The 60,129-nt window shown below is 37.5% G+C and overlaps 7 protein-coding genes and 4 pseudogenes across 10 annotated transcripts; 6 read left to right on the forward strand and 5 right to left on the reverse strand.

Moving 5' to 3' along the window:
* The first annotated feature begins 6,971 nt into the window (after positions 1 to 6,971).
* Positions 6,972 to 10,633, forward strand: LOC149380289 (putative disease resistance protein RGA1). 2 transcript variants are annotated; one of them, XM_089603261.1, is made up of 3 exons: positions 6,972 to 9,916; positions 10,023 to 10,163; positions 10,354 to 10,633. In XM_089603261.1, the coding sequence occupies exon 1, from the start codon at positions 7,006 to 7,008 to the stop codon at positions 9,883 to 9,885; it is 2,880 nt and encodes a 959-aa protein (XP_089459387.1). In that variant the 5' UTR covers positions 6,972 to 7,005; the 3' UTR covers positions 9,886 to 9,916; positions 10,023 to 10,163; positions 10,354 to 10,633. The 2 variants fall into 2 exon arrangements, with proteins under 2 accessions (XP_089459387.1, XP_089459388.1); XM_089603262.1 differs by having other exon boundaries at positions 10,026 to 10,163.
* A 2,750-nt stretch (positions 10,634 to 13,383) lies between these two features.
* Positions 13,384 to 14,802, forward strand: LOC149380290 (rust resistance kinase Lr10 pseudogene; annotated as a pseudogene).
* A 933-nt stretch (positions 14,803 to 15,735) lies between these two features.
* On the forward strand, positions 15,736 to 16,671 carry LOC149380291 (uncharacterized). The gene is made up of 2 exons (XM_089604117.1): positions 15,736 to 16,531; positions 16,631 to 16,671. Exons 1-2 carry the CDS (start codon positions 15,736 to 15,738, stop codon positions 16,669 to 16,671), a joined length of 837 nt encoding a protein of 278 aa, XP_089460243.1.
* A 3,708-nt stretch (positions 16,672 to 20,379) lies between these two features.
* On the forward strand, positions 20,380 to 21,597 carry LOC149380292 (rust resistance kinase Lr10 pseudogene; annotated as a pseudogene).
* Positions 21,598 to 23,197: 1,600 nt separating this feature from the next.
* LOC149380293 (protein phosphatase 2C 51-like) lies at positions 23,198 to 25,009 on the reverse strand. The gene is made up of 3 exons (XM_089603485.1): positions 24,318 to 25,009; positions 24,129 to 24,234; positions 23,198 to 23,617 (listed from the first exon to the last, which is right to left on the reverse strand). Exons 1-3 carry the CDS (start codon positions 24,978 to 24,980, stop codon positions 23,331 to 23,333), a joined length of 1,056 nt encoding a protein of 351 aa, XP_089459611.1. The 5' UTR covers positions 24,981 to 25,009; the 3' UTR covers positions 23,198 to 23,330.
* A 3,852-nt stretch (positions 25,010 to 28,861) lies between these two features.
* Positions 28,862 to 31,439, reverse strand: LOC149380294 (LEAF RUST 10 DISEASE-RESISTANCE LOCUS RECEPTOR-LIKE PROTEIN KINASE-like 2.1). Its single transcript, XM_089604118.1, has 4 exons — positions 30,605 to 31,439; positions 30,483 to 30,518; positions 30,349 to 30,378; positions 28,862 to 30,154 (listed from the first exon to the last, which is right to left on the reverse strand). The coding sequence occupies exons 1-4, from the start codon at positions 31,437 to 31,439 to the stop codon at positions 29,040 to 29,042; spliced, it is 2,016 nt and encodes a 671-aa protein (XP_089460244.1). The 3' UTR covers positions 28,862 to 29,039.
* Positions 31,440 to 31,983: 544 nt separating this feature from the next.
* On the reverse strand, positions 31,984 to 34,365 carry LOC149380295 (rust resistance kinase Lr10-like). Its single transcript, XM_089603518.1, has 3 exons — positions 33,531 to 34,365; positions 33,383 to 33,409; positions 31,984 to 33,292 (listed from the first exon to the last, which is right to left on the reverse strand). The coding sequence occupies exons 1-3, from the start codon at positions 34,231 to 34,233 to the stop codon at positions 32,172 to 32,174; spliced, it is 1,851 nt and encodes a 616-aa protein (XP_089459644.1). The 5' UTR covers positions 34,234 to 34,365; the 3' UTR covers positions 31,984 to 32,171.
* A 348-nt stretch (positions 34,366 to 34,713) lies between these two features.
* LOC149380296 (cysteine-rich receptor-like protein kinase 44) lies at positions 34,714 to 37,265 on the reverse strand. Of its 2 annotated transcripts, XM_089602608.1 has the most exons (4): positions 36,514 to 37,265; positions 36,368 to 36,409; positions 36,259 to 36,285; positions 34,714 to 35,998 (listed from the first exon to the last, which is right to left on the reverse strand). In XM_089602608.1, exons 1-4 carry the CDS (start codon positions 37,232 to 37,234, stop codon positions 34,896 to 34,898), a joined length of 1,893 nt encoding a protein of 630 aa, XP_089458734.1. In that variant the 5' UTR covers positions 37,235 to 37,265; the 3' UTR covers positions 34,714 to 34,895. The 2 variants fall into 2 exon arrangements, with proteins under 2 accessions (XP_089458734.1, XP_089458735.1); XM_089602609.1 differs by lacking the exon at positions 36,259 to 36,285.
* A 2,777-nt stretch (positions 37,266 to 40,042) lies between these two features.
* Positions 40,043 to 41,363, forward strand: LOC149380297 (rust resistance kinase Lr10-like; annotated as a pseudogene).
* Positions 41,364 to 51,998: 10,635 nt separating this feature from the next.
* LOC149380298 (LEAF RUST 10 DISEASE-RESISTANCE LOCUS RECEPTOR-LIKE PROTEIN KINASE-like 2.1) lies at positions 51,999 to 54,394 on the forward strand. The gene is made up of 3 exons (XM_089604120.1): positions 51,999 to 52,741; positions 52,840 to 52,919; positions 53,098 to 54,394. Exons 1-3 carry the CDS (start codon positions 51,999 to 52,001, stop codon positions 54,216 to 54,218), a joined length of 1,944 nt encoding a protein of 647 aa, XP_089460246.1. The 3' UTR covers positions 54,219 to 54,394.
* Positions 54,395 to 55,863: 1,469 nt separating this feature from the next.
* Positions 55,864 to 58,154, reverse strand: LOC149380299 (rust resistance kinase Lr10-like; annotated as a pseudogene). Its single transcript, XR_016294261.1, has 2 exons — positions 57,335 to 58,154; positions 55,864 to 57,133 (listed from the first exon to the last, which is right to left on the reverse strand). The product of XR_016294261.1 is annotated as a rust resistance kinase Lr10-like (transcript).
* Positions 58,155 to 60,129: the final 1,975 nt, after the last annotated feature.

Below are 60,129 nucleotides of genomic sequence, written 5' to 3' on the forward strand. Positions count from 1 at the left end.
CTGAAGTGAATATCACGTTGGAGTAACTTTTTCAAGAGGACTTATATAGCAAGATGTATCGTTTCATTTTTTTTATACAATAGTTTGATTTTTCCATATATTTAGATTTTTTTTTTCGTTGTATATTTTAGATGAAATCAATTAGAGTTTGCAACGTGGCGAAGAGAATAAGATTTCGTGTTAGGCGTGCTAGAAAATAACTAATATTTTAATCTGGTTCGTTAGAATTGGAAATTAGAATAAGATTTCTTTATCCGACTGCATTAGGAATTGGCTAATTATTCCCAAAAGCTAAATCTCAAAGTCGATCTCATTCGAATAAATTGAGATACCTCATCATTGTAACAAAGAAAAGGGCAATGGAGAAAAGTCCTGATAAAAGTTGGGAATTGACTTTAGTTGTGGCACCATAGGAAAGCAGAAAGTATAAAGTTGGGAATTTGTTAGCCAGGAGATTAGTGAGAAATGTGTTGGAAAAAAGGGCCAATATTGCTCTAATTTCTGATAAAAATGCTGGCGCGTATATTTTCGTTTTTGCCCAGAGTAATTTTATTCGCCAAAGAATTTTGCATATCGTTAATTTTTTGTGCAACAGATTAACAAGTTTTGTTATTAGGCAAGAGCCGCCGCAAGACAAACTTTTGTTGTCGCTCGTATTATAAGTTATAACTGAAAATTGAGCTGGTTTTTATGATAATGGTAGGACTCTATACTAATTTCATATTTTTTCCATTAAAAAGTGGGATTGATTTGAAAATGAGGTAACCGTGTCCAAAAAAGGTGGCATTAAAATTTGCTCGAACGAGTTTTGATTGTATCCAAAAAGGCGGCGATGCAACAAATCTAATTTCCACGGGACTTAGTTGTGGGATTAGGTAAATGGCCTTTCCATTTTTAATATTTTTTTTGTCTATCATTTTGTCACATTCACATAGATATGAGTTGTGAAATTCTCTCAGTTATGGCCGTGTGATTTTTCCCATTTTAGTTTTTGCACGTATGTATGTGTAATGTGTGTGATATACAAACTAGATTTAAGAAATACAAAACGTATCGGATTCCACGCCGCCACGTCTTAGCTCGAACGCTCGCGAGAGACCGTTTCTGTCGTTATTGTGACTCCGACACTCCTCTCCGTCTCCGTCGACGAGCAGCTCAACGCTCGTGCGAGGCCGTCTCAACAGTCGTCGTGGCTCCGACGCTCCTCTTCGTCGACCTAGCTAAATGATTCCAACGCCCCAATGAATTCGACATGTGGTATCATTATATTGTATACAAACCAGGTTTACGAGATGCGAAAAAACGCTAAGCTCCGCGCCGCCACATTGGAGCTCGAACGCCTGTGGGAGGCCCTCTCCACCGTCGCCGTGGCTCCGACGCTTACAGTACACAATAATCACATTATCAGTATATTGTATACTAGGGCGGTGCAAAAAAAAAAAACTGGTAAAACTGTAAATCGGACTGAACCGTTGGTTTTTAGACCGTTGGTCCAGTTTTAAACGATTTAAAATTTCACCGGTCCAGTCCGGTTTAAAATTTTAAACGGTCCGGTCTAAAAAGTCTAAACCGCGGTTTAGACCGGACCGGACTGGTATTTAAATAAAAAAAAATATGTCTAAAACGGTCCGGTATAAGACGGTCTGGTCTAAAACGGTCTAAAAAAAACCGGACCAATTATTATTTAAGAAAAATATAAATAAAAAATAGGTTAAAATTAAACGGTCCGATTTAAAACGGTCTAACAGTCTAAAACAGTCCGGTCTAAAACGGTTTAAACCGGACCGAACCATTTTAACCGGTTCGGTTCGTTTCGATTTTTTTCTTATTTGGGCCGGTCCGGTTTAATTTTTTTTAAAACCGTTTAAACCGATTCGGTTTGATTTTTGACCGGTTTTAGATCGGACCGGACCGTGCACACCCCTATTGTATACAATATCACATAAAAAAATATGTGCGACAACATTAAAGAATCAATGAATGGTTTGTTTGGGGGACCCGATATACAATATCACATAGAAAATATGTGCACACCATTATAGAGGACTACGGAAAAAGATGACCAATAATACTAATAGAAGATAGAAGCAGCACATGGCAAAAACCCTACATTATTTTATTTAGATTTTGTATAAATACCGTAACCCAATGAAATCATCTAACATGAGCTATTAATGTATGAGCGGCTTGTTTAAGAAGGGGTGGATCGCTCCTAAACGCATACATGATCCACTGTACTTTTTATTACGATTCGCCATCGATAATACGATTCAATGAAAACCCAATTTTTGGCATGGATCTCAGAGTGCAAGTTGGGTCTATATTCTATATCGACTATATCATAGGAGTAAGTTCTATCGCCCATTCTTATATTCTTATCAAAAGATTGATTGATTGACCGCATTTGATTTTTCGCAAAAACAATATACAATATACAATAATCAGTATGTGATTAAATAAATATACATATGCTACCGATTATATTATATATCTATACTATATAATAATTTTATATTACTATATACGTTTAGTTTATTGGGCAACGATAATCAGCATGACAAAAAAACTATGGCCGGAGCGAAACCTAAGAGCAACTGGGAAATAAAGGAAGTAAGGGAAAATTAACGACTATTCACATTTATAATCCCTTGTTTTCGTAATGTAAAATCTTCATCTGTTAATTTTGTAAAAAAAAAAAAAACACTACTAGATGTAATTCCCACTTATAACTATAACCATGAAAATCAGTGATAATCTCATGCATAATTAATCATAAAATAAATAAAGTATTTAACTTTTGCGATCAACTTTTCTTTTTAAGAGTTTATATTTATTTAATGCTTTGATATTTTTTTTAAGGAAACAGGCTCGGAGCCATCTATTAGAGTATGGGTATAACACTACAGATATAGCTTTATACTTTATTGATCCAAAAAACAAAAGAGACCTAAATCGGAAAAAAATCAACCGTTAACGTCAAATAAAGGTAAAAACCCAATTTACGCACAAGAGACACAATAAGATAGAGCAAACATCAAGTTCTTTCAAATATCCCTCTATGGATGGTGGAGAAATCTAATCTGCCGTAGTTCATTGATCAGGAAGAAGACAGGTCTTCAGTCTATATGGACGACGGCTAACCCGTTTCTAAATCAAAACATAATACAACACCAACAAAAACAATGAAAAACAGGGTAATGAGAATACTAAAAACTAAAGTAAAAAAAATAAACACTAGACCCAAAGTCAGATCAAACTTAATGTTTTGATATTTGTATAGCTATGTTACATGGAAGAATTGTACGGATGGATAAACCACATTCTTTTTTTGCTTGGAGGATATACCACATTCTTGTTTCCTTTTTAATGTACAGCGATATGTGAGGTATGATAATGAGATTTTAGGTAATGTAATTATGTTAATATATAAATCTTTGCCTTTTGAAATATACTTACTGAAATATTAAATATATTTTGTTATGAATGTTGTTTTTGATAAGGGAAGTAATGGTTTGTGGTTCAATAAGACGGCATTCATACCTGAAACTAAAAGTGAAGGGATACGAGTTTGCAAGAGATTTTCATCGACCATAATCATGTTTTTGTTACACAAGCGACAAAAAAATCTGAAAGTTGTAACAGAAAATGATAGAGAAACGACACCAATCTAGAAAACGCCCGGTGGCTCTTTTGAAGACACGTGGGCTTATTGGAAGGCCCAGTAGAGGCTTCACGAAGCCCATTATCAGCAGCATGTCTCAGTTTAAGATATGTTGTTGAAAAAATGACATGAATAACGGTTTTGAAGATCGGAATTTCAAAATACCGATAAATTATTTTTAATTTCCAACAGAAAATTCAGTTGTCTGACATAAATTATATAAAATATTTTTTGTTATTTTGTGTATATGTTAAAAAGAAAAAAGTGAAACTGACCGTTGTACTTTTGTTTCAAACTTATTCTCTTATTAATTAATTAATTAATTTATTTTTATTTTATAAATATTTTTATTTATTCTATAAAAATTTATTTTAATTTTTTATATTGATATTTACATTTTGTTGGTAAAACCGTATAAAGTTTGAGGTATTTAAAGAGCTAGCATTTTTAAATGAGGTATTCGTATAGCTCTCTCTCCCTCAAATGAGTGTACTTACTACTTACACGTTCCATCCATAACACAAATGCATACATGGATACCGAGTAGAGTGACAAAGGTGGCTGAAAAAAAAAATATTGTTAGTCAACGTTAAGAAAAAAAATTATACACAACAAACAATCCAAATAGAAAAGAGAGAGCAACTACTATGGAAAATCCAACGTATTGTTTCTGAAAACCATAAAAAAAGAACTACAAAATGGTATGCGTTGACGAATTAGCCCTCTTGATCAGAATTTTGTATTTTCAAATTAATCGCCGAGGATAAGTTCATCTAGCTCCGTCCTTGGGTGTATCCAAATCAGGCCGACAATTAGATGAACTACAATGATCGAAATGATAGATAGCGACTGAGAATCCATAAAAATTCTTTCCAAGCCTAATTGAAATCGATCCGAGGAAGATTCTATGGATCACGGTTGATTATGTTTTGTTAATTAAGAAACCAATAATCCATCATGTGAAACACCGTGTTTACACGATTTTTTTATTTATTTTATTTTTATTTTTTGAGGAGTCACATTATTGGTCAAAGTTACATGATATGATATATTAGCATGATAAATCTTTCACTTGTAAGAGGGCATGCATTTATGTAGCTCATGAGATTCCGTCGAAGTATATGTGAGATTAACACTAGAGTTATCACGTGTGTACACAATTTTAATTTTGTAAAATTTTCAAAGCATATATTTTTATGGGAAATTTTACTATGCCGCTCAAAGGTAACTAAAGTACTAAGTTAAATTTGGCAGTTGCATAAATACAAATTATACTTTTTTTTTTCTCCATGTTTTTTTTAACATAAACATCATTTTCTTAAAAAAAATCATTTTTTTTTATTTTCAACTTTATTATAGAAAAAATATTGGATTTCATCTCTTAAAATTTAAATCCGATGAATTACAATTAATTATGATTATTCTTGAGAATTATGATGAATACTAATTAAATTTACATAAATATATAGCTAAAAATAAAGATAAGAGTATTTTTTATTATTATAAATAATCAAAAGTCCTATTTTGTAAATAAACGTAATATCTAGTTTGGTCAAGACAGTTAAGAGCATCTTTAATGGTCATTTGCTTAGCAATTTGAGGGATCTGCTAGTAAATAGTAAAAGTTATAAACTACTTGCTTACCATTGTTTTGCATATTAGCTATTGATTTAGCTTAACAATTAGCTGTATAGAGCAAATTGTTTAACCACTATGTATCATGATAAGCTAATATGACATTAAAGATGCTCTAATGCCCTTAAAAAACAAAAAATTAGCTACTATGGTTTATGAGATCTTGGAAATGATATTTCCTTTTTTAAATTGCCATACGCCTGAATTTCTATTTTAAGGAGATTTTTTACATAATTAATTTTTTTTTTCGGTCCTATTTGCAATAAAGTCTTAGCAGTCTTGCACTGGACGACCAAAAACAGAGACGATGCAAATCAGGGAAAAACTAGGGATGGCAACGGGTACGGGTAAGGCCGGGTACACCTATTCCGTTACCCGTACCCGCTATAATTTTTTACCCGTTACCCGGACCCGTTTACCCGGATTTTGAGACGGGCCGAGTAACGGGGATACCCGCCGGGTAAACGGGTTAAAAATGTTGGACCCGTTACCCGTTTACCCGGTTTAAAAAAAGGGTAGCGGGTCGGGTAGACCCGCTTACCCGTTTATAAAATAAAAATCTATCAACAATATAAAGTTTAAAAATAATATATCATCTTTAGGTAAACATATGATTTATTATATTTTTAAAAACAATGTTTAAAATATATCATCTAATTATGTAAACATATGATTTATTATATTTTTAAATATTTAAAAGTTAACGGGTCGGGTCTCGGGTAACCGGGTACGGGATGGCTATTCCGTTATCCGTACCCGGACCCGTTAAAACCTTAACGGGTATTACCCGTTTACCAAAAAATAACGGGTATTACCCGACCCGAATAAATCGGGTAACGGGCCGGAACGCGGGTAACGGGTCAAATTGCCATCCCTAAGAAAAACGCCTCCTAAAAGTTCCGCAAATCATTTAACAATTCAACGACGATAATTTTTCTTCAGTATCCATTTCAAGAAGGTTTCCAATCTGAGCATCACTGATCTGGGTTCCGCTATATTTTATTATTATCCATTTGCACGAGTATTTCTTGGTCAAGGAAATCCGTCTTTTTAGTTCTCCTTCTCGGTCGTCGATGCTAGACAAAATTGTTCATCGAAAGAACAAACCCCACGTGACCCACACTTTATTTATTTATTTATTTTTATATTTTTTTTATTATTTGTTTTTTCAACATAGCTAGACTACTGCTACGAGCTTCCTCTTTAATGGCTGATCCTGTGATTTCGATGCAATTGGGTTCCGTCATCAATCCTTTTATGTAATTTGAAAAAGTAATAGTTTTTCATCAAATACACACGTTCTAATTTTGTAAAAGTAAGGTCTCTACTCTCTATAAATATTCAACGACTCAACCGTGATTTATTAATTTTTTTTTTCATCCACTTGTATAAGATATGGTCTCTGATGAGTTAAAATAAACATTAACGATCTGGTTCATGGAAAGAACAAACCCACCCATGTGGCTCCACCTCCGTTATAGCAGTGAACTTCTCGAGACAAATGTCGTCAAAAAGTAAATTTGTTTGTCAAACTTCTCAGAACACGCTTGCTTTTTTTAATGCATTATTTTAATACACTGGCTAGCTCTGTATGTGCTAGCTCCATCATTATTATTGAACTTTTCTTTTCTTTTTTTGTGCTCTTTACCACATAGCTTCGTTCACTACTGTTCTTTCCAAGTAAAAGAAAAAAGTTCCTAAGCGGGAAGATGGCTGAAGCTGTGATTTCGATGCTGATCGAGCAATTGGGTTCCATGGCGATTGGTGGCGTCGGAGAGGAGGTCAGGCTGGTGAGTGGAGTCAAAGAAGATGTCCGAAACCTGAAGAGCAATCTTGAAGACATTCAAGCTGTTCTTGAAGATGCCGAGAAGAAGCAGCTGAGCGACGCCTCCGTGAAAAGATGGCTCCAGAAGCTCAAGAACGCTTCCGATGACTTGGAGAACGTTCTCGACGATTGGAACACGGCGATTCTCGAGCACAAGATCAAGAAAGAAGAAGAGCAAGCTCCGAAGAAGGTGTGTTTTCCGATGCATTTCTCTTGCTTCTCTTTCGCCAAAGTCGACCGCCTCATTATGCGCCGCGAAATCGCTCTCAAAATAAAACAGCTGAATGAAGACTTGGTTAGGATTTCCGACGATAAAAATAAATACAATCTCAACACAAACACTGTTGTCGAGCGGCCTAGGCCGCCTCAGACTACCTTCCTTATCGATGAGACCAAAGTTCACGGTCGAGACGAGGAAAAGAGTGTTTTAGTAAGCAAGTTGTTGTACGAGAGCAGTACTGGGGATGGTGATAATGAGAGACCGTCCCTTGATATCATCCCCATTGTGGGATTGGGGGGTCTCGGCAAAACTACTCTCGCCCAACTTGCTTATAATGACGAGATTGTGAAGACCCGCTTTGCTATACGGATTTGGGTGTGTGTCTCTGATCCGTTCGACGAGATCAAGGTCTCCAAGGCCATCGTTGAAGGCCTTGGAAGTAGTACCGAGAGCTCTGAACTGAACGTTGTTGTCAAATGCATTCACGAGTCCATAGAGGGGAAAAGAGTGCTCATTGTCCTAGACGATGTATGGTTTGAAGATCACAACAAATGGGAAATTTTGGGAGAAGCTCTTAGGAATGGGGGTAGAGGAAGCCGGGTATTGGTGACCACGAGAAAGCAAGAAGTTGCGATAATGATGGGGGCAACCACGAACCAAATTAGTCTAAAAACGTTGAGCGAAGAGCATTGTTGGTCGATTTTTCGCCAGTTGGCATTCCTGGGGAGGACTCCCGAGGAGCGTGCTCAACTAGAACCCATCGGCCGAAAAATCGCCTCTAAGTCAAGAGGTTTGCCTCTAGTTGCCAAAACCCTAGGAAGTCTTGTGCGCTTCAAAAAGACACTGAGTCAATGGGATGAAATTTTGGGTAGTCCACTATGGGAGTCGAGTGATGCTAAAGTTCGGGATGTTTTCGCTCCTTTTTTGCTAAGTTACTACGACCTCCCACCGCTGGAAAGACGTTGTTTTTTGTACTGTTTGGTGTTTCCTCAAGACTTCTATATGAAGAGAGATGATTTAATTGAGATGTGGATGTCCCAAGGCTATTTGGGCCGAAAAGTGGATTCATGGAAGCGAGGTCGAGATTGTTTTGAGAGTTTGGCTATGCGGTCTTTTTTTCAAGATTTCAAAGAGGACGCGTATGATGGAGTCATTCGGTGCAAAATGCATGACATAGTTCATGATTTTGCCCATTTTTTGACGGGCGACGAATTTGTCTTTATGGAAGTTGACAAAGGCAGAGAAATGGTGATGGTCGAAGAAAACACTCGTCACTTGACCTTATTGGTTATCTCACCGGGAGCTTGCTCTCCTAATTCATTAGGAAATGCAATGAATTTGCGTACGCTTTCCCTCTTATTTCAAGTGATCGGAGAGCGCGATGAGATGTTATTGTTTTCTCAACTGACATGTCTTCGTACTTTAAATCTGCAAGGTTCCGGGTTCGAACGATTATCTGAGGATATTGGTTTATTGAAACACTTGAGATACCTAGACTTATCGAAAAGCGATAAGTTGATAGAATTGCCGGAGAAACTATTCAGCCTCTATAATCTCGAAACCTTGAAACTATGCGAATGCGTCAAACTAAAAACGCTACCAGAGAGCATCTCAAAATTAGTCAACTTACAACATCTGTATATATATTCGTGTCCATTAGAGGGCCTTCCCAAAGGAATCGGAAAATTGAGTCATCTGCGAACAATCGATACGATAGTCGTGCCCAAGGAGAACGAATCTTATCTAAATCTGGGAGAGCTAAACACACTGAAGCACCTCGACTTTCAAGGGTATCTTGGCATCACACAGTGTGGGAACGCCGGGTCTACGATGGACGATGTTGTGAAGATGAATCTCAATGGAAAACCACATCTCCTTGTATTGGCGTTGTACTTCAGAGAAAATTTCGATTACGACGGAAGCAACAACGACGATGACATTTCATTTTTGAATTCCATTCATCCACATCCCAACTTGAAAGCTTTATCCATCCATTGTTACGAAGGTCACACCATGTCTTCCTCGTGGATGATGTCTTTGGTCAATCTCACCCATCTCAAATTAGATCGTTTCGCAAATTGCAAGACTTTCCCCGATTTCGGTAAACTTCCCTCGCTTGTATATCTGGAAATACTGAAAATCAATAGCATGTATACGCTGGGTGAAGAGTTCCTAGGAGTCACTGAAGCCGATCAAGACGTTATTTTGTTTCCGAGATTGGAAGATCTTGTATTCTCTAGAAATTACCAATGGACGCAGTGGGAAGGATCGTGCACAAAAGCAAGGTCAATTATGCCGTGTCTACACACGTTGACCATTCACTGGTGTACCCACCTCAAAACACTTCCAGAGTTTCTGCAAATGACACCATTGCAAGAGCTGTCAATCATAACATCTGAGCCTTTGGAGTACCACTGCAAGAAAGATGGAAAGGAATGGCACAAGATTTCGCATGTTCCAAACATCTTTATCAATCGCACACAAGTTCAGAAAGACGGAGTTTGGATTCACACGGACGATGAGACTGACTTAGATGAGTGGTGAGCATGGATTGCAACCAGTCCCACATTCTCTGGTAATTTCACTTTGTCATTGACTCATGAACATGTAGAAGCTGGATATTCTCTAATATATTAATTTATGTTGTTCTCACTTTTTTTCTTTGTTGAAATTACTTTCAGAAGAACAGAAGTGAACTTGCAGTGGTGGGTTGCAAATAAATAGTCATTGAAGAAAATGGAAAGGAAAAGTTTCAAGCTTTGTCATCAGTTTGGAATTTAAAACTATTACAGGATGGAGAGTTTCCTTCTATGGAAAACAAGGTAACACCAAAAAAATCAAATTAAAATATGCTTCAATGTAACTGTCATGTTTCTTATATAAATTCTTCTTGTATATATATACTGGCATATACAATGCTTTTAATTCATATATTTATGATTATTATTATTATTATTATTATTATTAGGGTGGTTTTGGTTAATATTTTATATTTACATGTTGTGTTTGAAGGATTACGCCGACGCCGTGAAACTACCGGACCGAGCCTCTGTGTCTTGTCTTGTCTCTGGTATGATCATCCCATCCCGGCTGCGAGTCCAGAGCTTCCTAATCTTCCCACAATACACATTTGCTTCTTATTTTTCTCATTACTGCAAATATTTTATATCCAATCAAACCTTTTTTTTCTTTTCATGCAGTGGTCGCCAATATATTAGTTTGATAATCCACATTCATTCTATTTCTTAGCATGTGCCTAGTCTAAATTGATTTGAGAGAGAAGCTATGAGACCAACTGAAATTTCGTTTCAATGTTAAACGATATTTTACATCCCTTACCTGCCTCTGAAATTTTCTTAAATCTCTTACTTTAAGTCAATTTTCATGAGACGATTGTTTTCAAAAGTTTGTGACATATACGCTTTTGCTTTCTTGATCGACCTCGTTTTGAAGGTATGTACTGTAAATCTCGTGAACGGTTAAAGTAACGGGACACCAAGACATGAAAGTTAAAATAAAGTAGCATATGCATAACAAGCTTTTGGGTCATTTAAAAAACAAAACTCAATAACTAATCACAATTTTGCAAACCCATTTCTGCTGCTTCATGCATAAGTAATAAGACTTTACTTCTTTTGCTAGGATACTTGAATAAATTACTAACAATTTTTTTCCAATATCTGTGAAAGATTTGTCTCTGGAAGGTTTTTTGTGTGTTCGGTAAAACGAGACGTGGTTATATTTACCGTGTATGATGTCGATCCCCAATTCAGATTGTGATTGATCTCCAATTTCGACAAAGTTTATGTTTTTAATATAAGTGTTTAGTAATTATATAGTCATATGGTTTGCTATTTAACTAATTTTTAGTAAATATTTGATAAATAATCGTAAAATAGTATTTACCAAATATTTACTAAATGGAATTTACGAAATCAAAAAGACAAATTTGGATACTGTAAATCATCCACATGCTGCCACGTAATTATTGTACTTATTTAACAAATATTTACTAAAAATTGACTATATAACAATGTAAAATTGTAAATATGACCAGTTTACTAATTATTTGTTAAAATAATAAAACCTGCAAAAACTAAACGGATTTAGATTTCAATTTTAACGGCTCTATAAATTTCGATATCATCAATGCTTTTCAAAAATCAATAATTCATTGTCCCTCTTGCCTCCGCCCTTGGGCCGGGCTGGTCACATGGAGACGCAAAGCTTGGATCTTTGAGTGTTGAAAATGCATTGGTATGACGGAAATTTATGCTGTTTCCGGTCATGTTAGAAGGGATAAGGCCTGTAACAACTCAAAGTCAACTTTAATGAGAAAGATGTTACAATTTTCATTTCTATTTTGCAATAATGTTCCACTTGCACGAATAGTTGTTGGGTGGGGAAGGTTGTCACATTTTTTTTTTTTAATATTTTTTAATATTGTTACACAAATTATTTACCGAAGAACAAGTCCATCCAGTGTGGCTTCACGTTACTAACGAACTTCATACGAGACAAATATTAGCAAATGCGAACAATTAGTTTATTAAAAAGATAAAAAAAATATAAGAAATTCGAAAACTAACTCATTTAAACTTTCGGAATTATTGTTTAGCTAACTTTCCGTATATATTAGCTAAATAGTCAAAGACTTGTCGTATTTATACTTTTTTTTTGTTTTTTTGTTTTTTGTTTTGTTTTGTAGTTGCAGTTAAGTTTTTTGAATGTGTAAATAATGGATTATGATTATTTACTAAAATTTTTTATTAAAAATTGAATAAATAATAAATTAAATATGTAAATAAAGCTATATATCTAATTACCCTTAAAAATAATTGAATTTTGCTGCGAGACTTTAGATATGCAAAATATGTAAATAAAACCCAAGAGTAGTTACATTTCCATAATGTGAATCTAACAAACTAACTAAACTCGAGATTCCCTGTTATTTCATAATTTTAAATTAAATTCGACTTAAATGACATTTTTACTAAAAAAAAAATGCAAAGATGTAAAAAAAAAAAACAGAGATGGTACAAAACAAATAAAAACTTCGTTGACAAGATCAACGAGCTGGTGAAAAGTCAAATGTCTAATAATGTTTCTTATTAACAGAATGTTTATCTCAAATAATAATAGAATAATAATAACATTACTAAAAACAAGTACTTGGCTAGAAGCCAATCAACTGCTAACTTTTCAAAATTAGTGAAGTACAATTGTGTTTTAAAAAGTCAATTACTTGACTAAATCATGTTCAATGAAGTTTGTAATTAATTTATCAAATGAAAATTCGCTTGCTCAAAACTAAATCCTCCTGTTTTTATAGTAGTCTCAAAAGGACAAGATTGCTCCTACCAGTATCAGCGTACTCTATTAATAATAACAAAAAAAAAAAAAAAAAAAAAAACCCTCAAGTCGTCTGTTTTCTCAGTAAAGATATGACCAAAACCACTGAGAGAATGCAAAAAACTTGCATATTGTTTATTCTATTCTTGTTGCCAGTCACATGTGAACAGATTGATTGCCCGGAAAAAAGATGCAGCCCCAGCGGCCCTGTGATCAGATTCCCGTTCAGAATCAAAGGAGTCCAACAACAAAACTGCGGTTATTCGGAATCTTTCGAAGTTTCTTGCAACAAAGACAAAATGACTCTGCTTGACCTTCCTGATTCTGCAAAATTCTTAGTCAAGAAAATAAACTACGAGTCGCAGACCATTCACCTCTCCGATCCGGATCGCTGCCTTCCAAGACTTATTCGATACCTCAATTTATCTGCATATCCTCTCCGATACTCATATCAATATCTGTACAGCTATTCTGTTTTTTCGTGTGAAACGGAAAATGATATGAATCGAGATTACTTGGTTGATTCATGTCTTACTTTATCTAGCCAAAAACTCTATGCCGTCCGTCACGGGTACTCGTCGTCTTCCTTTGACTATATGTTATCATGCACCAAGATGTATGAAATACCTTCAATTCCCTATGGCATACTTAAGAAAGGCACAGAAATTCGTTTGAAATGGTCTATGCCTGATTGTTCTAAATGTGAAGCAAAACACAGCAGATGTAGGTTGAACTCAAACTTGACCACTACAATAACCGAGTGCTATGGATTTCCAACATCTGGTATTATTTTAATTTTCAATGCATCTCTAAAAACTCATCGATCTTCTGTATGTATATACTTGTCACTGAATGATTCATTTTTTTTTTTTTTTTTTCGTGTTGTTCTGTTACCTTCTTCTTCAGATGCAGTTTTAAACCTCATAATTTCAGGTAACTACTTACCCCGGAGTTCTTCACAGATTTGAAACATAGATATTTTGTTTATTCTGTCTGTTGAATTTATATGCAGCTTCAGTTGTTGGTGCTATTATACTTGCCGTGGTCTTATTTTGCATGCGCAAAAGATACAAGATAAAAGAAGAGAACCAAGTGAAGGTTGAGCAGTTTTTGGCTGATTATGAAGCTTTCAAGCCCACTCGATATTCATATGTTGATATCAAGAGGATCACAAATCAACTCAGCGACGTCATAGGCGAAGGTGCTTATGGAACGGTGTACAAAGGGAAGCTATCTGATGAAATTCTGGTGGCTGTAAAAGTCCTCAACAATTCCATGGGTAAAGGAGAAGAATTCATCAATGAAGTGGAAATAATCAGTAAAATCCATCATGTGAATATTGTTCGCATGGTTGGATTCTGTGCGGATGGGTTTCGCCGAGCCCTGGTTTACGAGTTCCTCCCAAACGGCTCTCTCCAAAACTTCATAGTCCCAACAAACAAGGAAAAAAATGATTTTCTTAAATGGGATAAGATAAGAGGAATAGCTCTCGGGGTAGCCAAGGGAATTGAGTATCTGCATCAAGGCTGCGACCAGAGAATTCTCCATTTTGATATCAAACCTCAAAATGTACTTTTGGACAACAATCTGAACCCAAAAGTTTCCGATTTCGGGACGGCCAAGCTATGCTCAAGGGATCAAAGTATGGTCTCTATGACCGCGGCCAGAGGCACCGTCGGATATATCGCCCCCGAAGTTTTCTCAAGAAACTTCGGGGGCGTTTCATATAAGTCAGACGTTTATAGCTTCGGAATTATGTTGCTTGAGATGCTGGGAAGCAAGAGAAAGATGGTGAATTATCCATTAGAGGACGGTCGCGAATTTTACTTTCCGGAATGGATCTATAAACAATTAGAGCAAGGAGTAAAAAATTTGGAATTTTCAGACACAGAGGAAGAGGAAGACATGACAATTGTGAAGAATCTCGGGACCGTGGGACTTTGGTGCATCCATTGGCAACCAGTAAATCGGCCTTCAATGAGTGTTGTAGTGAAAATGATTGAAGGGAAAGAGGATCTGAAGATGCCTTCAAATCCATTTGTAAGAGGTCCTCTCCCAAGAAATAATCATGCAGAACAAGAGTTATCTCTCATCTCTGTGTTAGAGTGATGACCAACTGTAGAATTCTATTTTCTTTGGAGTGCAAGATTAGTAGTAATTACTTGTAACATAAATTGTGCTGTACTAATTTTCCTACTTTCGCTAATACATGTTTCAATTCCCCACCTTTACATGTGGTTTTTCCCTGCGAGTTTTCCACGTTGAACCCGTATTTCTGATTTCAGCATTCAAATTTTTTATGTTGCATCGATCAATAACAAATGCTTCTATCATATTGTTTGAAGTCAAGAAAGAGAATTCGTCCATGTCTTTATATACTTATTACATCACATAACAGTTTTTAATTCACTAGTGGTGCTTTTATTAATCTAAATGCTTATCAAAATATAAAATTCAATGCTCGGCAATTCTTTATTACATGTTGTTGCCAACGACATAGAAACTAAAAAAATTATCAGATTGTCAGATTGGATGAGATTTGAATACGAAAATATCTCACCATGTGCTCGGTCATGTTGCTTGCTCCACAGGGCAAACAGAACAAGCCGTCAAGCTATGTCTGAAACCCGGAAAATGAAAATTTTAAGAAATATGCGGCGGAAAACCAAAATTTACTTGACTCTAATTTTCCAAGTAAATTGAAATCTAAATAATATTAGTTATGTGCTTTATCTTTACACTTTCCTCAAATTGAGTTCCCCTCGGATTTTCTTCGACCCAAATAACACAAGAAAGATACATTTGATTCTCATTTTTCCTCTCATATTTTCTGGATTCAAAGGATTTGACTTTACAAAGTCCATTGGTATTTTTATTAATAACAAGCCATCCACTAGTACTCTAAATTGTTTACTTTAGTTATGATGATGTCAAGAGCCTTAAATATGAATAAATAATCCCTCGGACATGTCACCGACTTTCATATAGAGTTCGGTTAATGATATAGTTCTCTAGTAACCTTGTTATTAAAAAAATATGAGAATGCTGGGACGAAGGGAATTATTACTAATCGCGTTCATCATGAACTCCACAGTTCTTTGCAACGCCATATATAATATTTCAGTCGTTGATGGATGCAGCAATGAGTCTTGTGGCGATATCCACAACATTTCTTATCCTTTCTGGATTAAAGACCAGCCCGAAGGCCGTAGCAATGAATGCGGTGAGTCCAAATACCAGATTCTCTGCGAGAACAACAAACCCGAGATTCACATCAATGGCATCAAGTTCAATGTTCAATCAATTAGCCGGGTCAATCTCACCATCCGATTGGTCGAATCTCTTTTCCAGAGAGAGAATTGCTCATCTGTCCCTCTAAGTACATTAGCTTTCAGCAGCACCTATAGTTCCAACTTCGATTATAAAGTCATTAAGAATCAGAGTTTCTCCTACCGTTGGAACCAGAAAATCATGTTCTTGAGCTGCGAAAAGCCGTTGACCAATTCTTCTCTGTTCATCGATACAGAGCCATGTATAAACGGATCAGCGCTGGCTCAAAAGACGTCTTCGCATAATTACTCGTATGTTACTTATGACATCGCGAAGATATCCGATTTAAGGGAGACATGTTCTGTAGATCTCTTGACCACGACTGCGAAACAGATCAAGTGTGGATTGAACTGTACATACTCAGAGATTCATGATTCGATGGCTTATGGGTTCGAGGTTTCATGGGAATATATTGCTTGTGAAAGGTACTGCAAGGGACAAGGGGTATGCCGGTTGAATGCCGGTGGGAATTCAATTATCAGTTGTCACGGTCCTTGCAATTTTAAATGTAAGTTTGATTTTAATTTCAGTCTATGATAGATACGATTTAAGTAAATATAACATGACTGATATATATTAGAGGTTTTTGTTTCTGTGGCATTAACAGGTCGGATCATAAGAACAGCAAATATTGTTTACTTTGGTTAGAATCCTATTTTCCTTTTTATGATCATCCTTTTTCCCATTAAATTAGTATATCTACCACTAACGATGATATTCCCACAATATTCTGCAGAGATCTCCACATATATACATGTTTTATATCGACTTATAATCAGTAAGACAACAAATCTCTTCTTTGCCCAGACTACTTATATTTAATTTTAAAAACCATTTTGCGTCTTTTTTTAATTTTTTATTTTTATTGTAAGAAAATAATTACTCAGCCATTCACTTTATGTGTTTTTCTGTGACAATTTACCAACATTAACATAAATAAACACAAAAATATCTACATTAAAACAAATTTACATAGACATTCTGTAGCAAATTTACCCGCAAATAAACACAAAAATACCGGCATTAACACACATTTACATAGACCTTAACACAAGTAAAACACATAAATTCAAGAAAGAAAAAACAGCAACAAAACAACCCGGTAAAAGATCTATAGCCTCTTCCCCGTTTCTCCGACGAATTGGATTTCCTCTCGGAGCCGTCGAGACTGTCATCGTCCTTCACCGTAGGCGTCTGAAATCGAATCGCTGATCTCACCGTCGCTCGTTCTCGACCACGAAGTCAGATCTCAGTCGCCATCGTCGAGTTGTTCATGAGATCGGCGTCGGGGAATTTTAGCAAGGCTTTGGCCATGGCGGAGAAAAAGATTGAAGGTAGGGCTTCGTGTGTGTCTTGAGTTTCTTCATCTTTTGATTTTCATTGGCTGATGAAGGATACATATTGGATTTGCTGAAAGACAATGACCGCTTCATGGATTTTCCTTTTTTCTGCGTTTCTTTTTTGTTTGGGCTTTGAACCTTGAAATCCATCCATGTCTGTACTAAAAACTCAATATAGCGCATTGTTAACGCCGTTTTTGAGTCAACAGTTAGAACCGTCCGTGGTTCGGTCTAGGGCCGGACCCTATGACCGCACGTAGGTTGAGTGTGGTGAAATCTTCTCATCTCGTAGTCTTTGCCTCGTCGGAAAGATGTTTCCGGATCCTCGTCACTTCGTGATTAGTTCGCCTTCGCGTTCTTCGGGTTCAACGAGTCCTTCGAGTCCGTCGTGTTCTTTGGGTTCTTCACGATCTTCGGGTTCAACGAGTCCTTCACGTTCTCGTGTTCGTCGAGTCCTTCGAGTCCGTCGTGTTCTTTGGGTTCTTCACGATCTTCGGGTTCAACGAGTCCTTCACGTTCTTCGTGTTCGTCGAGTCCTTCGAGTCCGTCGTGTTCTTCGCAATCTTCGGACTCTTCGCGTTCTTCGTGTTCTTCGCCTGAAAAGACAAGAAACGTGAACTAGATGGACGCGGAGGGGTTTCCCCTGGCGCGCGCTCCGACGCTCAACATTAGTCGAGGTGGGGGGCATATCTTGTCTCGAGTGTCGAGAGAGGAAAATATAGAGGATCGGGAATGAAGTAGAGGTTTTTTAAGTTTGAGAAAACTTACCCTTGTGAGTGAGTAGGGGGGGGGGGGGGGGGGGGGGGGGGTATTTATAGCTTTTGAGCTTGAGGCACATGGGCCTTGGAGGCAATTTTTGCCTTGAGACTTGGTTTGGCCGATGGTTTGGCAGAGACAAAGGATGGCCGATAGTTATTTTTTTTGTGCCTTGGATTTAGAGGCTCGCCGATAGTTTCACGCCGATAGTCTCATGCCTATAGTTTCACGCCGATAGTCTCGGCCATAAAGCCCGCCGATAGTCTAGGCCATGAAGCTCGCCGATAGTTTTGTGCCGATAGTTTCGACCATGAAGCTCGCCGATGGTTTTGTGCCGATAGCCTCGGCCATGAGTTCGCCGATGGTCTTACTTTGCCGAAGATTTTAGGACGCCGATAGTTTGGTCTTAAACTTCGCCGATAGTATGACCGCCGATAGTTTGGTCTTAAACTTCGCCGATAGTATGGTCGCCGATAGTTTGGTCTTAAACTTCGCCGATAGTATGGTCGCCGATAGTTTAACGATTCTTCTCTTTGCCGATAGTCTTGCTTTGCCAAAGGCTTTAGGACGCCGATGGTTTGCATGACGATGGTTTCAACACGTCGATAGTTAGGTCTTGAACTTTGTCAATTCTTGTCGTTTTTGCTCTCGGGGTATCATTTTTATCTTGTGAAAATGACGGCATAACACGCATTAAGATCAGTTTGCATACAATTTGCATATGAAAATAGGACTAACAAATCTGCAGGGAGAGAGAGAGAGAGAGAGAGAGAGAGAGAGAGAGAGAGAGAGAGAGAGAGAGAGAGAGAGAGAGAGAGAGAGAGAAGTAATTCAAAATATCAAAATAATAATTGAATATTTAAAGGCTTTTTTTTAAGGCAGCTTTGCTGCGGTGGGGATTGAACCCACGACCTCCACACATGAGGTGGTGTGGAATTACCACTAGGCTATCCTAGATACCACAATCGAGAAACAAAAAAATAGATTAATTGCCACATCATCAATTTAGCTAGTGCGTAAAAAATGCTGAAACATTGACTACAATACAATTATAATATTTTATGTGACTTAGTTGAAGCTATTATTCTTAGAAAATGGCAGAGTTCCTCTCTGTCAAACTTTCAAAGCGGGCACACTGCAACTTTCAAAGGACAATACTTATATCATTTTGAAGCTCTCATAATTGTTAATTCGTAGGACTTGGAATAACTGAATGCAACTATCAAAGAGCAATTGTAGCATGTTGAAGCTCTCAACATTGTTAACTCATTGCGCTTGAAATAACTCAATTTTGACTTCATATGAGAGAGAGATATAGATGCTTTAAGCATACCCAATTCTAGAATATTTGAGGCCCAAAGTAAATTAAATTTTGTAGATCTTTTTTTTTTACAATTATTTTGACTATTTAATATACTTCAACATTTTGGGCATAAAATATATTAAATTTGGGTCTTTTTCTATATAATTTATGCTTTTATTTAGAGGGGACTAAAGCACTTGTTTGACTTCCCTAGGGTTCAAGCCAACCCTGGCTTTAGGTTTTGAAGAAAAAGAATGAAAAGTTGAGAGAGAGAGAGAAAAATGACACATCTATAATCACTTTGTGACAATATTGTCACAAATGATTATAAATGTGTCATTTTTATATATTAAATATGAAATTTTTCCTGATTTATGCCTGTCTCCCTCAATCAGAATTATACTCGTAAAAGTGAAAATAATTCTTTCTTTTATTATGTCAGTCTCCGACTGAGTATATAATTTTGAGTTTCCCAATATGATTAGTGCGTTTTATACGTGCTAATCACTTATTTTTGGATTAGAGTGTTGCGAGTTCTCGAGTGATTTTGATAGTTTATAGTGTGGTTTTGATTACATGTTTAAGGGAGTGTTTTGGTGTTAAAGATGTTATTGTGTCATCTCGCTGAGTTTCAAAGCAATTCAATATGATCCAGATACTTTTGGGCAACTAATAGCAAAACAAAAATATGGCGCATGCTTCTGCGTGATTTTGAGAGTCTCACTTGAATATTTTAGATGAATTCTTTCTAGCATTGAATAAAGCTTTCTCTAATCTTTCTAACACATATTTATTTATGTATATATGTGTGTAATGTATATGTACGTAGGTAGATAAATTCGTAACATTTTAAATGTTTCTTTAATTGCAGTACTAGCGCTTTTGTCGAGATTTATAATTGGGCTGCCAATATACATTGGATTATTGATCTACAAATGGAGAAGAAGACACAAATCCATGTATGACTCTATTGAAGAATATTTACTGAGTCAAAATAATCTGAGGCCAGTCAACTACTCTTTCTCAGCTATCAAGAAAATAACTAAAGATTTCAAGGATAAACTCGGCGAAGGAGGCTATGGTTCGGTGTATAAAGGAAGGATTCGTAGCGGCCGTGACGTGGCTGTAAAAGTATTAGGCAAATCCAAATCCAACGGCCAAGAATTCATCAATGAAGTGGCTACTATTGGAAGAATCCACCACATAAACGTGGTGAGACTCATTGGATTCTGCGCTGAGAGATCAAAACGAGCTCTTGTTTACGAGTTCATGCCTAACGGATCCCTCGAAAAGTACATAATCCCGAGGGAAGGAAATGCCTTGCTCAGTTTTGAGAAAATGTTTGAGATTTCTCTTGGAGTCGCCCGAGGAATTGAGTATCTCCACAGAGGTTGCGATGTGCGTATTCTACATTTCGATATCAAGCCTCACAACATACTTCTTGACGAGAATTTCATTCCGAAAGTCTCTGACTTCGGACTAGCGAGACTTTATCCGACAGACAGTCAAAGCATTGTGTCAGTGACCGCGGCAAGAGGAACAATCGGATACATCGCTCCGGAGTTTTTCTACAGAAACTTCGGAAACATCTCTCACAAAGCCGATGTTTACAGCTTCGGAATGTTGTTGCTTGAAATGACGGGGAAAAGAAGAGTTCCAAAGGATTTGAGTCAAGTCTACTTTCATTCTTGGGTTTACGACCAAGTTCGCGAAGGACAGAGTTTGGGAATCGACGACATCTCCGCGGATGAAACGAGGCTGGTGAGGAAGATGGTGATCGTCGGATTGTGGTGTATCCAAACGAGGCCCGACGATCGTCCATCGATGAACAGAGTCATCGAAATGCTCGAGAGCGAAGCAGAATCTTTAGAAATGCCTGCAAAGCCTTGTCTATATGTGGAAGAAGAGACCGATCCAACGTCCTCGTTGTCAGTTCTGTCTGGAGATTCTAGGGAGACTTCAAGTTTGATTCTCAATGCAAATTAGAAACCAATGCCTCTACATGAACAATAACAGCTAGCTGCTATGTTCCAGTGGCGTGTGTGTATTTCGCGTGGATATTAATACTTCCTTTCATGCTAAATTAAATATATGTAATCTCAGGAAGTTTATTATGATCTGAATTTCCTTCCAAGTCTTCCCTGGTAGATTTTTTGTTAATGCGGTTTCTCGTCACCCTCGAGAATATAACAAGAGAAAAGATTTTCGGCACGATTCACGATCTGAAACGATCCACTCACGGATCGACACGTGGCACTGAACATCCACGTGTCGATCCGTGAGTGGATCGTTTCAGACTCGTGAATGGTGCTGAATAGCTTTACTCATATAACAAACATTGATATTGGCCACCAGATGTGAACTTTATATGTTTGTGCCTTTTTTTGTATTTTGTTTTTTTTTTTTTGTTTTGTTTTTTTTTTGTTTTTTGTTTTTACTGCAACTTACAGTAGATATTTTGTAACGTGTATAGAGAGGTTTGTTTATTTAAGAAAAAAAAGTAATATGATAATTTTTTTTTTTAAATAAATTTATTTGTATTTTAAGTTTATATTTTTTTTGTTTAATTACAATTTTAATGTGTTTTTAATTTTAGTTAATCGATCTTGATATGAATGTCCTCCTTATTTGTCTCTTGTCCAAGACCCCGATTTAGTCGAGGCGCCTCCGGGTATAGATTAGTGAAAGCAATAAACTTAACTATTGATCATGTAACTCTAGTTTAAAGAATTAGTAAAAGGCCATTCTACCTCAACCATGTAAGAGGATTTTGCGGTTGCTCGATAGCTGCTTATGGCCCAAGGTTGGTAAGTATTACATCGATATCTTGTTGAGCATCATGAACATCAATGTGCAAAAGAAATATTTTTGAGGGGGTTTAAACCTGCTGAGCCTTAATTAGCTCCGTTGTCAATGGCATAATATCAAGACCCCCAATTTATGGTACATCGATATCTTGTTAAGCATCGTGAACATCAATGTACCATAAATTAAGGGTCTTGGTATGCCATTGACAACGGAGCTAATTAAGGCTCAGCGGGTTTAAGCCCCCTCATTTCTACTTTAACTTGTTATTTTCTCTTACTTTTAATTGGAAAATTTACAAATTAGCCTTCACTGAAAAAAAAAAAATTCATTTTAGTCCGCTAAATTTAGAGTCTAGCTCCATCCCTGTTGACATACATTGACATCAACGTTGTCTATCCCGTAGCTGTCCGGTTCTTGAGTTTCAGATCCGGATTAAAAGCAATTTCTTTTGGAGAGAGAGAGAGAGAGAGAGAGAGAGAGAGAGAGAGAGAGAGAGAGAGATGGTCTTTTAAAAAGTATTTGATTTATTATTAATAAAAATAAAACAATAAAAAATTTATTCAATAATTTTTTTTTAACTTGGAATATTTACATTTTATAGTTTTTAATTAAATTCCAATTAGCTTGACTTGCAGGCTTACGCTTTTGTTTAGCCTTTTAGGGAATAATAATTTTCTTTTTCTTCTTCCCTTGGTAAACGAAGTTTTCATCTGCTAATTATATTCCTAATCGGAAAATTTTCTATTGAAATGAGTTTTCAGAGACAACAAATATAATTGACTAATAATATATATAAAGTAGAGAAAGCAGACGTATAATTGATTAAAATAGGTTCATTGATTCAATAATTGGATTTAGTCAAAGTGTTGACATAACAGTACTATAATTAAACATGATTAACGACTCTGTTTAAAATATAGATGTCATAGTTTATTGCTTTTTTTTAATGGTATGACTAAGACTACGATTCCTTGTGAACTTTCAACACTTCTCAAAACTTAAAGCCGCAGTGATAATATACACATATGACATACATTATAGTTTAATAATAATACATTTAGCATCGTGAAAATTCATGGTAATTGATTTGAATAGTAGAGCTATGATTTTCTCAAGTCAACTACTATAACACTAATGTTGTCTCTACTTCCCCAAGCCATGGCTAGCTCAGCCAACACCGCCGCGGCATGGGAAGCCCGGCTTTCGGCTTTCTTGCTATTTACTATTTTGCCCCCAAGACATTTCTTCACAACTTTACACGCCATTTCATTTGAAACCACGTCCCATAGACCATCGCTCGCTAGAATCATAAACTCGTCCTCCTTTGTTCTCTTCGTCATCATTACTTCCGGTTTCGATATTACAAATGGTCTGAGGTGTTCATCACCTAAATATATGGAGAAAGAATAAAAAACATAAATGTATCATTCAAGGTAAACGAGGGACAAAAATCTTATTTATTGCATTGACATAGTTGAAATGATCGGATATTAAACAGAGTTTGATGAATTGGCTGATCCGTGAAGCAACGTAAATTTGACTCTAAACAAAGGATATATAGAAGAACGATCCTAAAGAGATATTTGGTACATACATCTCCGCATCTTCATATTCTTTATTCGATTAATAATTTAGTTTTTTTATGCTACAAAGTCCATATCAAATCGATGCTGATTATTGATTTGACTTGGTTCATAATAGTTTTCATAAATAAATTAAAAAATGGCATACATAGTCCAGCTACAGACTAGAATCTAGATTGGCTATCAATATCTTGCTTTGGTTTTAGTCAACTATACGTCTGTACGTAGCCAACTACAGCTATACCTATACATGTAAGACCACCATGCACGTACATGTATAATACATTTGAAATAAACTACATATATATAATATACCTATAGATCTTGAAGTGGCAAGAACACCAAGAACACGGTAACCATTCCAGTTTATGACTCTACCACCAGCAGCTTCGATTCTCTGCAGCTCATCCGGTCTGTTAGGCTGTTTCAAATAAACAAATCTCATCAATACACATATGATATGTTTAGATATAATCATATTATTTTTATTATTATTATTATTACCTTATGATCAATGGACAACGGAACAGCAACACCGTCTCTAAACAAAACCGCTCTACAGTCACCACAATTGGCCACAACAATCTCATCCTCCGCCACAACAGAAACCACCGCCGTAGCTCCGACGGTCCTCGCCGCCGTAATCCTTCCAACCTCCTCCTCAAATTTACCGAAACACCCCTCCATCACTCTCTCCCAATAATCATCCCCTGCAGCATCTGTCCGTACAATCTCCTCCGCGAGAACCTCGTGAAGCCTCTCCCGGCAGAGTCTCGCCACGTGTCCACCGCCGTGACCGTCGTAAACTCCGAAGAAATCGATCGGAGTCTTTCCTTCTCCGGTCGCCGCGAATGCCAGCTCTGCCCTAGCCGCGTCTTCCATCTCGGTTCTCTTTCCGATCATGGAAACGACGCCGTAGCCTGGACCGGATCCGAGGCCTCCGATACCTAGATCTGCCGGAGATTTTTCGTTTCCGGTGAAGGAGAGAACGGTTATGTTCTTCGATTTCGATCGGTCTTCCTCATCGACGCGAATCTCCGCCGTGAACTTCACGGAACGGAGCTTTTTGAGCCGTCTTATTCTCCGATCTTCGACATCGCTCGGATCAAAATTGATTCTCCGGGAATTTCTTGCCGGCGTCGAGTTCTGGTTTTTTCCCATTGTCATTATTATGAGTTCCGAAATAAAAGGTTGAACATGGTTGTAGTAGAAATAATTTAATGAGCGGAAAAGTAAAAGAATCAGAACCGTTGATTTGAAATCTAAGGCTAGATAGGATCCAGATGGCTGTGCATAGGATTAATTGGTTTGATTTTTCCACAGAGACGTGGACGGTTTAGATTAAGTCCTTAACACGTGGAAGTTCGATTTTCGGGCTCAGTGATTCTGTTGGAAGATTTTGCGCGCTTCGGTGGACCAAAAATCTTGCCTTTTTCCGGGCTAATCTATTAAAGTAGTGACGTGGCGCGTGGTGAAGTTTAGCGTCGTTTTCAAAGCTCTGCTGTCTTTGAATTTGTTTTTATTTTTTATTTTTAAAGCTTTTTTTGACTTGTTTTGCATCACTAGCCCCTGGATACTTGTGATCTTTTGACGAATTTGCCTTTTTATTTTTAGATTCATGAATTAATTCTTCTATTTTATTTGAGGAAGACCTTCCAATAAACTCCAATTCTTAGTTAATAATTTTCATTTTTTTAGAGTCATGACTTAAGTTCTTTTATTTTTATTTGAGGAAGAGATAATTGCGAAATGGTTCAATCCGTGGGGAAGAAAAAGATAATAGAAGAGAGTTGAGGGGGTCAATATATAAACTTGGGGAAGAAAAGAAACAACAAAAATTGAAAGGACACTTGTCAAGAAAAGGAGGGTGGCGTGTGAAGGTAAAGAGGGACCTCCTCGTACAGCGCTTCAGATGTCGTGTTGTCTTCACATTTGTCGCTCTCTCTCGTCTCCAAATTGCCCTTCTCTTTAATAGACTCGTAATATATTTTGTTCAACTGAATTGTCAATCAAATATTTTCCAAGATCTGCCACAGGTCACCAAATTTTGCCCGTTTTTCCCTTTCCTTTTATGGGTCTCTGACTCTGAACTGATTGTTATGGTAAAATATCTATGGAGTGGAGACACGTTTGAATAAAGAGACATTGAGAAGAAAACAAAAAAAATCATAATTCAAAAGTTGTGAAATTAAATTATGGATAAATTACACTATTGCCCCCTCAACTATGACGTTGATAACGTTTCACCTCTGAATTATGAAATCTTACACGACAGACCTTAAAAACCTACATTGTAACAAACATCTCCTTCTGTCAGGTTTTATTAACGGCTGTCAAGTGTTTAAAGGGTAAATCGGTAATTATACAATTAAAAAATTATTACTTTTATTTATTTTGTGCCTCGTTACTCTTTTCTCCACATTGAAACCCCTAAATCCCCAAATCTACTTGACGGTGTGAAATCATTAAAAGTAAAGAAGTATTTTTTTTCTTCATTAATTTTTGTAGTTTTTTTTTATTATTACTCTGGTTATATATAAATAATCAAATGTTTTTATTAGTATCTCTATGTTTTCATGATATACACAAACATATGTATACATATGCACAAACACATACAAATTTTTTTTGATAAAAATCGGTAAATCCACACAAACACACATCTCTCTGTCTCTCTCTATCTTTTCAATCTACAACTCACCCAAACAAAAAAGAAAGAAAATTATGAATCCATCCTCAGCTTTTAGCAAATCCAATCCATCTCCATCGTCGACCAAGAAAAACTAGAAGATGAAGAAATTCAAAATTCGACAGCGACGTAACTAAGCATAAAGAATTTGGGGGCGAGAATTGACGACGGAAGCAACATCGATATTGGCGAGGCCTTCCAAATCTATTCCCTCGCCGTTGGTGAAGAGAACAACGGGATTTATAATCGATTTTCGGTAGCAAAGACGATGGCGTTTTTTTTTTTTTTTTTTTTTTTTTTTTTTTTTTTTGTTCTGGCAGCGGGAACTTGGGGACAACGAGTTCGAGTATGGAGGAGGCAAGAAGCTTGGGTTCACCGTGGTCATCACTATAGAGAAAGAGAGAATTTAAAGCTCTATTGAAGAAACTGATTGATGATAATGAGGCTGAGGGATTGAGGACCGAACAAATGAAAAAATATGAGGGATTTGATGGGAAAGATTTGGGGATTTTGATTCAGTCCAGTATAAACGAAGGAATAAATATATAACAGCACATTTTTTTTTGTTTTTAGCAAGTATAAATAAGAGTATTAATGTAATGTCACTCATATACCAATTCACGTGCTAGAAACGTGACCAAAGTAACGACTTCCGTTAATAAAACCTGACAGAAGGAGATGTTTGTTACAATGTAGGATTTTAAGGTCTGTCGTGTAAGATTTCATAATTCAGGGGGTGAAACGTTATCAACGTCATAGTTGAGGGGGCAATAGTATAATTTATCCTTAAATTATTGGAGGAATTAATGGAATCTTGGGCTGGCAATGATTTGACAGATGAACGGTTGTGTTGTTCGTCACCCTCACTCAATTCTTAGCGTCCCAAATTAGTTAATTAATTAGTCAATTTAATTACATTTTTTTTTTGCTCATGAGTCCCAAATTTTATTTTGGTCCAAGTCCTTGGATTTGGGTCTGTAGGAGTAGGACTAGGAGGTTGTCTCTAATTACGAACTATTAAAGATGGCAAATTTCGAGTAGATCAAGTCATATATTTAAGCATTGATGATTTTTTAGGTCACATTTTATTTGACTCGTATAATCAGCTTAGTAGATTGTGATCTCAATTCTTTGATAGTTTGCTATTGTTGTTTTGATGTTTATATGTGTAATTATCACATCATTTTTTTATGTTTACGTGTATAGTAATGATTATGACATTATAACCATTTTTGATACTGATGCTTTTCATTTTTCTCATAAAAAATTAATAAAATATTAAATCAGTCACTACTTTAATTTAAGTGAGATCCAATTCAATTATAAAATATTATTTTTTAGAATATGTAAAGCAACTTAAAATGCTTGCATTGAAGATGAAAATGCTGTCAGTAACTTGTTTGTTTGAATATAAATGAATCAGACATTCTCTAGACATAGATTTTTCTGATATATAGTTTAACTTAGATTTAATAATCATCATCATCAAATTGCCTTAAAATAGTTCTCAACCAATAAGTTCATTACATACATCATACACAAAGACACAGAATAACACACGCAAACCTGACAATGAATTTAAATAACAACAATATTACACATAACAACATAATATATTTAATAAAGCATCGATCAACAATAGTATATTAATTAGTTAGTTTACAGCCAATCAACAACATTAAGCAACAATTAAAAAAAAAAAGAATCGCTAACTAGTTTCATGGAGAATGATAGACAAAGTTATGAAAATAAATTAAGAATAAATTAAAAAATAAAAATTTAATCAAATAACCGACTAATATTTGAATCACGAAATTCATTCGAATTTTCAGTTCTCTGATTGATACTAAAGTTTACTAGTTACATTGATATTTGGTTAACTTGTGTAGACTTATAAAGTGCAATAGGATATCTCTATTTTTATTGTTTTTTATTTACAATTTTAGTTCAAATTATCTGATTTTTTTTATTATATATTTGTCCCTTGGAATAAAATTCTTATACCTCACTAAATTTATCTCTCTATTTTATATTTTTATATCCAATATGCCTACTTGTATATATATCATGTACGTACAAGATTTGTTTTTGGAATTAGTGCATCATAATTAGATTGTACCAAATTAGGTGTAAAATGTGATGTTTTACCTGATCGTGTTAACTAGACATCTGTTTATTGTGTTGGTTTCCGAAGTAAGGTTTTTTTTTTTTTTTTTTTTTTTTTGAGAGGTTCCGAATCAAGGTTGGTTGGGTGGGGTAAGAATAAATAGGGAGTTTCATTTCTAGTTTTGACAACCACCGCAAATATTTATATTCAGAGTAACTTACCAAAAAAAATTGTTTGAAAAATATTTAATTACTCTGGGTAAGGTGATTGACATTTTTTTTTATAGTTGATGAAAGTATCATGAAACCCTTACGAAAATACTAATTTCAAAATATCTAGATAACGTTACATTTTTCTGTCACAAACTAGGTAGAGATTAATAATCAAACACACATTACGACTGCTGGGACAGAGGAGATAATTAGCACTTCTAATTTACATTAATAATCAAACTCGAAGACTCCATAGAATCTCCCGAAAGTAGCGACGAGGACGTTGGATCAGTCCCGTCTTCTACATAGAGTGAAGGCTTTGGAGGGATTTGTAGAGATTCCGTCTCGCTACCGAGCATTTCGATGACTCTGTTCATCGATGGACGATCGTCGGGCCTCGTTTGGATACACCACAGTCCGATGATCACCATCTTTCTCACTAGACTCGTTTCGTCCGCTGAGATTTCGTCGATTCCCAAGCTATTTCCACTGCAAACTTGGTCGTAAACCCAAGAATGAAAGTAAGCTTGGCTCGACTCCTTTGGCATTCTTCTCTTTCCCGTCATTTCGAGCAACAACATTCCGAAGCTGTACACGTCGGATTTGTGGGACACGCTTCCGATGTTTTTGTAGAACAGCTCCGGAGCGATGTATCCAATCGTCCCTCTCGCCGCGGTCAACGACGCAACGCTTTGATCACCGTCCGTCGAGTAGAGTCTCGCGAGCCCGAAATCGGAGACTTTCGGGGAAAAATTCTCGTCGAGAAGTATGTTGTGAGGCTTGATATCGAAGTGTAGGATTCGCATGTCGCAACCTCTGTGGAGATACTCGATTCCTCGCGCGACTCCGAGGGAGATCTCCAACATTTTCTCGTAACCGAACGAGGCGTTTGCTTCGTTTGAAAATATATGCTTCTCGAGGGACCCGTTGGGCATGAACTCGTACACGAGAGCTCGCTTCGAACTCTCGGCACAGAATCCGATGAGTCGCACCACGTTTACGTGGTGGATTCTTCCGATCGTGGCCACTTCGTTGATGAATTCCTGGCCGTTGGATTTGGATTTGCCTAATACTTTCACAGCCACGTCTCGGCCGCTGCGAATCCTTCCTTTGTACACCGAACCATAGCCTCCTTCGCCGAGTTTGACCTTGAAATTTTTAGTTATTTTCTTGATAGCGGAGAAAGAGTAGTTGACTGGCCTCAGATTATTTTGACTCAGCAAGTATTCTTCAACAGAGTCATACATGGATTTGTGTCTTCTTCTCCATTTGTAGATCAACAGTCCAATGTAAATGGGCAGCCCAATTATAAATCTCAAGAAAAGCAGAGGTACTGCAACAAAAGAGAACACTCTAAAATGTTAAGAATTTAACCACAAGAAAGAAAGAAAAATAATCAGCACTTTGTATATTGGAAAAATGTTCTCCAAGAATAAACGTAAACACAGAGGTTATAAAAAAAATTAAGTAAACAAGTCTAAGAAGAATTATAAGTAGTCTAGGCAAAGAAAGGATTTGTTGTCTTACTGATTCCATAAAGTGTCAAAATGTAGATTCCTGGATAAAAAAATTGATTTAAGAACATAATCGTTAATGCTTTGTAGAAGAAAAACCTATGAAATTGGAAATTATTGATCATGAGAGGAAAAGAGGATTCTAACCATAGCCAACAGATTTCACAACACTAATGATCCAACCTGTCAGTGCAAGGAAAAACAAAAACTTTGAAATCACTAATTTCTGTTATATTTTTCAGTGTCTTGATTATGAATATCAAACTTACATTTAACATTATCGCAATAAGCATGACAATCAGCAATCTCATCCCCGCCAGCTTCCACTCTGCATAACTCTTTTCCCTTGCAGTACTTCTTACAGGAAATGAATTCCCATGAAACCTTAAATCCAAAAGCTATTGAATCGTGAATCTCTGAGTACGAACAGTTCAATCCACAATTGATCGGTTTCGCAGTCATGGTCGCTAGATCTACCGAACAAGTTTCACCTAAATCAGGTATCTCCACAATATCATAGGTAACATAAGAGTAGTTATGCTGAAACTTCTTTTCCGCCACTGCCGATCCGTTTATACAAGGCTCTGTATTGATGAACAGAGACGAATTGGCCAACGGCTTTTCGCAGCTCAAGAATATTATTCTCTGGTTCTGATCATGTACATAGGAGAAGCTCTGATCCGCAATGAACTTATCGAATTGTGGATAGAAGAAGCTCTGATCCGCAATGAACTTATCGAATTGTGGATAATAGGCGGTGCCGAAATCTAATGTACTCAGAGGAACAGAGGAGCAATTGTCTCTCTGGAAATGAGATTCGACCAATCGGATGGTGAGATTGGCGCGGTTGATCGACAAAACATTGAATTTGAAGCCTTTGATATGAATCTCGGTTTTGTTTTTTACGCAAAACAGTCGGTAATTCGGCTCTCGGCATTCTTCGGGCTGATCTTCAATCCAGAAAGGATAAGAGATGTTGTGGATTTGGCCACAAGACTCAACTCTGCATCGATCCGCAACCGGAAAATCTTTGGCGTCGCAAATAACCGCAAAGTTGGCTGTGAACAGAATGAGGAAGTAAATTAGGAATAATTTCCTTTCCATATCGTTTTTGTTGTTGTTTAATGATCGGGATTAGAGAAATCTAATTGGAAATCATTGACATGTATGTGAGTTTATTCATTAAGATTTAAGCCTCTTGAAATCACGAAAGCATTAAATAACATCAATAAGAGTGGAAATTAGAAAGTCAAACCTTTGGATCACATGGATAAGATTGATTATGCACATGGTTAGATATCCTCATTTCAAGTTAATTAGTACGCAGAGCACATTCCAAATTGACAAGTTGATATTTCTTTAGTTTATAAAATGTCGTTCATTTCCATAACATTAAGTATTGTATTTTGAATAATTTGCTGATACATGTATAGAAAGACTTGGACGAATTCTTTAAACCATATATTAAGATGCTGGTTAGTGGTGATTCGCTCATAGCGTGGAAATTCTGTTTTTCAAAAGAAATTTTGTTAATTTTCTATAATAAAAGCTAAAGCTGGATATTTTTCTGAAACTAAGGATTTTCACCAGGGTTGCCGAAATTTTACATTCCCTGTATTTCGGTGTTTAGTATTCACCAAAAAAAAATGGCATTTTGGCGGACTAGTGGTAAGAAACCGTCTGACATTTTAAACTTTGCTTGAAAGAAGGTCATGGAAGCATGTTAACCATATCAATAAAAGTAGCAAGAATACTACAGCACAATTAATATTACAAGGAACAACTAGTTATTCGCTACTCCAAAGAAAATATGAATTCTACAGTTGGTCATCACTCTTATTCAGAAATGACACTCAGCTCTTGTTGTGCATAATTATTTCCGGGCGAATTTGCCACACTGTTGTTGTTTCTTGGAAAAGGGCCTTTTACAAATGGATTAGAAGGCATCTTCAGATCCTCTTTCCCTTCAAGCATTTTAAGTACTTCACTCATCGAAGGCCGATCCACTGGCTGCCACTGAATGCACCAAAGTCCCACGATCGCGAGATTCCTCAAAATTTTCACGTCTTCCTCTTCGTCTGTGTCGGCAAATTCCACATCTTGTATGCCATCCTTTAAATTCCCATAGATCCATTCTGGCAAGTAAAATTCACGGCCGTTCTTTAGAGGAATATCCACTTTCTTCCTCTTGCTTCCCACCATCTCGAGCAACAAGGTTCCGAAGCTGTAAACGTCTGACTTATAAGAAACGCCGCCGAAGTTTCTTGAGAAAACTTCGGGGGCGATATATCCGACGGTACCTCTGGCCGCGGTCATCGAGACCATACTTTGATCCTTCGAGCAGATCTTGGCCGTCCCGAAATCGGAAACTTTTGGGTTCAGATTGTTGTCCAAAAGTACATTTTGAGGCTTGATATCGAAATGGAGAATCCTCTGGTCGCAGCCTGTATGCAGATATTCGATTCCTTTGGCTATCCCAAGAGCGATGTGTCTCATCTTTTCCCATTTAAGAAACTCATTTTTTTTCCTGTTTGTTGGGTCTATGAAGTTTTGCAGAGAGCCGTTTGGGAGGAACTCATAAACCAGGGCTCTGCGAAACCCGTCTGCGCAGAATCCAACCATGCGAACGATATTCACATGATGGATTTTACTGATTATTTCCACTTCGTTGATGAATTCTTCTCCTTTTCCCATGGAATTGTTGAGGACTTTTACAGCCACCAGAATTTCGTTGGATAGCTTTCCTTTGTACACCGTTCCGTAAGCGCCTTCACCTATAGCGTCGCTGAGTTGACTTGTGATCCTCTTGATATCGGCATAGGAATATCGAGTGGGCTTGAAAGCTTCATAATCAGCCAAAAACTTCTCGACTTTAGCTTGGTTCTCTTCTTTTGTCTTGTATTTTAGGCACACAGCGAATAACACTACTGCAACAACAATCGCAGCAACAACTGAAGCTGCATACAAAGTCAAAAATCGGTATCAACAAATTATCTATGTATCCTGAGAAAAAAAAACTGTGAAGCACTCTGGTGGAAGCAAATTACCTGAAATTACTAGTCTGAACACCGAGTCTGAAGAAGAAGAAAACAGAACCATACGAAAAGGAAATCAGAGTGAATCATTCATTGAGAAGCATATACACATAGAAGATGCACAAATATTTAACACATTTGTTTGTAAATAAAATAATACCAGTTCTTGGACCTCCATAACACTCAATTATCGTAGTGGCTGCGCTTGTGTTCAATCTACATCTTCTGTCTTTTGCTTCACATTTGGAGCAATCTGGCGTGGACCAATGCAAACGAAGCTCCGTGTTTTTCTCAAGTATCTCACGGGGAACTGAAGGTATTTCATACATCTTAGTGCATGATAACATGTCTTCAACGGAAAGAACAGAAGACTGGACAGCGTAAAGCATGTTCTTGGAGCCATTTACGCAGCGAGGAAGAGGAATAAAAGCATAACGATTATAGAACTTGTCAGCAGAACAAGAAAACACGGTATAGCTGTCTATATACAAGTGGTTGTACTTGTATTGGAACGGCGAGACGGAGAAATTGACGTTTCGAAGTAGTCTCGGGATACATCTTTCTGGATCATAGAGATGAATGGTCTGCGACTTGTAATCGATCTTCTTGACTTGGAATTTCACAGAATTAGGAAGGTGAAGCAGAGTTTTGTTGGCTTTGTTGCAAGACACATCAAAGGATTGCGAATAACCGCAGCGTTGATGTTGAACTCCTTTGATCCGGAACGGGAAGCGAATCACAGGGTCCCTTGTGCTGCATCTATTTCCCGAGCACTCGTTCTGTTCCGATGGGATGAAGAACAATATGAGAAGAAAAGTAATGAAATTTTTTGGATATCTTCCAATAGTTTTGGCCATGTTCATAAGGGGCTAATTGTTGGTTTATTTATTTTTTTTTTGTCTGTTTTTTCCCAAAGCAGAGTTGACAGGTCTACTATATGAAAACTAAAAAGTCCTCTATGAGAAGATACAATTCAGATCAAACTTAGTTTTGGTGTTTATTTTGAGAGAGAGAGCGTGGAAATCTTCATATTCAGATGTGGGGTCCTTTACAAACTTAGTTTAATATAATTAAGCCAAGTAGTTGAATTTTTTTAATTTGTTTTTTCACGTCACAAGCGTAGTGCTTGATTGACTTCTAGGAATGTGGACAATACGTATTTGAAATGACAAAAAAGTCATCATTGCCAAATTATTGTTTAGTAAAATAATCGTTTTGACAATTTATTGAATTACTACATTAATTCGATTTACAGGAATATCCCCATTTTATATATTTATCTCTTCGATTTCTCTTTATCTCTATTTACGTAATCTATAGAAAACCATAACTCATTATCCCGATTACCATTGATATGCATCTCAATTAAATGATTATTACAACCTTTCTCTCAACAGAATTGTCCGATTAATACAAATGTAAACCAGATTTTCGTTGTAATATAAGATTTCTATTACACTAAAACTCTTTTTAGCCAGTACAAGAGTTTCACCCGCGTCAAACTTGAGTGATAAGACAGTGCTAACTAATTTACATTAATAATTAAACTTGAAGAGTCCTCAGAATCTCCCGAGACAACTGACGAGAACGTTGGATCGGTCTCTTCTTCCACATAGAGACAAGGCTTTGCGGGCATTTCTAGAGATTCTGTTTCGCAGTTAAGCATTTCGATGACTCTGTTCATCGAAGGACGGTCATCGGGCCTCGTTTGGATACACCACAGTCCGACGATCACCATCTTCCTCACGACCCTGGTTTCATCCGCTGATATGTCATCGATTCCCAAGCTATTTCCCTGGCAAACTTGGTTGTAAACCCAAGAATGAAAGTAAACTTGACTTGACTCCTTTGGAAATATTCTTCTTTTCCCAGTCATTTCAAGCAACAACATTCCGAAACTGTAGACATCGGCTTTGTGAGATACATTACCGATGTTTCTGTAGAACAACTCTGGAGCGATGTATCCGATAGTCCCTCTCACAGCGGTCATCGACACAATGCTTTGACTGTCTGTCGGATAAAGTCTCGCAAGTCCAAAGTCGGAGACTTTTGGAATGAAATTCTCGTCCAAAAGTATGTTGTGAGGCTTGATATCAAAATGTAAAATTCGCATGTCGCAACCTCTGTGGAGATACTCGATTCCTCGCGCGACTCCGACGGAGATCTCCAACATTTTCTCGTAACCAAACGAGGCATTTGCTTCGTTTGGAAATATATGCTTTTCGAGGGACCCGTTGGGCATGAAATCGTAAACAAGAGCTCGCTTCGAACTCTCGGCACAGAATCCGATGAGTCGCACCACATTTACATGGTGAATTCTTCCAATAGTGGCCACTTCGTTGATGAAATCTTGGCCGTTGGATCTGGATTTGCCTAATACTTTTACAGCCACGTCACGGCCGCTGCGAATCCTTCCTTTATACACCGAACCATAGCCTCCTTCGCCGAGTTTATCCTTGAAATTTTTAGTGATTTTCTTGATAGCAGAGAAAGAGTAGTTTATTGGCCTCAGATTATTTTGACTTTGTAAGAACAGCTCAGCTGAGTCATACATTGACAAGTGCCTTCTTCTCCATTTGTAGAACAACAATCCAGAGAGAATTAGCAGCCCAATCACAAATCTAATTCCTGTAACAGAGCACCTCAATCTGTTATATTTATAGTTTCCCTCATGATTTTTATTTATTTATTTATAGAATTCAGTAGCTTCTCTCATGGACAGGGATGGAAATCTCATTAAAGTCCTCTCCTAATTAGTAAAATGAATACACTTAATTTTATTGTATTTTTGCTTCATAGAGAAAAGGTAATCCAAATTTGAATTGTAAAATGTAAAAAAATCATAAATTATTTGGGCAAGAAGAGAGAGAAGGGATGCGTAGTTTTACCAATTCCCATTGACAAAATAATGAGACCTGCAAGCGAAATCGCAGTGAATGACGAATAATGGTCAATGAAATTAAAAATCGATTGATCATACAAAATCAGAATCCTTACCATAAAGAGTGTATAATCTAACTAAAATATAAGGCAAGTAATCTGCAGACAAAAAAATTCAATAAAACTAATATCAGTTTTCTAAAAATACATAAAAACAAGAAGCTAGTGACAAAACTCTGTTATATCATGGCCAAAATGATTACCACAAGACACGATGACGTTTCCGCGGTCTCCCAAATGGCAAAACCCTCTTCCATTATTGCAGTATTTTTCGCACGCAATATAACCCCACGAAAGTTCAAACCCATAAGCCATCGAATCGTGAATCTGTGAGTACGAACAGTTAAATCCACACTTAATAGGATCTGCGCTCATCGTCACCAGATCCACCGAACACGTGTCTGCCAAATCGGTTATCTTCGCGATACCAGTAGTAACATAAGAGAAATTATGCCGTTTTTTCTTGTCAGCAATCACCGATCCGTTTACACACGGCTTCGTGTCAACGAACAGAGAAGAATTGGCCAACGGCTTTTCGCAGGTCAAGAATATCAGTTTCTGATTGAACCCGTAATAGAATAATCTGGGGTCAATGACGTCAACGGAGCTGAGAGGAACAGATGAGCAATTGCGTCTCTGGACACTCGCATCAACCACTCGGATGGTAAATTTATCGCGGTTTATGGATTGGACGTTGTACTCAACTCCTTTGAAGTTCATGACAGGTTTGTTGTTTTCGCAGTTTAGCTCGTATTTGGGCTCACCGCAGTTTTCGGGTTGGCTTTTTAGGCGGAAAGGATAAGAAATGTTGTGGATGTTGCCACAGGATGGCAATTCATCGCACTGCCGAACGGTAATGTTTTTTGCAGAACACGTTATTATGAATAGAAAGAGAAGAAATGGAAGTGATTTAGGGCTCAACATTATCACATGAATAAGGACTTGAGAATTCAGTTGGGATGAAAATTGATTAAGTGAACACGTTTACATGGATGAGGCTCGAACGGTGGAATCAGCTGACGTGGAGATGCAATGCAGTTTGAAAAGTCAACGAGTGACATAATAAAAATATGTAACGGGATAAGGGTGAAGACATGTTCTGTTGGTGATTGATAGGTTTTATCGTAATATTATTATAGACGGAAACTTGAGACGACTGTTGACTTTTAACAAGGTGATAACTAACAGTTGGCTACTCAACCGCTAGTGTTCTTGAAGACTTTGACTCAGTAGCAAAATTAGACAGCTAATTTGAAGGCTGTAAAAGATATATAGATTAAACGCAAGATAAAAAAAAAAAATTATTAGTATTTTCCATGCGGAAAATAAGAGAACTGCAGTGGAAAATATTATAGTAAAGGAAAAATTAGACAAAATAGTTATTCGAGACTTATTGATTAGTAAAATAGCCAAAATTTTAACTTTTTAGCAAAGTAGTCAAATTTACGTTTTCAAATTTTTTTTGACGGCCAAGATTAAATTTTTGACGATTATTATAAGCAAACTACTAGAGAAATGATGTTTAGTGGCAGATTTTTTATGCTACTAAAAACAAAAGATGGCACTAAAAAAATGCTATTTATGTGAATGCTACTAAAACTCATTTAGTCTTTAGTGGCGGCCTAATTTTAAGTGGCGGTTGAGAAAAGACCGCCATTAAAAGTAAAAAAAGAAAAAAAAAACGTGTGGCGGCCTCATTTAGTCTCTCTCAAAATCACTCTATTCCAGTGTTCTGAAACGTTACTGAGAACCCTCCGCCTACATTTTCACTCTGATCGAGTCCGATTCTCTCAAATACTCTCAAAGAATAACGGCACTCCCACCTCACACACATAGCAATCAGACTAATGTTGAGTGTCGGAGTGCGCGTCAGAGGCACTGCTTTTGCGCCCCTCTAAGCTTATTTTCTTCTTCTTCTTCTTACTCTCAGGTCTCCGCGACGAGCGAAAAACGTCCTTGAGCTAGGAGAGGGAACTCGTGATTTTCGAGTTTCTACAACTTGGCTACGAATACTTTTATTGACTTTGGAAACCCAGGTATCCACAGTGATCATGGCTTCGCTTGAGTCCAAACGGGAATTGGATAGGCGGTCCATTTTCGGCGCATCTTGATTCTTTGCACCGCCTCCAAGTTTGATGATGAACACCAAGAACGCCAAGAGCTTGTATTACGTACAACACACGAGAACAATTTAACCAGATCTGAGACACCAAATTTCCCAAAAAATGATAAATAACTAACCATGCTAATAGGATTAAATCATGCTGTTCTATTGTATCACAAACACCAAGGAAATTTAATACCAAAGTAGATTAAATCAATACAGATTGTTTGCACACACCAACAAAAAAAAAAGTTAAAATTTTCCAAATTAATAAAACTCATTACTTACAGTCTTAAAAAAATAAAATAGAGAGCTTCCATTTATTGGCACAAAATTTCCCAGCCATTCTGTCGATGAACTACGATGCAAGTATGAGCTAAATATTTTTATTAATTTTTTGACTGACTGATGTTCATTAAAAAATCCTGCAAGAAAACTACTAATACACGGAAACAAATGAAAGCAATTACAAAAATTAACTCATTTAAAACTTCGAACTCCTAACATTTAAAAGTTAATATACGTTAGTTTATAAAGCCATATATTGATTAATATTGAAGATGGATAATATATATTTACCTCTGCTATTTCCTTTCTACTTAAACTGGAAGATGAATGATTGTTCTTTGTGTCTGTCTTTGAAATAACGTGATAATAACGTCTCTGTTGTGCTTTACTCTGATACCATTAGGTTCTATGTTAAGGCAATAAACTACAACAATTACACGATAAGAATAGTGGACGCGGATTATCAGAAAGAAAATTGTTCCTCTTTCCCTCGATACCTGTCTACTTATATCGGCTACTTCAGTATTTGGCAGTACCGGCGCCGGCGTAGGAATTCGAAATTTCTCGCGACGAGTGTGATGGTTTTAAAATGCAAAAAAAGAGTGAATTCCTCTGTTTATATAGATTCTTATTGCAATGATCATGATTCTAGTAAACCTTTTTATTATTTGGTTGATACCGAATCAACGAGAGCTTCGGATATGGAGATGTCGTGCAGCACAGAGCGGAATGTTCTGTTATCATCTGATTGGTCGACCAATAATAATGTTTTGGATATTCGCATTCAGCTTGCGTTTGGCTATGAGGCTTCATGGGTTCCGATCGGATGCAAATTCGAAGACTTTAATGGCATTCGATGTCGTTCTCCGATGAGTAAGATATTATTGTTAAATTAATTCAATTTCGCGCTTTGCAGTGGTTTTCTCTATAACCTTAAAGGTAACGGTGTGACGTCCATGTCTCTTATATGACGCAGATCACGTCAGTCGGATTTTCCACGATGCACTTCGCGTTGCTGGTATAAGTATTCTCTCTAACCTTTTAATTATCAAATTATATATGTTCTCATAAACATGCATATTCTTTTATTTATCAAGCTAATACATTCCCTCTGTATTAATATTCTTACAGAAGCCCTTGCTTTATACCTCATCACAAGTAAGATTCCGAAGATTATAGGTCATTAATTAATGATTTATGTGTCATCTACTGCTCTAAAATTGGTATAGTGTGGTGTCAAATAATACTTCTATGTTTTCCATTATCCAATAATGCAGTAGTAACTGTTACTAAACTCATATTCGGAACTCCATTTGTGATCGCATTTCTGGTGTACAAATGGTGTCGGAGACACAAATCGACGTACAACTCCATCGAAGAGTTCCTCGGAAGCCACAACAACCTCGTGCCCATAAGATATTCCTACTCCGATATCAAGAAGATGACTCTGAATTTCAAGACCAATCTGGGACAAGGAGGCTATGGCTCTGTTTTCAAAGGAAAGCTCCGCAGCGACCGCCTCGTGGCCATCAAGATTCTCAGCAAGTCATCCAAATCCAACGGACAAGATTTCATTAACGAAGTCGCCACAATCGGAAGGATTCATCACATCAACGTCGTACGACTTGTCGGTTACTGCGTCAAGGGCTCAAATCACGCCTTAGTCTACGATTTCATGCCTAACGGCTCTCTAGATAGCTATATTTTCTCCAAATCCGGAAATGAAAGATCTTTAACTCGCACGGAGTTATATAAGATCTCGCTGGGAGTGGCTCGTGGTATTGAATATCTACACTGAGGGTGTTGGATGCAGATCGTGCATTTCGATATCAAACCTCACAACATCCTTCTCGACGAGGATTTCACTCCAAAGGTTTCTGATTTCGGGTTGGCGAGATTATGCCCTTTGGAGAACAACTTTGTCTCTATGACCGCGGTGAGAGGAACATTAGGGTACATAGCTCCCGAACTGTATTACAAAAACATTGGTGGAGTATCTTACAAAGCCGATGTATACAGTTTTGGTATGTTGTTGATGGAGATGGCGAGTCGGAGGAAGAATGTGAATGCGATTGCCGAGAATTCGAGCCAAATATATTAGAGAAATTGTCCCATTTGCCACCAATTTTATAATTTTTTCCTACTTTCCACCAAAAGACTAATTTTTCCCAAAATACCACCATCTATGTCAACAATGTTGACATCTATTTTTGCGCTTCACTATGAGATGTCAACATTGTTGACATCTATGATGTTGACATCTCGGTGGCATTTTGGGAAAAAATAGTCTTTTGGTGAAAAGTGAGAAAAAATTATAAAATTGGTGGCAAATGGACAATTTCTCAATATATTATCCTTCTTGGGTATATGACCAATTGAGCAGAGGAAAGAACGCGGTGCCTATGGAACATGATATATCTGAAGAGGACTCGGAAAGGATAAAGAAGATGATTACAGTGGCTTTATAGTGCATACAGCTGAATCCCGATGACCGACCTTCGATGGGAAGAGTCATAGAAATGCTTGAATCAGAGAATGATGACCTGCCGTTTCCGCCAAAGCCTTCTTATTGTCCGCAACAAGATAATTTTGTAGTGCGAGATCTCGACAGTCCATCATCAAGTGATAAAACCACTCTCACATTATAAGAAATATTGATGTATGATGTATTTTTTTCTTCTATTCCGAAGATGGATATTGTATAATATCTATCTCTGATTTTTTTTTTTTTCATAAATTGGAAGATGAATTGGTGTTTTGTGTCTCTGTTTTTGTTCTCTTCCTCTCATCTTCTTAATAATATTTAATTTTGTGTGAGATTTGTGTAAGTGGTTTTTAGAAAACCAGCCAGTAAATGATCTGGTCAACAACTGCTCCTCCCGGTTAGAGAGAAATGAAGTCAAGAAGACAAGTATTCAATATTTGAATCCGATGAAACGGCAAAAATTTGGTAGCCCGGCCAGCACAAAATATACAACGGTAATTAAAAACACCCTTCTCTGATGTGGTGGAACATTTGAAAAAACTTGAGCCGTCTACTTTATGATTTACATAATAAAATGGCAAGTTTGAGAATCCGTGGATTTTCAAAACTTGGCTCACTAGACAATTATTGGGGTCGTAAACATCGGTCTGTCTACTTGTAATTAATTTTGGTTGCAAAGAATTTTACCGACTCTGGAAACAATATGATAACCGTATGATTCCCGTTGCAAGACAGCTCGAACAAGAACCGTGAGTCCGAAGGAGAATCGGATCGGCGGAACATTTTCACCGCATCTTGATTCTTTGCATTTGTTTTCACCAAAAACCGTGAACGAACAAGAAGCCATAAAGAAGAAAACCGATTACACTGCATCTCTAGACAAGAGATCTTGGAACCATTCAATGGACACGGAATTTTCGATGATACCAAGAATACAAGAACCTTCTCGCGGAGCTGGGAATGCTCTGTCCAATGCTCATCACTTGCATTGACGATTCAGAGAGGAAATCATTCCGAAAGAACGCCGTATTCCCATTCTCCGGCGGCTGAGTTCGCCTAGCCACTCAAGGTTTTGCTTAGGGTTTTGATAATATTTTCGCAGGCCGCCGAGGAAAATAAAAATGAAAGAGAAAGAAAAAAAAAGTACAGTGTAAGTTTTCCAGTATATATAAGTTGACTAAAATCTGAAAAAATAAATAAAATAATTAAGAAACGACAACTCAACAAAAACCAAAAATAAACACACATCAGAAGCAAACGACAAACGACAATTCAAAACGACATCAAATGCAAAGAAAAAACGACAAACGACAAGTTTCAAAACGACATCAACAGTTATCGATATCAAGATAAACAAATGAGAAAAGAAAAACGACATCAAAGCCAAACGATAAATGAAAATCGAATGAACGACAAACGACAAGATAAAAACGACGACGACAATAAAACGAAATCAACAGCAAAGAAAAACGACATCAAAGGCAAATACAAATGAAAATCGCATAAACGACAAGATAAAAACGACGGCGACAATAAAAAACGACATCAACAGCAAAGAAAAACGACATCATAGATAAACGACATCAAAGGAAAACGATTAAAGTAAAACGACATCAATGGCAAACAACAAATTAAAAACGACAGTAACGACAAACGACAAGATAAACACACCAATGGAAAACGACAAGAACCAAAAACTGACCTTAAAAACTTGTTTGGGTATTTATGATTTAATATTCGCAATCAGCTTGCGCTTGGCTTTGAGCTTACCTGGATTCCGACCAACTGCTACACCGGAGACTTTAACGGCATTCGCTGTGCACTAATCTTTTAGTTAACGGGGCATTGTCTTTATAAATAAGTGCTTTTTCTTTTATTGAAATCCCTTTCTTTCATGAAAACTCAAATTCATTACATTTCCACTGTCATTTTTTATTCGTACAGTTGCCATGAAACTAGCGACACCGAAGTTTCTATGATCCCTCAGGTCATTCCTATTCTCTTGCACGAATTAACCCTCGCAAGTAAGATTTTAAAAATTTTAGATCATTTATTAGTTCTTGTGTCATATAATAAAATTGGCTTAATATGTCAAATAATGCTTATACTTTTACAATTTTCCAATAATGAAGATCCAGTAATGTTTCTTTTAGTACTAGTTATTAAATTCATATTTGGAACTACATCTGTGGTGGCGTTGGTGGTCTATAAATGGCATCGGCAGGGGCGGAACTAGGAATTGAAGTTGAGGGTGGCCAAGAAAAAAAAATTATATAAATAAAATATCATAAAAAAATGTATCCTAATACATAATTTAATTAAAATAAAGAGCGTCTTGATTCCATATCACGAAAATCATCTATTATTGAATCTATGCTAAACATCTCAACAATTTCTTTCTCAATATTAATGAGCAAACAATCCGACAAAAAATCATCTTCCATCTTGTTACGAAGTGCAGTCTTCACTATCTTCATCGCTGAAAAAGAACGTTCGGTAGTAGCAGTAGAAACTGGAAGTGTGAGAATAAGAGTTATCACTTTATACACCAAATGAAATATTTCCGATTTTCTTGTTTTCACCAACCATTGACATAGATCAGAAATCGTTGTCAATGATATGAAATCTGGAAGTTGTCGAACCTGATCAAAATGTTGAAGCTCCATATGCAACAATGTCATCTCATATTCCGCAAAATCTTCTGAGTAAAATTTCTGCACAAGTATCATCACCTCTTAATGATGCGCGCATCTCTTTCGGATCTAAAGCTGAACTGAGAATCATCAACTCCACTGTATTATCATTAAATCTGCTATTCAATTCTTGCAGCTGAGAGTCTATCACTGTATAGAATATATCAGCTTTATAATAATGCTCCACTGTAATGTCACAAGCCATTCCCCTCCGTGCAACATGAAAAGCACTAAAATTAGGCACTTCTATATTGACACTTCCACAAAACGATCTTACTTTTTCAACCAAATTGCTCCACCCATCATCTCTAAGTTTCTGAAGGAGTGACTTAGTTGATGAAACAAGCTGCATTGCATTTAAAATATCTTGAGATTGAATCTGCAAAGCATTGCAAAGCATGCTAGTGATCTCTAGAATTTCTTTCATCAGATGCATAATGAAGACAAAGTAATAAGAAGTCATTGTCTCGTAAGCTGAACCTGCTTCACCACGTTGGTTATGAGTAGTTCCATCATCAATGATGTTTAATAACACTTCACATGTTGCACTAAACATTTTAATCATACTAGAAATTGATTTAAAGTGAGAAGTCCAACGTGTATCACCCGGTCTTTGCAAAGAACCTATCTGGTTAAGGCCTTTCCCACTTTCAAGCTCCTCCATATTAAGCAAATAGGCAATATTTGAGGCATGAACATCTTTAAGTTGATCGTTACGCTTACATGATGCACTCACAAATATTGACGATAAAATTAAGCTTAGTAAAGAAAAAACTCACATGATAAACTTCCTTGGACGCCGCAACTAGTGATAATTGCAGGCGATGGGCAAAACAATGAACATAATAAGCATACGGGCATTGATTTGAAACTAAGGCTTGCAAACCATTCCATTCTCCACGCATGTTACTTGCACCATCATAACCTTGCCCTCGTATAGATTGCACATCAAGACCATAACGAGTGAGCATCGAGAAAATACCATCTTTCAAAGTCAATGCTTTAGTATCTTTGACATGAAGTAAACCAAAAAAGCGCTCTTTTATGCAACCATCCTTGCCAACAAATCTCAATACAAGTGACATTTGCTCCCTTTTAGATTCATCTCTAGCTTCGTCCACAATTATACAATACTTCGCACAATCAATCTCTTCCCGGATATACTTTTTTGCTTTACTTGCCGAGACATGTAATATTTGCTTTTGTATCTTCGGTGATGTATACGACGCGTTTCGTGGAGCTTTATCCAAAACGTTTGCTACATCATCATTTAAAGCTGCAGAATATCTCAACAATTCTAAAAAGTTTCCGCGATTTCTTGATGTGCTAGACTCATCATGACCTCTAAATGCGCATGCCTGGTATGCAAGCCACTTAGCTACTTCAATGGAGGTTTTAAGACGAAGTCTATTATCTATTATATCTTGAGATATAAAATTTCCAAACCTGTTTGGAATATGAGCAGACTGATTCAAGAGATCTGACAAGGCATGTTGTGCCTTTTGATGAGGAGAATTATGATCCTTTCCAACATGTGCCACCAGTGAACAATTTTTCCCTCCCACTTTACTCCACGTCCGAAACTCATTAACAGTGAATGCATTGGATCCTGATGGTCCATCTTCTTTATGAAATAAGAAGCACGGTAGACAAAATATAGCATCTATTGCAGGAGAATATTCCAACCATGGTGAAAAGCGGGTAAACATAGATGGCTGAAAACTTCGAGAATGTTTTTCACCTGATTTTGGATACATAGAAAGTATAGGTTGATATGGTCCATTCTTAATATAAGCTCTTCGAACTTCGTCATGCTTATCGAGTGGATACTTCCATATTTGTGGTCGTAAACCTGGATCACGTTCTAATTTATCGATATCAAATTCGGCAACAACTTCAACTCTTTGTAATTTTGAAGCATGATCCTCAGACTGTGACTATCTGAAGATGAAGATTCAATATTTTTTCTTTTGAAGAACGAATGAATTGTGGGTGTTTTCATCTGAAAAAAATAATGAATTAAAAAAATATATATTGAATAAAAAATAATGAATTAGAAAAAACATATTGAATAAAAAATAATATACACATGTACATATCCTCAAATTCGCTTGAAGCTAAGAGAAATAAAAAAAAAATTATGTCAGCATATGTAAAAGCAATTGCTTTGCGTGACTAATTTGTTCAACAAACAACCCAAAAAGAAAAAAAAGTACAATAGATGAATAGATAAAATAAAGTGAATTGCTTTGCCTTTACCTGGTGGTAGTGTACACAAGTGAGTATTGACTTTTCTTTATTGTTTTAGTAAATTGCTTTGCCTTTACCTGGTGTGGTGGTAGTGTACGTAAGTGAGTATTGACTTTTCTTTATTTTTTTAATCAAGCAATATAATATACAAAAATTAAATGAGTAAAAGAAAAAAAATTACCTTATTTGCGGGAGTTGTGTGGCAGGGAGAGCGAAGTGGCAGGGAGAGCAGTGTGGCAGAGACAGGCGGCAGATTTCAGAAGGCAGAGTGTGACGCAGGAAGATTAAAAAAGAAATTTATTCTGAATAAAAAAATAATCAAAGAGTAGAGTTGTTCTCATTTAAATAGCAACTGACTCCGACTTTATGGTGTTTTTACTATTATTAGTGTATTATAATTATTTTTTTATTTATATTTAATTTTAACTAATTAAAAAATTATTAATTTCTGAAAAGTGGGAGTGGCCCGGGCCACCCCCGTTGACTATGTGGGTCCGCCCCTGGGCATCGGCGACATCTATCGATGTACAACGCCATCGAAGAATTCCTAGGAAGACACAACAACCTCGTGCCCATAAGATACTTCTATTCCGACATCAAGAAGATGACTCAAAATTTCAAGACCAAACTCGGCCAGGGAGGCTATGGCTCTGTATTCAAAGGAAAGCTCCGAAGCAATCGTCTCGTGGCCATTACAGCTCAATCCCAATGACCGGACTTCGATGGGAAGAGTCATAGAAATGCTTGAATCTGAGGATGATGATCTGCCATTTCCACCAAAGCCTTCTTATTGTCCGCATCAAGATAGTTTTGTAGCGCAAGATTCCGATTGTGCATCTTCAAGTGAAACCATTTCCGTACAATCATAAATTTTAATGTCGTGTAATGTTTTTCATCTTATGCCGAAGATAAATATATATATATATATATATATATTTATCTCTGCTATTTCCATTCTCCTTAAATTGGAAGATGAATCAGTGTTTTGTGTCTCTGTTTTGCATTAGCTTCTTCTCATCTTCTTAATTAACAGAATCGGAGATTGAGAGAGAAGAGAGAGAGAGAGAGAGAGAGAGAGAGAGAGAGAGAGAGAGAGAGAGAGAGAGAGAGATTGATCGAATGATTGATTGATTCAACAACTGAATGAATGAGTTACAACTGTTTGTATAAATACTTAAGACAAGACTAGATCACCACCGTTGATATATAACAAACTTAATCTAACGGTGTGAACTAATTCTTGCTTAACTTCAACTGTCTATATTCTAATACACCCGCTCAAACTAAGCCAGGTTCACTAGGCCTAGCTTATTACACAAGTAAACAAACTGAGGAATATGCATGGCTTTTGTGAAGACATCTGCGATCTGGTCTGCACTGGGCACATGACGGACTTCAACTTCATTGGCAGTTACTTTTTCCCGGATGAAATGCACATCAACTTCAACATGTTTGGTTCTAGCATGAAAGACTGGGTTATAGGCCAGTGCTGTAGCACCAATGTTGTCGCACCAGATGACTGAGGGATGAGACTCAGGTGTAATGCCAATTTCGACAAATAGAGACTTGAGCCAAACAAGTTCCACAGTAGCTAAGGCCAAAGCTCTGTACTCAGACTCAGTAGAGCTTCGCGATACAACATTCTGCTTCTTCGAGGACCAGGTGATCAAACTGTTGCCGAGGTAGACACAAAGTCCTGTAGTTGACCGTCTATCGTCAGGATTCCCAGCCCAATCTCCATCTGCATAGGCTGTTAGAGTCATTTGCTTTGCCTCCGAGAAGCGAACACGTTGAGTTGTCGTGCCCGCCAAGTATCTCAGAATGCGTTTGCACGCTCCCCGGTGATTAACCGTGGGATCTTGAACAAACTGACTAAGCCTGTTGACTGAGTAGGCAATGTCAGGACGTGACATTGTGAGATATTGGAGCGAGCCGATCGTGCTTCGATAGAGTGTTGGGTTTTCAAAACTTTCACTGTCATCGTTGGAGAGCTTGGAATTGGGACACGTTGGAGTTGGTGCTGCTTTTGCTCCACTCATGTTGGTTTTGAGAAGTAGCTCACGCAAGAATTTCTGTTGAGTTAGTTTGATGCCGGACTCATCACGTGTAGCTTCAAAACCCAGAAAATAGCTGATTGACCCCAGGCTTTTTTTAGAGAAAAGGCTTTATTGAGATCCTCGATGGCCTTGGCGATAAGCTCATTGTCATTCCCCGTTATCAAGATGTCATCCACATAGACAAGAAGAAACAAACAGCTATCATTCTTCTTGTAGATAAACAGTGAGGAGTCTGAGATTGAGTTGACAAAACCCCAGGTTAGCAGTGCTTTGCCCAGCTCTTCATACCAAGCCCTAGGAGCTTGTTTGAGGCCGTACAAGGCCTTGTGAAGTTTACACACATGTTTTGGCCTTGACTTGTCAACATGACCCTCCGGTTGTGCCATATAAACAAGCTCATTTAGCGTGCCATTCAAGAAGGCATTATTGATGTCTATCTGCTGAATAATGTCCCACTTGTAAGTCGCTGCAATTGTGAAGATGACCTTGATGGTTGATGGTTTGATGACCGGACTGAAGGTTTCAAAGAAGTCAACACCGACTGTTTGTTGAAATCCTTTAGCCACCAACCTTGCTTTGTACTTGTCAAGTGAGCCATCTGCCTTGAGTTTTGTTCGAAAAACCAATTTGTTCTGCACCACAGGCATATCATCTTCATATGGCACTAAAGACCAGGTGCCATTTTTGGTTAGTGCCTCTATTTTTGCTGCCATAGCACTCCTCCACTCTGTCTTTGTTAAACCTGCATCAACTGTCTATGGCTCTTTCAAACATATAGGCATAGATTCAACATTAAAGAGTTTAGGCTTGATTATATCAGCCTTGGCTCGAGTAACCATGGAGTGATTATTTGTTGGAAAAAGATGTGAGTGTGGAGAGACATATGGGACAATTTGTGTACAGATGTCAATTGTGAGCTCAATTTCTGGAGACATGGAATTAGAAATAGACTTCATGAGGACTTGGATTAGGACTATTATGCAAAGGACTTGCCGGTTCACTTGGAATATTGTGTACAGTAGAGGGACAGGGTATGTTTGGCATGTTTTGGAGCATGACTGGACAAGGCAAAGGTAGACTGGGGTTACTACATTGAGATAGGGTAGCTGGAGTTTGAAAGAGACTGTTGTAGGGAAAAGTATCCTCATCAAATAGCACAGACCGAGAAATGAAAATTCTACCAAACTTTGAGAGACACCTATATCCTTTGTGTGCTAAGCTGTACCCTAGGAAAACACAGGGCTCAGATTTGTATTGGAATTTTTGTGTGTTGTATGGTCTCAGATGAGGAAAGCACAAGCAGCCAAAGACTTTGAAGAACTTATAATCTGGGTGTCTGGCAAAGAGAAGTTGATAAGGTGACTTGTGGTTCAGGGTACTTGTAGGAAGCCTATTTATGGTGAACTGACACAAAAGCATCCCACTAATAGGTATGTGGTAATTTTGACTGAGCTAATAAGGTGAGGCCAAGATCAGTAGTGTGTTGATGTTTCCTTTCAGCCCTACCATGTTGTTGTTGTGTGTGTGGACAAGGGTGCCTAAACACTATACCAAGGTTGGCCAAGATTGATTCTAATGGTCTGTACTCACCTCTCCAGTCTGATTGAATACATTTGATTTTTATTTAGAATTGTCTCTCAATGTAGCTATTGAATCTATGGAAAACAGATGTGGTTTCAGCTTTTTGAAGGGTATAGGAATATTTTTAATATTTAAATATTATTATCAGATTAAATAATTAAATATATCTATTATTCTCTCTCTCCTCTCTCTCTCTCTCTCTCTCTCTCTCTCTCTCTCTCTCTCTTTCCTTTCTTCTTCTTCTTTTCTTCTCTGCATTTTTTTCTTTCCTGGTTCGCGTGTTTGGACAACCATATTCAGTACAAGTTTCAACTTCAAGCCACATGAGCAATAATTTTTGGACAAAACAAAAGGATAAAAGACTAACAACAACCCTAAAAATATCATCTCAAATGCACGGCCAGACTAAACAAGGGTTCCAAACACAATCAATCCAAAATTTCGAGATCAAAACAGTGCAAACCGAGCCCAAACAACATCAATCACAGATCAATTTCACCAAACAACCTTAAAATCCAAAAAACCCAAATTCACCCTAGCTGAATTGGAGAAATAAGATTTTGAGGTTTTTCTTACTCCAATGGTTCCTCCGACATCTTCTCTCTCTCTTCTGGCGATTCCTTCTCGGTTCGGCGTCCTCGGCGGCTCGATGTGGCTCCCTCCTTCTCGGTCCGAGCGCGCGCAAGATGGGAGGCTCGGTGATTTGGGTCACGCGAGGAAACAACTATACGAACTGGCTTTGTGACGGATAATGAAGAACAAAGAAATAGAGGAGATGATGGTGATGGAGGTTATAGTTATCTGTTGTTGGTTTTATTTGTTTTTTTTTCTTGTTTTGTCGCAGGTGTGCACGTGGGGAGAACCAGGGGAGGAAGAAGAAGATAGGCTGAGTTGCTTCCTCACGTGACCCACCTTCCCGCCGCTGCCGGAGCTCACCACCGGCTTGTCCGTACCGATCGCCTTCCTGTACCCCGACGTCGCCGCTCTGTTCGGCCGAGCTCCGTTCGGATACTTCCGATCCCCAGTGCTGAAGAAATAATAGAAATATTATTACACAACCCACGCTGAAGGAGGACCCACGCGAACCAGGAAAGAAAAAAATGCAGAGAAGAAAAGAAGAAGAAGAAAGGAAAGAGAGAGGAGAGAGAAAATAATAGAAATATTTAATTATTTAATCTGATAACAATATTTAAATATTAAAAGTATTTAGAATAATAGAAAAATACTTTATACCCTTCAAAATTTTGTCACGTCATCAAAACGTGAAACTTAACGTCCAAATATTGACGGAAGTGGGGCTTTGTAACACGTGTTTGAGTTTTGCAACATTTTCGAGTCCAGGGGGTGAAATGTAACGAAGGTACGAGTTCAGGAGGTAAAAATGAGATTTATTCTATATATTTTACATAGACCTATAAGCTTGAGGCCTTGTTATAATTTGACCAAGTCAATGGAGTAAGCTTGGTCCCTCTTGTTTTGTCTTGTGTAATTATTCACCGACTTATTTTCCGAAGTGCATATTTTCCTCCAGATTTTATTTTACGTTGTAGGAGGGTTCTCAAGATATCGTTATTGATTGGTTGACTTATCTTATGTCATTTAGAATAAGAGGTGGGAGACTCGCCATAGAGTAGAGAACATGATTCAAGCTAGTTTTGTTCAAGTCTTCGCTATGTCATGTTATGTATGTGGTCCTCGATCCTCCTTTGAAATATCAGTGTCATTTTTATTATTTTACTCTCCATACACTTGTCGTGTCCTTATTTTCCATTCAATAACATAGAATTATCACTAGTTTCTTTTTAATGTTTTCTTTTTTTAAATATGAAAACCGAAGCCTATTAGTATTACCACCAGTTTCTGGGGGCTTCAAAACAAGATGGAAAGTGTATATTTATGCAGAGGATGAAAAAAAAATGGAACAGTGATATTTAAGAAGTGAAGTAGATAAACACGTAATTTCTTCCGAAGTCCCATTAACATGACTGCCAAATTTCCTATGGTTTGCCAATTTCCATCCTATGAAGCATCAAGGTCTAATTGTCAATTATCAAGCTGGCTAATTAAATATCTGTCCCATGTCCTTATCACAGCATACACCGCATCTCTGCAAATCATTATTTCCAAAATTAATAAACGAAAAAAATAAAAACCGATCCCCCAAAGCGACTTTTAGGTAATACATCGCTGGAAGTCGTCTTAGTAGCAGAAACACATGGAAAATCTATCAATGGAGACCGGAGTAAAACCACTGTTATTGGTTCTGCTTTTATCTCTACTCGTGTCCCTCGCAACAAGCTTCCATGTACCGCTGCTCTTCTACGGCCAACGTTGTTCTTCTTCTTCTTGCGGAAGCATCACCAACATATCTCATCCTCTCCGACTCAAAAGCGAACCCAAAATCTGTGGCGATCCACGGTACGAGCTTTCCTGCGAGAACAACTCTACTGTGCTTTACTTGGGTACCGTAAGACACTACGTTGAGGCAATCAATTACAACAATTACACGATCCGAATCGTGGACGCGGATTATCAGAAAGATAATTGCTCATCTTTCCCTCGCTACCCCTCCGATTGGACCAGCGACTACTTAAACTTCCCATGGCGTAAGAATGTGTCTTATATGACGTTTTGGGACACAGTCGAAATCGCAGTGACTGTGGTGTTTTTGAAATGCAAAAAGCGAATGAATTCCTCTCTTTATACAGAGATAGTAGCATCTTGCAGAAATACTAGTGATACATATTACTATTATATTGTTAATGGCGAGTTACTACAAGCTTCGGATTTGTCGATCTCGTGCGAGATTGAGCAAAAGGCTCTGCTATCTCCTAATGTATTGACCAATAAGAATGCTTTGGATATTCGCACTCAGCTTTCTCTTGGCTTTGAGCTTTCATGGGTTCCGATAGTCTGCTACATCAAAGAATCTAATGCCATTGAATGCAGCTATTTCTTAAGTAAGATAACCTTGTTTTCTTGAATTCAAATTTAAATTTAACATACATACGCACACATTTTCTTCTAATCTCTTAGTTACCAGTCTGATGATCATGTCTGATCTAACGCAGATTTCATCAGTCAGATTACCGTAATTACTGTTTCTTGCGTTATAATTTTCTTAGCGTACTCCTCTTCATTGATATATTAAGTAATCTAATACATTTCCTCTGTCATTTTACATTCTTACAGTTTCCGTGGCCGTTGTACTCTTCATAGGTAAATTCGGGAAAACTGCATTACTAATTTTAATTATGTATTGTGTCATCCAATCATCTAAAATTTTCATTATATTGTAAAATAATACTTTTACCTTTTTAATGATGCAGTAGCACTTTGTATCCTAAAATTCCTATGTGGAACTCCAATTGTGATCGCGTTTCTGGTCTACAAATGGCGCCGGCGACACCTATCAATATATAACTCCATCGAAGAGTTCATTGGAGGCAACAACAACCTCGTGCCCATAAGATACTCCTACTCCGACATCAAGAAGATGACTCAAAATTTCAAGACCGGACTCGGCCAGGGAGGCTATGGCTCAGTATTCAAAGGAAAGCTCCGCAGCCACCGTCTCGTAGCTGTCAAGATTCTCAGCAAGTCATCCAAAACCAATGGACAAGATTTTATCAACGAAGTTGCCACGATCGGAAGGATTCATCACGTCAATGTCGTACGCCTCATCGGTTACTGCATCGAAGGCTCAAACCACGCTTTAGTCTACGACTTCATGCCTAACGGCTCTCTAGATAGCTATATTTTCTCTAAACCCGGAAATGAAAGATCTTTGACTCGCACGGAGTTATATAAGATCTCGCTGGGAGTGGCTCGTGGTATGGAATATCTACACCGAGGGTGTTGCATGCAAATCTTGCATTTCGATATCAAACCTCACAACATCCTTCTCGACGAGGATTTCACTCCAAAGGTTTCTGATTTCGGGTTGGCGAGATTATGCCCTTTGGAGAACAACTGTGTGTCTATGACAGCCGCGAGAGGAACGTTAGGGTACATAGCACCCGAACTGTTTTACAAAAACATCGGTGGAGTTTCTTACAAAGCCGATGTGTATAGCATCGGTATGCTGTTGATGGAGATGGCGAGTCAGAAGAAGAATGTGAATGCGATTGCCGAGAATTCGAGCCAAATATATTATCCTTCTTGGGTGTATGACCAATTGAGCAGAGGAAAGAACGCGGTGCCTATGGAACATGATATATCTGAAGAGGACTCGGAGAGGATAAAGAAGATGATTACAGTGGCTTTATGGTGCATACAGCTGAATCCCGATGACCGACCTTCGATGGGAAGAGTCATAGAAATGCTTGAATCTGAGAATGATGACCTGCTGTTTCCGCCGAAGCCTTCTTATTGTCCGCAACAAGATAATTTTGTAGTGCGAGATCTCGACAGTCCATCATCAAGTGATAAAACCACTCTCACATTATAAGAAATATTGATGTATGACGTATTTTTTTTTCTTCTATTCCGAAGATGGATATTGTATGATATCTATCTCTGTTTTTTCCCTCTCTTTCTCCTTAAATTGGAAGATGAATTGGTGTGTTGTGTCTCTGTTTTTGTTCTTTTCCTCTCATCTTCTTAATATTATTTAATTTTGTGCGAGATTTGTGTAAGTGGTTTTTAAAAAACCAGCCAGTAAATGATCTGGTCAACAACTGCTCCTTAAGGGCAAGTATTCAATATTTGAATTCGATGAAACGGCAAAAATTTGGTAGCCCGGCCAGCACAAGATATTTAACGGTAATTAAAAACACCATTCTCTGATTTTGTGGAACATTTGAAAAAACTTGAGCTGTCTACTTTATGATTTACAATAAAATGGCGAGTTTGAGAATCCGTGGATTTTCAAAACTTGGCTCACTAGACAATTATTGGGGTCGTAAACATCGATCTGTCTAGACTTGTAATTAATTTTGGTTACAAAGAACCGTATGATTCCCGTTGCAAGACAGCTCGAACAAGAACCGCGAGTCCGAAGGAGAATCGGATCGGCGGACCATTTTCACAGCATCTTGATTCTTTGCATTTGTTTTCACCAAGAACCGTGAACGAACAAGAAGCCATAAAGAAGATGACAAATCGATTCTACTGCATCTCTAGTCAAGAGATCTTGGAACCATTCAATTGGCACGGAATTTCCGATGATACCGAGAATGCAAGAACCTTCTCGCGGAGCTGGGAATGCTCTGTCCAATGTCCCAGACTTTTTTTTCCCCTGAAAATACATTTGATAAAAATTCCTTTATTCAACAATGTGAAAAGTAATAATGGCGATTATGAGGTTAGATAAATAATTAAAGCAGGACATACTTGATAGAATATATTTGCTTGCATTCATTTGAGAAGTAAGACTATCAAAAGTCATCGAGCCCCTATACTCTTACTAGATTTGCTGTTAGTGTGACGCTGAATTGCTCTACAAGCTCCAGGTTGCATCGTGATCTGAGACTCCTATCCGCAAATTTTTGATGCACAGGAAGATTGATACGAATACCTCGTCGTAGCTCTTCAGAGCTTCCTGTGTGGAACACAAGAAACTTTGACCGGTGAGACAAAAAGTTCAGAAGAGATCGTTTGGTACCATTAGATTCAATGTCGAGGCAATAAATTACAATAATTACACGATAAAAATTGTTTATCGGTTACTTCAGCATCTGGCAGGACTATCGGTATTTGAAATCTCTCTCAACGACAAGTACTGTGATAGTATAAAAAAAAAAAGACTGAATTCCTATGGTTATCCAGATCCTTATTGCAACAACCATCATTCAATCCCATCATCCTTATGGTTTCGATGCCCAGTGGAAACATCATAGTTCTAAAGGCAACAAAAGGTTTGTGCTCGTTAACCTTTGATGAACGCTTTAATCCATGGTATTTAGAAGAAAAAAAATTTGTAACCCTTTTGTTTGTGCTCGTTAATAACCTTTGGTTTCAATGAACGAGTGGTTATTCAGGTTGGTTTTTCTAAACGATTCAGATCGACATAAATAACATAACAGTAATGTTGACTTTTGAGAAATAGTTCGGACTTTGGAGCCCAAAAACATATAGGGAAGCTAAAAAGGAAATTCTTGGAACTCCAAGCTGAATAACCAAGCTAACTCTGTTTGAGTTAGTCAAGCTGTCCCATTGTTTCACAATATACAAGGATATTAAATTTCACAAAAACTAGATTAAACCATTACAGATCATTTGCACATAAAACAAACTAATTATTCTAATTCGGCTATGGCTTCTAATTCTAAATTCATGATTCGCCTTTTAGGCTTGTTGTCAACGGTAGTTTTTGTTGAACCGGCGGCAATGAAAGGGTTCGGTGGCGTGCTCAACAAGGTATCTCCTCCTTGAAGCATATGAACCACAGTTTTCATGGAAGGACGGTTTGCCGGGTCCCACTGAATGCACCACAGCCCCACAATCGCCAATCTCTTAGCGATCGCACAATCTTCTTCTTCCCCGATTCCGATACGAAAATCGTCTCCTTCTTCTAGAAGATTGTAGATCCATTCCGGATAGTAAATCTGAGTCTTGTCGTTCTCGTCGCTGGTCCTCCTTCCTCCGACCATCTCGAGCAACACCATTCCGAAACTGTAAACGTCCGATTTGTACGAAACGTTCCCAAAGTTTCTCGAGAAAACCTCGGGAGCGATGTAGCCCATCGTCCCTCAAGCCGTGCTCATCGACACCAGACTCTGATCCTTGGAGCAAAGCTTTGCGAGACCGAAATCGGAGATTTTTGGAGTGAAGTTTTGGTCGAGAAGTACATTGTGAGGCTTGATGTCGAAGTGAAGGATTCGTTGGTCGCAACCTTGGTGGAGATACTCGACCCTTTTGCGATTCCCATTGAAATGTCTTGGAGTTTTTTCCAGCCGAGAAAGCGTTCGGCGTCCGGAGAAGATATGAAGTGTTGGAGCGAGCCGTTGGGCAAGAACTCGTACACGAGAGCTCTTCTAGATCCATCGGCACAATATCCGACCAAGCGAACCACGTTGACATGGTGGATTTGACCGATCGTACCCACTTCGTTTATGAACTCTTCACCGTCGCCTTTAGAGGTGTTTAGCACTTTCACGGCCACGAAAAAGGAATCCGAGAGTTTTCCTTTAAACACCGCTCCATATGCTCCTTCGCCGAGCTTTTCCTTGAACTGCTCTGTGATCAGCTTAATATCATTGTATGAATATCTGCTGGGCTTTTGACCTTCGTAGTCATTCAGAAATCTCTCCATTTTGCGTTGAATCTCTCTTGCATTTCTGTCAGAGTTATAAACCCGAAATGCTACAACTAGCACTGCTAAGAGAGTAGCAACGCCGATAGCTGCAACGATAGCCTCCCAAGCTGTCAAATTTATAGACACAACAATTAATATATTTTTTTCTTTTCTCATATAATTAAGATTTTTTTTTCTTTGCATAGCACAGAAAAGAAAAATTAATTAATTATAGATATCTTTGTAAAAGCAAACACAATAGGCATGCTTGTAATAACATAAAAATCCAAAGCAGAGTATTAGATTGTAATATGGGAAAGTAGTCTTACCTTTCACTTTATTAGGGATATAACAGTGGGTCTGTACTTTGGTGGAATTGCCCTTCAGTAAACAAATCCTTCTGTTGGCTTTACAATAACCACAGGTTGGTTCAAGCCAATTTAAACGAAGATTACTTTTTTCATTATAGTACATAAACGTAGGCATAGGTGTGTTATACATCCTTGTACAATTTAGGGGCAAAGAGTAAATCCCTCCGTCGGATTCAAAGCCAAGAATTTGGTTGCCCGGGCCAGAAAGACAAGATATATAACGGGAATCCTCAGATGTTGATGAACAATTGAAAAAACTATAGTTTTTATGATTTACATAATAAAATGGCGAGTTCGAGAATCCGTGGCTTTAGAAGTTGACCCACTAGACAGTTGTTGGGGTCGTAAACATCGATCTCTCTAGACGTGTAATTAATTTTGCTTACAAAAAAGTTAACCGACTCTGGAAACTCGATAACCGTGTGAGTGCCGTTGCAGGACAGCTCGAATCCCGGGAATCCGCAGCTATCATTACTTCCCTTGAGTCCGAAGGGAAATCGGATACCATTTTCACCGCATCTTGATTCTTTGCACCTGTTTTCATCGGCTCCAACTTGAACTATGAATAAGGCGAAGAACGCCGAGAGCTTGTAAGACCGTAACATGAGTGTAAGTTAACTAGAACTGAGACACCAAATTTCTTAGAAATATGTTAAAAAGATTTATGAAACTAATCGGATCGGAATTTCCAATTTGATCACCTGCTCCGATATTTCTTGTGGGGCCTTGGTTCTGGACTGACAATCACAGGGTGAGATGACTTTGAATATTCAAAGTCAATAAACGACAAGTTTGTAGTGTCGTTTATGTCTATTAAACGACAAGTTCAACAAGTTGTTTTTCTTTTATTTCTTTCATTGTATTTTCCTTTATTTCTTTAATGTCTCATGGCTATATAAAGTCTTATACTTGTACTTTTCTTATAAGATTGGAATAAACATTTTCACTCTCAATCATTCAAGATGAGAGTTAGTTTTTTCTCTAATTTTCAAATCCAATTTCTATCTATCCTAACCTAGAAATGTAATTTGGTATCAGAGCGAAATTCCGCATTCGATTTTCTAGGTCAGAGAAATCCACTTCGTCATCCTCGATTCCTCGACGATCGGAAAAGATCTCCAACGACAAGCTCGGTGGAATTTCACGAAGGTCGATTTCTTTTACCTCCGAAGATTCTAAATATTGAGCGCCTCTTCTCGATTTCAAGTTCTTCTCTTCATCGCTTCATCGACCAAAAAGCTTCATCGACGGAGACGCATCGGACATTCGGAGCGATTTTTATCAAGATTCATCACTGGTGATTTCAAGCCGTGTCATTCATCAAGAATCTTCTTCCGGCGAGTCCCGCCGTGTCGACATTCAAGATCTTCTCCGGTGAGTCCCGCCGTGTCAAGGCTTCAAGATCTTCTTCCGGCGATTTTCCGCCGCGTCAAGGCTTCAAGATCACTGCTGTGTCAAGGTCTCTCTTCGTTGGCCATGATCTCTTCTTCAATGTCTTCCTCGTCTACGTTTTGCTTCTTTTCCTTTCGATTTCTCTTGCACGTTTTCTCGATTTCGGAATCTATCGGAAGGAGACTCGAATCACCGTCTTTTCGCATCAACCTTCAAAAGAGAAAGATAACGCAAAAACAAGTGAGACAAAAAAAAATTAAAGAATGTTCAAATTGAAATCTAGTTAATTGAATTGCAATTAAAAACTTGTTCCCCGGCAACGGCGCCAAAAACTTGTTGCGATTTTTATGCGCGCAAGTGCACGTGTCGCCCAAGTAATATAGTGAATTTAAGTACGAGTGTCGATCCCACGAGGAACAAGCTTAATTAACAAACAAATCAACTAGTACGAATTGAACTTAAAATGAAATGGAAAGATGTCACAAATTATTGACAAGTTTTAAAGCAATTAAATAGCAAAATAATCAAATGACAGTTGTAAGCAGAAAGAGAGGCTAAGGACCAAGGCTTCACGGGTTTATTCAACGGTTTGGATACACGAATTTCACGCACAATCAATATTCAAATCACTACACTTTGCTAATCATACTCACAGAACAATATTGCTAAATCTCTCTCGAGCATCTAACAACCTATGTCAAAATTAGGAAAATCTTCTCTCGATCTCAATCCCTAACAAAAACATGCATTAATACCAAGAGCATTCACACGATTCTATGGCAACCTAACTATCTCTAGCTTAGGCATGCAACATAGTAATTCAAACCAAAACACTAACAACCTAATCTTTCTCAAGCATCAAGTTGAAGTATAAATTCATGAACAAGGTAGCTAATCTCGATCAAGCATTAAAAATGGATTTGAATTAAGCAAAGTAGTGGAGAATGAAAATTGAACTTCAATATATTAAATAATATCCATAACGAATCCTAAACCCGCTACTCCATAGTCCTTAATGGAATTAGTTCATGGCGTAGCGAGAAAACAAAAATAAAATAAAAGCAAAGGAGAAAGAAGAAACCATAATTGAAAAACTAAATTGAAAATTAAAATAAGGGAGTTCAAGAGAAAAAGAAAAGAATAAAACTGTGATTGGCGCGAATCGATGAAGAACGGGTCTCCTCTTCTCCTCTATCTCTCCCAAACACTAAGAAAAACAATGAAAAAGTGGCAAAAGTCCTAACCAAGAGGTTGAGAAGTGTATTTATAGGCTTAGGTCGAAATTAGGGTGTTTCCTCTAATTTTCGGAGTAGACTGGGTAACAAAACTTGATCCGACGGCCCAGATTGCTCCAGAAAACG

Source organism: Urtica dioica, chromosome 12 (assembly GCF_054948205.1).
Source record: "Urtica dioica subsp. dioica isolate 48M chromosome 12, U.dioica_male_clone48M_v1_H2, whole genome shotgun sequence".
Taxonomy (NCBI): Eukaryota; Viridiplantae; Streptophyta; class Magnoliopsida; order Rosales; family Urticaceae; genus Urtica; species Urtica dioica.

Excerpts from the sequence above, each read along its gene's own strand:
- LOC149380289 (XM_089603261.1), top strand. The coding sequence starts at position 7,006 with ATGGCTGAAGCTGTGATTTCGATGCTGATCGAGCAATTGGGTTCCATG.
- LOC149380291 (XM_089604117.1), top strand. The coding sequence starts at position 15,736 with ATGCTGGGACGAAGGGAATTATTACTAATCGCGTTCATCATGAACTCC. Across the intron at positions 16,532-16,630 it reads CGGTCCTTGCAATTTTAAAT|GTCGGATCATAAGAACAGCA; the intron begins GTAAGTTTGATT and ends TGGCATTAACAG.
- LOC149380293 (XM_089603485.1), bottom strand. The coding sequence starts at position 24,980 with ATGACAATGGGAAAAAACCAGAACTCGACGCCGGCAAGAAATTCCCGG. Across the intron at positions 24,235-24,317 it reads CGTTGTCCATTGATCATAAG|CCTAACAGACCGGATGAGCT; the intron begins GTAATAATAATA and ends TATTTGAAACAG. Across the intron at positions 23,618-24,128 it reads TGCCACTTCAAGATCTATAG|GTGATGAACACCTCAGACCA; the intron begins GTATATTATATA and ends CCATATATTTAG.
- LOC149380294 (XM_089604118.1), bottom strand. The coding sequence starts at position 31,439 with ATGGAAAGGAAATTATTCCTAATTTACTTCCTCATTCTGTTCACAGCC. Across the intron at positions 30,379-30,482 it reads TGTGAAATCTGTTGGCTATG|GAATCTACATTTTGACACTT; the intron begins GTTAGAATCCTC and ends TTTTTTATCCAG. Across the intron at positions 30,155-30,348 it reads TTTGACACTTTATGGAATCA|TACCTCTGCTTTTCTTGAGA; the intron begins GTAAGACAACAA and ends CTTTTGTTGCAG.
- LOC149380295 (XM_089603518.1), bottom strand. The coding sequence starts at position 34,233 with ATGAACATGGCCAAAACTATTGGAAGATATCCAAAAAATTTCATTACT. Across the intron at positions 33,410-33,530 it reads TTATGGAGGTCCAAGAACTG|ACTCGGTGTTCAGACTAGTA; the intron begins GTATTATTTTAT and ends CTTCTTCTTCAG. Across the intron at positions 33,293-33,382 it reads GTTCAGACTAGTAATTTCAG|CTTCAGTTGTTGCTGCGATT; the intron begins GTAATTTGCTTC and ends CTTTGTATGCAG.
- LOC149380296 (XM_089602608.1), bottom strand. The coding sequence starts at position 37,234 with ATGTTGAGCCCTAAATCACTTCCATTTCTTCTCTTTCTATTCATAATA. Across the intron at positions 36,286-36,367 it reads TAGATTATACACTCTTTATG|GTCTCATTATTTTGTCAATG; the intron begins GTAAGGATTCTG and ends TTTCGCTTGCAG. Across the intron at positions 35,999-36,258 it reads TATTTTGTCAATGGGAATTG|GAATTAGATTTGTGATTGGG; the intron begins GTAAAACTACGC and ends GCTCTGTTACAG.
- LOC149380298 (XM_089604120.1), top strand. The coding sequence starts at position 51,999 with ATGGAGACCGGAGTAAAACCACTGTTATTGGTTCTGCTTTTATCTCTA. Across the intron at positions 52,742-52,839 it reads TTCTTAAGTAAGATAACCTT|ATTTCATCAGTCAGATTACC; the intron begins GTTTTCTTGAAT and ends GATCTAACGCAG. Across the intron at positions 52,920-53,097 it reads CCTCTTCATTGATATATTAA|TAGCACTTTGTATCCTAAAA; the intron begins GTAATCTAATAC and ends TTAATGATGCAG.